This window comes from Daktulosphaira vitifoliae, unplaced genomic scaffold, assembly GCF_025091365.1.
Source record: "Daktulosphaira vitifoliae isolate Bord-2020 unplaced genomic scaffold, ASM2509136v1 Scaffold_3, whole genome shotgun sequence".
Lineage (NCBI taxonomy): Eukaryota > Metazoa > Arthropoda > Insecta > Hemiptera > Phylloxeridae > Daktulosphaira > Daktulosphaira vitifoliae.
Genome location: NW_026099574.1, coordinates 5,995,783 through 6,061,850, shown reverse-complemented (window position 1 = coordinate 6,061,850; position 66,068 = coordinate 5,995,783). Strand labels below are relative to the sequence as shown.

General features: G+C 25.6%; 10 protein-coding genes and 1 long non-coding RNA gene across 14 annotated transcripts in view; 6 read left to right on the top strand and 5 right to left on the bottom strand.

Annotated features, from left to right (window-relative positions):
• The first annotated feature begins 8,963 nt into the window (after positions 1-8,963).
• Positions 8,964-10,747, top strand: LOC126902984 (uncharacterized). Its single transcript, XR_007703390.1, has 2 exons — positions 8,964-10,206; positions 10,577-10,747. It is a non-coding gene; the product is annotated as an uncharacterized LOC126902984 (long non-coding RNA).
• Positions 10,748-12,890: 2,143 nt separating this feature from the next.
• Positions 12,891-14,492, bottom strand: LOC126902004 (uncharacterized). The gene is made up of 4 exons (XM_050679027.1): positions 13,847-14,492; positions 13,631-13,738; positions 13,123-13,574; positions 12,891-13,058 (listed from the first exon to the last, which is right to left on the bottom strand). The coding sequence occupies exons 1-4, from the start codon at positions 14,490-14,492 to the stop codon at positions 12,891-12,893; spliced, it is 1,374 nt and encodes a 457-aa protein (XP_050534984.1).
• A 3,551-nt stretch (positions 14,493-18,043) lies between these two features.
• On the bottom strand, positions 18,044-22,631 carry LOC126901166 (tubby-related protein 4). Of its 2 annotated transcripts, none has more exons than XM_050677461.1 (12): positions 22,028-22,170; positions 21,846-21,910; positions 21,131-21,313; positions 20,965-21,072; positions 20,741-20,894; positions 20,438-20,682; positions 20,141-20,356; positions 19,842-20,070; positions 19,602-19,768; positions 19,182-19,537; positions 18,660-18,768; positions 18,044-18,582 (listed from the first exon to the last, which is right to left on the bottom strand). In XM_050677461.1, exons 2-12 carry the CDS (start codon positions 21,903-21,905, stop codon positions 18,316-18,318), a joined length of 2,094 nt encoding a protein of 697 aa, XP_050533418.1. In that variant the 5' UTR covers positions 21,906-21,910; positions 22,028-22,170; the 3' UTR covers positions 18,044-18,315. The 2 variants fall into 2 exon arrangements, with proteins under 2 accessions (XP_050533418.1, XP_050533417.1); XM_050677460.1 differs by lacking the exon at positions 21,846-21,910 and adding an exon at positions 22,381-22,631 and having other exon boundaries at positions 18,046-18,582; positions 22,028-22,201.
• Positions 22,632-22,760: 129 nt separating this feature from the next.
• LOC126903151 (lon protease homolog, mitochondrial) lies at positions 22,761-28,292 on the top strand. The gene is made up of 15 exons (XM_050681160.1): positions 22,761-23,305; positions 23,454-23,542; positions 23,609-23,775; positions 23,840-24,000; positions 24,065-24,253; positions 24,342-24,557; positions 24,932-25,020; positions 25,083-25,344; positions 25,415-25,575; positions 25,671-25,944; positions 26,003-26,092; positions 26,689-26,854; positions 26,913-27,133; positions 27,741-27,905; positions 27,984-28,292. The coding sequence occupies exons 1-15, from the start codon at positions 22,919-22,921 to the stop codon at positions 28,131-28,133; spliced, it is 2,787 nt and encodes a 928-aa protein (XP_050537117.1). The 5' UTR covers positions 22,761-22,918; the 3' UTR covers positions 28,134-28,292.
• Positions 28,293-28,838: 546 nt separating this feature from the next.
• LOC126903152 (chromatin assembly factor 1 subunit B-like) lies at positions 28,839-36,128 on the top strand. The gene is made up of 7 exons (XM_050681161.1): positions 28,839-29,151; positions 29,482-29,611; positions 29,682-29,903; positions 29,997-30,093; positions 30,158-30,652; positions 30,731-31,033; positions 34,313-36,128. Exons 1-7 carry the CDS (start codon positions 29,026-29,028, stop codon positions 34,995-34,997), a joined length of 2,058 nt encoding a protein of 685 aa, XP_050537118.1. The 5' UTR covers positions 28,839-29,025; the 3' UTR covers positions 34,998-36,128.
• Positions 31,035-32,647, bottom strand: LOC126903154 (serum response factor-binding protein 1-like). Its single transcript, XM_050681163.1, has 3 exons — positions 32,476-32,647; positions 32,216-32,377; positions 31,035-32,153 (listed from the first exon to the last, which is right to left on the bottom strand). Exons 1-3 carry the CDS (start codon positions 32,509-32,511, stop codon positions 31,125-31,127), a joined length of 1,227 nt encoding a protein of 408 aa, XP_050537120.1. The 5' UTR covers positions 32,512-32,647; the 3' UTR covers positions 31,035-31,124.
• A 1,677-nt stretch (positions 36,129-37,805) lies between the features above and the next one.
• On the bottom strand, positions 37,806-42,962 carry LOC126903153 (aarF domain-containing kinase 1). The gene is made up of 10 exons (XM_050681162.1): positions 42,585-42,962; positions 42,438-42,527; positions 42,150-42,353; positions 41,924-42,085; positions 41,563-41,721; positions 41,367-41,467; positions 39,088-39,250; positions 38,831-39,028; positions 38,129-38,271; positions 37,806-38,075 (listed from the first exon to the last, which is right to left on the bottom strand). The coding sequence occupies exons 1-10, from the start codon at positions 42,708-42,710 to the stop codon at positions 37,910-37,912; spliced, it is 1,512 nt and encodes a 503-aa protein (XP_050537119.1). The 5' UTR covers positions 42,711-42,962; the 3' UTR covers positions 37,806-37,909.
• Positions 42,963-45,082: 2,120 nt separating this feature from the next.
• On the bottom strand, positions 45,083-47,380 carry LOC126901247 (anaphase-promoting complex subunit 15B). Its single transcript, XM_050677604.1, has 3 exons — positions 47,095-47,380; positions 46,888-46,956; positions 45,083-45,374 (listed from the first exon to the last, which is right to left on the bottom strand). The coding sequence occupies exons 1-3, from the start codon at positions 47,221-47,223 to the stop codon at positions 45,231-45,233; spliced, it is 342 nt and encodes a 113-aa protein (XP_050533561.1). The 5' UTR covers positions 47,224-47,380; the 3' UTR covers positions 45,083-45,230.
• Positions 47,381-47,404: 24 nt separating this feature from the next.
• On the top strand, positions 47,405-49,925 carry LOC126901245 (dnaJ homolog subfamily C member 17). Its single transcript, XM_050677602.1, has 7 exons — positions 47,405-47,568; positions 47,625-47,753; positions 47,818-47,970; positions 48,055-48,237; positions 48,297-48,377; positions 49,418-49,603; positions 49,658-49,925. The coding sequence occupies exons 1-7, from the start codon at positions 47,497-47,499 to the stop codon at positions 49,730-49,732; spliced, it is 879 nt and encodes a 292-aa protein (XP_050533559.1). The 5' UTR covers positions 47,405-47,496; the 3' UTR covers positions 49,733-49,925.
• Positions 49,926-50,373: 448 nt separating this feature from the next.
• Positions 50,374-59,168, top strand: LOC126900272 (tRNA-dihydrouridine(20) synthase [NAD(P)+]-like). 3 transcript variants are annotated; one of them, XM_050675868.1, is made up of 7 exons: positions 50,374-50,763; positions 50,822-50,960; positions 51,743-52,075; positions 52,148-52,435; positions 52,502-52,825; positions 52,908-52,999; positions 58,588-59,168. In XM_050675868.1, exons 1-7 carry the CDS (start codon positions 50,595-50,597, stop codon positions 58,620-58,622), a joined length of 1,380 nt encoding a protein of 459 aa, XP_050531825.1. In that variant the 5' UTR covers positions 50,374-50,594; the 3' UTR covers positions 58,623-59,168. The 3 variants fall into 3 exon arrangements, with proteins under 3 accessions (XP_050531825.1, XP_050531827.1, XP_050531826.1); XM_050675870.1 differs by lacking the exon at positions 58,588-59,168 and adding an exon at positions 54,989-55,681 and having other exon boundaries at positions 50,375-50,763; XM_050675869.1 differs by lacking the exon at positions 58,588-59,168 and having other exon boundaries at positions 50,375-50,763; positions 52,908-53,014.
• Positions 59,169-62,148: 2,980 nt separating this feature from the next.
• Positions 62,149-66,068, top strand: part of LOC126900271 (beta-galactosidase-like) — a 5,529-nt gene continuing 1,609 nt past the window's right edge. Inside the window, exons 1-8 of the mRNA XM_050675866.1 lie at positions 62,149-62,555; positions 63,550-63,716; positions 64,276-64,426; positions 64,493-64,556; positions 64,965-65,059; positions 65,126-65,318; positions 65,391-65,740; positions 65,830-66,068. The exon at positions 65,830-66,068 is cut by the window's right edge and continues 37 nt beyond it. Coding sequence (XP_050531823.1) covers positions 62,487-62,555; positions 63,550-63,716; positions 64,276-64,426; positions 64,493-64,556; positions 64,965-65,059; positions 65,126-65,318; positions 65,391-65,740; positions 65,830-66,068 — 1,328 coding nt within the window. The 5' untranslated portion in view covers positions 62,149-62,486. The remainder of the gene's footprint in view (positions 62,556-63,549; positions 63,717-64,275; positions 64,427-64,492; positions 64,557-64,964; positions 65,060-65,125; positions 65,319-65,390; positions 65,741-65,829) is intronic.

Sequence of the window (66,068 nt, the reverse complement as noted above, 5' to 3'; positions counted from 1 at the left end):
TTTTTTTAACACGCTTATATTAGTTTCACGTGTATGTTGTTTGTTGTTTGTCGTTTGTAAGTTTGTAACTCCACGCAGCACGTGTTATTATGTCGCGTATCCCGTCGTGTATGACCTTGAGACTATACTGTAGTAACGCATTCGCCCCACCCCGCTCACCACTCGTAGACAACAATATTTTCTAACCCGTAGACGCGCGCTTATCATCAATTATATATATATAACAAATTTTTATTGTAATTGACACAACCCCGCGTCGTTTCGTTATACACAATGCCCCACGACTCGTGCCACCTTTATCAGCCGTCGCCCTATTATGAGTATTTGACTGACCAACACCTCGCGTTATACGCCGCGGTGCAAAGTCTAGCAAGCGCCGCACGGCCGACGACGTTCCGCCGTTAATGATACCGTAGTCTTCTTCTCGTTGTCAAAGTGACGTCAACAAACCGATCCGCACTCGCGCACTGTTGTCATCTACACTGCTAACCTTTTGACGTCCGAAGATCACGCCGGACATCGCGTCGTCGACNTATTGGAATTTAATTATCAACATCTTCAACATTTTGTTCCACTCTAATGAACATCCTTATATAGTATAAGGGATGGGTTACATGAATAATTAATAATTAATAAATCGAAAAATATATAAAATTAAAAAACCACGAAATAGGATTTTCTAAATATGCTAACAGCATAATTTAAACTTGTTTTAGTAGAATAAGAATTTATTATTATTATTATTATTTATACATAACTTAGATCATTTTTCCTGCATACTTAGTTTTATTATTATTTTAGGCTCTTCTAAACTTAATGTATAGATGTAACTTTTATTTATGCGTTTAAGTCAAAACTATGACAGCTTTTGAAAAATTTATGGGAAATAAATATTTATCGTGCTATCTATCCGTAGACGCCTCGTCTACATTAACGAATAAGTATAACCACCTACGCCATACTGGTCGCTTTCGGCAAATAGACTTGTAGCAGTCGATATTACTATGTGTCGATTGATTTATACTTGTCTCATGTTTTAATCTTTTGAAGATATTAAGATAAATAGAAAGATGTAACTGTTATGTATTTCTAATGAAGGAAAATATTTTTAGTTGATAATTTATCTGTAAGATGTCGCTAAATATGCCTTTTTAGTTCTTTACTCATAAATAAATTCAAGTATATTGTAAAGTTTTGCTTTTTATTACATAAGTTTTTAAAAGAACTAATTTTTAAATAAATTTTTATTACAGATAATAGTTCTAATATAACAGATAACATAATTCAATATAAAAAAATTTTAAATCTATTAAAATTAAAAAAGTATTAATTAACATTGATTTGAGCATTCATATGTGCTTTGCCAAAAAAGTAATTAACCGAAAAATTTTCTAATAAATGTAAAGACATTTTTTTTATTTATTTAATATATTTGTTTCAACATATTATATTTTTATAAGTAAAAAATACAAATATATAAAAATTGAACTGTTATCATTAGATAAGAAGCTTATTTATAAGACATTATCTATTATATTTTAAGTTTGATTTCAGCGAAGGTGATTTGAATGTAATTAATTCATCAAAATCAAATCAACGACATTTTTTTTTAGTTATCGACTTAAATAAATGACATAAAATTAGTTTTATTGAAAAAAGAAAAAAAATGCGATATAATTTCTACACGTACAATTTTTTAAGCACATCACTCAACTAATATTGATATTTTATAATCAAACACTTTTTAGAATAACTCATACTATCTAGTAAACATTCATATTTCATATTGGCGATACAAAAAATGAAAGTACAGGGCGATCCGCAAACTATATCTAATGCAATATTTTTAAAGTATAAGATAAACATTTTTTAGCTTCGATGGGAAGATGAGAAGGTATTAATTTTACAATGATGTGTTTTTTTTGTATCTGTTAACACTTTTTCTCAGCTCTCACCGAACCGATTTCTTTCAACGATACATCAAAAAATCACAAATTGTATCTAGTCGAAGACATTACCCTCAAAAATTTAAAAAAATTTCTTTTGTTCCTCGTAAATGGGAGAAATCTCCAAAAAAATTACTAAGTTAAAAATCGCTAATTTTCGAAATTTTATCAATTTTTTTTACATAAAACTGCTATAACTTTTTCAAAAATGAACAAACCAATATAATTTGTTTTTTTATAGATACATAATGTCTTTACCTATCATTTGGTGTATATATTTTTTTAAATATGACCTTTTACCTGCCCACAGAGGGGATTAAAAGTTACAACTTTTTCAACTTAACTTTTGATAATGTTCCGGAAAGTCCGACATTTATACATATATCTTAAATTAAAAATAATGTAATGTACTTTATTATGAAAAAAATTAATGTCAGACTTTATTTTGTCTTCACGGTGAAAATGTCTAGCGTATGATTTTTTTGTGTTAAAATTCTTGATTTTATATTTTACATTTTTAACTTTAAAATGCTATAACTTTTTGAAAAATATATGGATCAATACAATTTTTTTAAAAGAAGTAAATTTTATATACTTTTTTAATTCAAAATACTTTTTTTTAAATCCGAACATTTTCCTTAATACAGTGGGTGTTCAAAACGTAACAATGCATATAGAAAGTATAACTTTTTCAACTTAATTTTTGAAAGTGTTTCAGAAATACTGACACTTTTATATATGTCTTAAATTAAAGCTTATGTGATATACTTTATTATGGAAAAAAATGTGGGGCTTTAGTTTGTTTTCATGGTGAAAACTAACATCATAGTTAAAAAAAATAAGATTATTATAAAAAAAATTCTATTTAATATTTTTAATTTTATAATGCTATAACTTTTTAAAAACTATATGGATCAATACAAATGTATGATAAATACTATTTATATACCTCTTTGATTTGACATACATACATATATTATAAATATATTACACTTATAAATCTTAAAACTCTACTAAATGATATTAAATAAATTTAAAATAAGATGTAAAGTATGAAAATTGATTTGCGTTTATTTTATATACAAGAGCGGTATTAAAGTATACAGCTTAATAATAAAAAAAACGCGATTTTATATTTTACATTTTTAACTTTATCTTAATCAGGATATAATTAAGAAATTAGGAGATCATGTAGCTTTTGGAATAATCCACCAATTTTTTTAAATTAATAACTATCTAAATATTTGCATCGAAGTGTTTTTTATAATAGTGGTTTTAATCACTGTCAGATATCATTATACTTGACTCAACTATGCCACGTCCCCACTGTGCCGCGATCCCACTATGCTGGGTTTTTTAATTATTTGGCCCTATTATTATTCTCAGATTTTAGTTAAGTGTCAATTTATAAGTTATTTTCCTTAATAAAAAAAAATTCAATAATTTATGAAAGTATTGTCATCAATTACATATAATTATTGATCTTTTGACTCATTAATAGACATATTTGGTCCATTAGGAGATGCGAATTTTAAGTGACAGAAAAAAAATACAATTTAAAATAAATAAATATGTTAAGGTAAAATTAATGGATTTTCAGCTTCAAATTAATTTTTTTTATTATTAATTTTTGTAATATTAGCATTTGAAGAGATAAGGAGCAAAGTAGTATTTAGCGACGCTCTATTTTTTATTTAAAAATGTTTCTTTAAATTTTTTTTTAAATAAATCAAGCTTGGGTAGAATACTTTTTAAATCATTATATCAAATCTAAGCATTATTTTATATTTTAATTATTAAATAAAATACATTACTCAGCCCAAAATAATCAAAGTTGATGTCCAAAAATTTTAAATATTCACATTTTGTAATACAAAATTCTTTGTTTTTCCCGAAGTATTTATAAATATGTTAATATAATAATACAAAAACACTGGATATTATTACTTATTTTTATACATTAACTGTTGTTATTTTGAATAAATTATCATATCTCAAAATCTTTGAGTATTAAATATTATGTAAATTGCATGATATACGTTTATTAATATTTTTTTTAGATTTGATTAAAAGAGCTTAAAAAATTATTCCCGGAGTATTTAGGAAAGTACTATGTCCAAATACCAAATTATACAACTACTTTATAAATGTTAATAATTTCTCTATAAAAATGTCAATATTTAATTATTAAATATCAATTTAATATTATATTAAATTACTATAATATTTATAATAATCATTTATTCATATGTTATACAAATAAACCATAAAACTTGTAATGAGGAAGTAATTGAAATATAGGAGTCTTGCTGCATTTCGAATAATTTAATAACTCCTTCTCAAAAATTGAACACTATCTGCAGATTTGTATCGAAGTGTTTTATAGTAATAGTAATTTTAATCACTGTCAGACATTATCTATACTTGTCTCACTTATGCTGCATCTCACTGTGCTGGAATTTTTTTTTTTAATGGTCATTTACTCTAGTCTAAAAAAACATCACGTAGAAATTAATAAATAATTGTTTAAAAAAAATAGTAGCTTCTTTTAAATCCCCTTGATAACTGATATAATACCAATCAGGTAACATCGTTCATTGATAATTTTTACACATTATAGATATTTTTGTACTACTATTATTTATTGTTCATTTAGATTTTTCATATACTACTTATATTTTTGTTTCCGATAATTTTTAAAGGATACCGACTGAAACATCCTTTATGTGTTTAAATTTTATCTTTAAATATAAAAATCAACTGGAGATATTTCAATTTTTTAGCTTTGAAGTCTCAACTATTTATTAATGGTCTATTAATACACAGTTATATTCCAGTATACTTGAACAATGTCAGTCATTCAGTAGCTTTTTCGTCAACAATTCTTTAAAAAATGTATAAGTTAAAATTGCTAACAAATATTTTTTAAACTTTACTCCTAGCTGAAATAATTTGAGGAAACAGTTCAAACGATATGAGATTTCCGAGTATCACTTATAAAAACAATGAAATAATTCAATTAAAACCACCCGTCCAGGAATTTCTGAATACGAGATCAACTTACCAAAAAATATGTATTTTATCAATTTAATTTGATTGTTTAAAAAAAAAAAAACTATGAAAGGTAACACAAATAGAGGATATATATTCAATTTTTCAACAGGTCATTGTTTAATATTGGCGAATCGCAAAAATGAATTAGGGATTCATAAGGTGTATACCATATTTCTAAAACTGCTTTTAGCGTAGCAGCGTATATGTCATATGTTCATAATAATTAACATGGACGAATGATTTCAGCATAGGCGAAATTTCAATAAAATTGTCAGAGGGGCTTATTATTTCTGACTTCACCTTCTACAATTTTCCTCGCCTTTATCCCAACTACTTGTGGTCGACCACCCTTATCTAAAACTTCCACTTCACACAATCACCCACATCATCTACGCTTACATCAGCCGTCCTCATATCGCATTCAATTACATCCCTTTAACTCTTTTTTGGTCTTTTAATTCTTCTTACAGCTTCCGATTCCTCTCTCCTCATAACATGACCAAACCATCTAAGTCTATTTTCATCTTATCTATGATTCGTTCCTTTTCCTATCTTCTCTAGTCATCTCACTCATCCATCTAAGCATTCTCATCTCTGCTCTACTTTCTTGTTGCCCGACTAGCACTCTTAAATATATATCATAGCTGGTCTCACAACAGTCTTATTGAATTTACCTTGCAGTCTCATTGGAATTCTTTTATAATTTAGATCGCCAAAAAATTTAAAGTAGTCAAAATATATTATAATAAAGTTATTTTCTATAATTGATATATTTTTAGGTATGCTCAAAAAAGAAAAACGGTAGCACAGTGGGGTCGAGGCACAGTATAGACGTGGCATAGATGAGATAAGTATAGATGATATCTGACAGTGATTAAAATCACTATCATAAGAAACGCTTCGATGCAAATCTGTAGATAGTGTTTCCTTTAGAGAAATTGGTGAAATATTTTAAAAGCAACATGAACTCTTATTTCTTTAATTATATCCTGATTAGTAGTTCTTTGATTTTAAAATATAATATATGAATAAATACTAATTATAGTTTTTAAATTTAGTATGAAATTGTGAGGCCAGCTATGATGTATGGTTAATAGTGTTGGGCGGTTGATAAGAAAGTAGAGCAGAGAATAAGTGTAGCAGAGATGAGAATGCTTAGTTGGATGAGTGGAGTGACTAGAGAAGATAGGATAAGGAACGAGCATATAAGAGGAAGTATAGGTGTTGCGTCAATCGTGGATAAGATGACAGAAAATAGACTTAGATTGTTTAGTCATGGTATGAGGAAAGAAGAATCGAAAGCTGTAAGAACAGTTATAGAAATGAATGTTGAAGGAAGAAGAGATAGAGGAAGACCAAAAAAGAGATGGAGGGATGCTATTGAATGCGATTTGAGGACAGCTGATGTGAGCGTAGAAGATGTGGGAGATCGTGTCAAGTGGAATCTTAGGATAAGGGTGCCCGACCCCAAGTAGTTGGGATTAAGGCAAAGAAAAAGAAAAATATTACCAGATATTCCGGTGGCAATTGACATAATATGATTGTTATTTCGGAATGTACAATTTAGCGTTTAGTTGGGTTTAAATAATATAGCGTCAAATCAATTACCTACTCTATCGGTTGTATCTCAATATACACTACACTTTAATGATACAATAAATAAATAAACTCACACATACACACATATGCATTTATAACATTGTGTCTAATGTAAGTATAACATGATAAAAAGTAACCGTAAAATGAAAAAAATGGAATATAAATTTTATTACTCATATTAAATGTAATGTAACTCGAAAAATATTTGTTTAAATGAAAAAATATAAGATTATATTTTTATTTATAATTGTCTTTTAAACAACTTTTGTGCGAAACTTTTTTTTGTAAGTTAAATATTTTTTTTTGAGAAAATTAAGAAAGCTCATATTTTTGAACTTTTGCGAGGATTTAAAAAAAAAGCTCAATTCCAATCTTGAGGACTATTAGTATGTCATTATACATATTTTAATTCAACTTTTAAAAAAACAAAATTTTTTCCGCAATTTTTCCTTTGTTGACTGGCCTAGATGTCAATTTTAAACTTGTAATTGAGCTAAAAGTTATGGTAATATATTCAATTTATTTTACTATAAACTTTCATAAATCTTTATCAAAAATTTTTCATCAACTTTAAAGAACCAAAAAAATAGGTTAAAATTGAAAATTTGGACTGATTATTTTTAACATATTAAAAATCAAATCAGTAATAATTTGAAAACAAATTTTTTTTTCTTTTAATTATTATTTTATATATATAATTAGTAATAATATAAAAAATTAGAAGTGATAGAAATAGTCTACTTGCAGATTTGAAAACAACGCGAAAAGTTGATTTAGAAAAGTATATTTTTGCTTCTGATGAAAGTTCCTTGTAGTCCAGTGCATTTTTTTATAGTAACAAACAGTTTTTATTGAAAATTATTGTATCAAGCCCTTTAAATTTTTATACACGTAAAAGTAAAGCAAAATATAACTTCTTTATTATTTTTATAATTTCTCCGTTTAAATTACAATATTAAATATCAATTTCATACTAAATTTAATAATTATAATTAGTATATATTCAAATATTATATTTTAAAATCAAAGAACTACTAATCATGATATAATTAAAGAAATAAGAGTTGATGTTGCTTTTGGAATAATCCACCAATTGCCTAATTAAAACAAAAAAAAAAAAAGTTTGTTGGGAATTTTTTCTGCTATTCTGCAAAATTACTCCTTCGTTGACTAGAATGAATCATTAAATAGAAAATTTTATGAGAATTAAAACAATGTTATTTTTAAGATTAATATGCAGTCAGAAAGTTTTATAATTATTATTTATTGTAAATTTATCAGAAAAACTCATTATTTTTTGCATTTTTATCGTAATAGAACACTTAAATAGAAATCATAGTAATCATTTCTAAGTAATTTTTGATATTTAAAAAGATTCTACTATTGAAATATCCAGAACTGAATTAATTTTAATGATTTACTTTAACTAAAAAAAAAAAAGTTAATATTTTGAATCCCTCTTGTGGGCAGGTAAAGGGTTAGATTTATAAAAAAAACCAAATGATAGATAAAGACATGCATCTAAATAAAAAAAAATATACTGATTTGGTCATTTTTGATAAAGTTATAACAATTAACAAAGTTATAAGTTTTATACACTGGACTACAAGGAACTTCCATCAGAAACAAAAATATACTATTCTAAATCAACTTTTCGCGATGTTTTAAAATGTGCAATTAGACTTTTTCTATAACTTCTAAGTTTTAATATTATTAAAAAATAGTTTTTACATATAAAAAAAAATAATTAAGAACAAAAAAAATTGTTTTAAATTAATACTGATTTGATATAATATTTAATATTAATTTGATTATTAATAAGTTAAAAATAAGGAAAATGACATATTTAACCAATTTTGTTAATCGTTTAAAGTTGATTGTTGTAAATGTTTATAATAAAAAAAAAAAATTTATTTTACCATAACTTTTAGCTCAATTGGTAAGTTTGACATTGACATAATTAAATAGAAAATTTTATGACAATTAAAAAAATTGTATCGTTAAGATCAATATGCAGTCAGAAAGTTTTATAATTACTATTTATTGTAAATTTATCAGAAAAGCTCAATATTTTTTTGCATTTTTATGGTAATAGATAACTTAAATAGAAGTAATAGTAATAATTTCCTAGGAACTTTTGTTGTTTGTTGAAAAGATTCTATAATTGAAATATTGAGAACTTAATTAATTTTAATGATTTACTTTAACTAAATGTACCAATCAAAACAAAGTTGTTAAAAAGATTTACTCAATTGAGTTTATTATAAAATTTGATTATATTTGTAAAAATCAATTGTTAATTCAGGAGAAAAAACAATCATTTTTTTTAGAAATGATTTATATAGCAACACGTTAGAAAAAAATTTGAATATTATAGTCTAATAGTAGCACACACAAACAGAGTAATAAAATTATTAAATTACAAAGTAAAATGATTTAATTTTGTAGTTGAAACCTATCATATCAAACTTCATTCGTTAATAAATATTTTGAAAACATTAGAAATTAATGATTTTAATTGTCTTTATGGAGACGATGTAATAACTAACTGTTTAATTGATAAATTAGAATTTTTTTTTCAATTTTTGAGAGTAATATCTTCAACTAGATACGAATTGTAGTAATTTGACGTATTGTTGAAAAAAGTAGGTCAAGTTAGAGCAGAGAAAATAAATGATAGTCACAAAAAAATATCTTCTCGGCTTTGCATCGAAGCGAAAACTTAAAATATAGTAAAATAATTTTAATACGAATAAGAAATTTCTTCTTGCAAGGGGCGACTAAAGTGATGGGATCCTTGATCTTTATTGAAGTTATTGAATCTAAATGTGATAAAAATCAAACGAGTTAAAATTTATACTAACTTAAAAAGAATTAAGAAAAAATGCAAAAAATTCATTGCCATATGCGGGTTGGAACCTCGTACCCCAAGCGTGTAAAACATAAATTTTACCAACTCGGCAACCGTACGTTGCTTCCGGCGGTTGAAAAATTGGCTATTTAAGCTAGTTCAAATTTCAAAGTTATTTTTCTCGACTTAAAAGAAACAAACATATTTAAATAAGTTTAACTATCTATACTATATCAATTTTAATTTATATAATATTTATGAAAATCTGTACTCCCCTTGTCAGGTATTTTAAAATAAAATAAAATACAAAACCCAGAATTTTAACACAAAAATAGCATATTTTTGCATACGGTAGTCATTTTTACCATGAAGACAAATCCAGAGGTCAAATTTTTTTTTTTCACATTAAAGTATATTACATAAGCTTTAATTTAAGATATATTTAAAAGTGTCAGTATTTCCGGAATACTTTCAAAAATTAAATTGAAAATATCGTAGTAACAATACGCATGTTTAAAGTTTTGACCCCCCTTGTTAAAGGGGTATGATCCGATTTACAAAAAAAGCGTGCCAGATGAAAGGGGTATATAAATATTTATTATAAAAAAATAATAATATTGATCCATACATTTTTCCAAAAGTTATATAAAATATAAATTAAATAATATAACATATAAAATCGAGATTTTTTTCACGGAAATCGTACGTTTTTCTTTAACTTTGATGTCCGTTTTCACCACGAAGACAAGTCCAGAGGTCAAATTTTTTTTTTTCAAATTAAAGTATATTACATAAGCTTTAATTTAAGATATATATAAAAGTGTCAGTCTTTCCGGAACATTTTCAAAAGTTAAGTTGAAAAAGTTCTACTTTCTATACGCATTTTAAAAGGTTTGCACCCCCCCTGTATAAAGGGAAATGGTCCGATTTTAAAAAAAAGTATGTCGAATGAAAGAAGTATATATAAAGTATTTATCATTAAAGAATAAAGTTGATTCATGCATTTTTTAAAAAGTTATAGCAACATAATGTTAAAAAATGTAAAATATAATATCAAGAATTTTTTCACAAAAATAGCATATTTTTGCATACGGTAGTCATTTTCACCATGAAGACAAGTCCAGAGGTCAAATTTTTTTTTTTCAAATTAAAGTATATTACATTAGCTTTAATTTAAGGTATATATAAAATTGTCAGTCTTTCCGGAACATTTTCAAAAGTTAAGTTGAAAAAGTTAATTTTTTGTAAAAAAGTTACCATTTTGAAACCCCATCCTTTGGGCTGTTAAAGGGTCAAATGTTCACAAAAATATATAAAATGATAGGTAATTATCTAAGGTATCTATAAAAAAAAAAATTATATTGATTCGGTCATTTTTAAAAAAGTTATGGCAATTTTAAGTAAAAAAAATTGAAAAAATATCGAAAATTAGCGATTTTTAAATTTGTAATTTTTTGGGGGATTTCCCCCGTTTACGGGGAACGAGGGAATTTTTTTCAATTTTTGAGGGTAATGTCTTCGACTAGATACGATTTGTGATCTTTTGACATATTGTTCATCAAAATCGGTCCAGCGAGAGCTGAGATTGAGCGTTCATAGACACAAAAAAAAAAAATAAAAAATAAAAAAAAAAACACATCATAGTAAAATTAATACCTTCTCAGCTGCGAATCGAAGCTAAAAAAATGTATATAAATATTAAGAATATTTTATAACTTTTTGTTTAGCCTTTGTTATATACAGAGTGATTTATTAAGCATACTACTCCCATTTTTTTCATTAAATAATAATATTTTTATAAAAATTTATAGAATAACATTTTTACAAACCGTTATAAGTGTAAAATTTATTGTAAAACAAAATTATTCCTATTAGCAGTTTTTAGTTTATTGATCATAAAAACGGATTTCTAATTGGAACATTATTAAGTGCTCCTATGTGACGGTTTTGTAGGATCTTTGAACTTTTCAATCTAATGGGTTTATCTAAGTTGAAATAAAGCTAGAGGCCTTATACTTTGGGTGTTTAGGTTCATCTCGCGAAAGGACTACACTCAGAGTTGGTCATCGGTGCCGGTAAGCGTAGGTGACGCCAAACATTTTTCTAACTAATAATATTTGTTAACAAAATGCACATTATTTGGAAATATCGAAAAATTAAACTTAAAGGCAAAAATAAATGAATAGAGAATTCTAATTTTTTATAATTTTGACTACAAAAAAATTGTTCCTACTATCATAACATCAATTAAAATTTTTTGGAATATTTTAAGTTTTGGAAATACGATCCTTAATTAACAAAAAAATACTAGTACATATTAAAAAATGTCATCCAACAACTTCATTAATATGCACTTCAGTTTTTTTTATTATATAATATTAATTTATATAATAAATCAGGGTAGTTATTCAAAAGGAAACTAGACAAGTGACTGCCAGCTCTGATTTTTCCATGGGTCTAATTTTTTTTTTAACTTATAGTATGTCACATAGTTTCAAGTTGTAACTTTTTATACGTATGTTTCAAGTTGAACCCTTCTGTATAAGCGGATATGATCTGATATCTAAAAAAAGTAGGTCGGAAAAAATATTATGTATAAAATATTTATAACAAAAATTGTCTAACGCATATAATTTTTAAAATAATAATAGCCATTTAAGTTGAGAGAATAAAATCGTTTTAAAAACGGCGGTCATTTGCACATAGATAATACGTCGTGACAAATATTTTTTTAACTTATAATACTTATAGTACTCTATAATTAAAAAAATTATTCAAATAATGTATAAAAAATTTGTTTATTCCTATTTTATAAACGTCGCTAACTAAAATAAACATGGAAATTTCGTAGTCTTTTATTTAAAAATAAGGAATTTTTAATTTATTGTATTTTTGCATTTAAAATGATAAATAAATTATTTTTTGAATTAATAGAACTGTTTTACAACACAACTAATTTATTAAAACACGTTAACAATGATTTATACAATTGTGAGAAAACAAATAGAATACTTAGAAATGAATAACAATCATAAAATAAAAAATGTGTAATAGAAACACAAATTCAATGGCACAAATAAAATTAAAAATACCCAGTTTTTATTATGAAAAATATAAAAAAAAATTAATGAATAATAAAAAATAAATAAAAAAATGAAAATACATAACAAATAAAAGTAATAACAATAAATAACTGATGAGCACCAAAAATGTAAATAATAAGTGTATACTTGTTTAAATTTATCATTAAAGATATAAGGGTCGTCCTGCAGTTATATCTGAGGCAAAATATAAGAGTTATAAGGTAAATATAATTGTTGAAATCGGCGAATTTGTCATAGTTCATAATCATTAATTACTGGAAGTCAAAATCTGTAACATTCTATATTGATGTCGAGATTAGCTATGGTCTATATCAGTTGAATCGCAAAATTTGATTATTAATTATGATCTCTTTTTTGACTGAAGAGTTTTATATTAGTTTGTTTGCGTTTTGAATTCATGTTATTGAATTTACCAAAAAATGTGGTGATGGAATCCAGTTTTCCATTGATAAAGTTATTCTGTATTTCTATGTTGTTATTATAGTATTTTCCTAATTTGAACAACTAAAAAATGAATTAAAAAATATTAACTAATGTTATATGTATTGTGTATGAAATAGAAACTTACTTCATTTCGATCAGTACTTTTAGGTATGTGTAGTGCTACGTTGGGAGCAATACTTCGGACCAAATCGAAGATCGTTCGACCGCCACCTTCGTATTCACTACACATATTCTTCTCCAAACTGTATGTTTTATGGCGTTTGTACGACGGTCCTCCCCATGGAGGCGAAGTTACAATGACTTCAGCTTTGTATTTCTTTAGGTCTTTAGCTAAAGTGAAAAAATCACCCTCTATGAATTCTATCTTATCCCTCACACCATAAATTTCCGCATTATTCTTGGCGAATTCTAATTTGTTCGGATCAATGTCTATCGCTATCACTTTTTTATACTTCATTGCTAACTGAATTACGTTACCTCCGGCGCCACAAAATGGATCCATCGCTAAATTATAACCCTCACACCTTTTGGCAATATGCTTGCTCAAAATTTCAGGACACACAGAATAAAACGATTCTAAAATAATAGTTAATATTAAAAAAATAAAAGATTAATAAAGAGTATTAAATTACCATAGTCCAAGAGAATTCCGTCATCAAATTTTTCAAACAAGAAGTGTCTTTTATTCCATAAGTGCTTTGGAATATCATGAGAGCTAGTTTTATTNATAACCCTCACACCTTTTGGCAATATGCTTGCTCAAAATTTCAGGACACACAGAATAAAATGATTCTAAAATAATAGTTAATATTAAAAAAATAAAAGATTAATAAAGAGTATTAATTTACCATAGTCCAAGAGAATTCCGTCATCAAATTTTTCAAACAAGAAGTGTCTTTTATTCCATAAGTGCTTGGGAATATGATGAGAGCTAGTTTTATTGGAGCTATTACTGTCCAAGTTATATTTAATTTTCGAAGTGTTATGGGTAAATGATGAATCTGTGGTATGTGATTGAATTGATTCAGTCGAGTGACTTATTTGAATCGAAATGTTGTTCTCGCACACCTCTGTAGCGTTTTGGAGCTGGCAGAGGGTGATATCATTGGTAGAGTCATTGTTCGGTAGGTGGAGGTGTGATATATTCAAAGAAGCACTGTTCAGGTTAGTTTCAATGGAATTGTCAGGTGTATTATTCTCAAAAATGTTTTCTTCTGTTTCAACAGTCGTAATTTGTGTGGATGTCTCTGTAGATTTTTGATCTGATAAAATATTTGTCAAAATAGGTGTAGCATTGGTGTCTATTGTCGAAATTGATGTACTAATTGGTTTAATTTTCGACTTCATAGTTTTGTTTTGCTTAGAAAGTTCATCGTCCAAAAATATAAGAAATATTAAAACTAAAATACCACTAAAAGCGAGATCTTGAATAACTAAAATAGGAATAAACAAATAAACAAGCACCATAGACGAAAAAATAGGAAAAGTGTCCATCTTGTCAATGAAATTCACTCGATAAAAAAATGAAAGTTAAAAAATATGAATTTAAACAATATGAAAAATATAATAGAGAATTCTAGACTGGTTGGCTTCCACAAGAGCTTATATGTTCTTTGTTCGCTGGTTAGACTTAAAGTCCTAAATGAATTTTTAATTTACTAGATCTTTTATACTAAATTTTTTCCAATTTTTCAGCCAACGACAATTAACGTTGCTAAAACAAAATTTTTCATTAATTCAAAGATAAATATGTTTCACGATCGCCATAGGCTGTTTTCAGCCAATATCTATTTTATATTCTTCGAATTATACATATCGTGTATGTCAGAATAAAAAGCAATTGTAAAATAGTAATCGAATAAGTTATTATCAATAGAATGTTATAAACAAAAATTTTAATTTTAGTTTCATAGAAATAATTTTTAAGATATAATTAATTTTTAAGTAATTGACAGTAGCTTTATTTAATGAATATATCGGTACTGTTTATAACTTTAAATTAATTACATTTTATACTCAAAATAACAAATTTTATGAAACAAATTTAATAATTGTTGGCCAATTGTCAAAAATTTTTGTTATATTAATTGGCTTAAATAAAAAATAAACAAGACTTTTATTTTTGCTTAAATGGATAAAAATGATTTTTAAATCGGTGATCTTTTGCTTAACAATTTTTTTGTGATAAATTAGTACGCATATATTTAAAACTCTTTAAATCTTACTTTTTTCTCGTAATATAACTTAAAAATTTTAAGTTTAAGTTTTAAGTTTATAAACAAAAATACATTCAAATTTTTTTTTCGTGATAACATTGGTCATATATTTTATAATTCCGATTCAAATAGTCAAAGATATTATGTTTATCGAACTGGCAGTTGTGTCACTGCAGAATTTTTTGGAAATGAAACTTTCAAAAATGAAAAAGACATTAACTAAAACAGTAAAACCTATTATGAATACTGGTACGAATTTGACTACACATCGTATTAATTTAGAGATATGACAAATAATTCAATTTTAGAAGAACTGTTGAGAGAAGATAAATTTGCGCTAACTACGATTATTGAAACCAAAAAAGAGCTCTCTAAAACGTCTATAGAGTAAATTACATTAATATATAATTCATTGAACTTCAATCAAACATCGTCGTAAAATAATCTTTCAACCCCATCGTCTAAAATATTGCTAGAAAATAATATTAAAACACATTTTCATATTTCATATTTCATTACTGAATGACAAAATTAACTCTATTAAAAAAATGTATTCAAAAATTGTTTTACAAATTGAAAAACAACCCACCAACACATTTACAGATACTTCCGTATTAGTTAATAATTCTTTTAACACGAACACATCACAGTAAAAAAACAATTTTGCAACTCAATCATTTAAATTATTGCCGGGTAATATTAACACATTAACTCAAGAAAAAAAACATTTTAATAAATAATTCTAACAATATTAATAGAAAACCGTCTAAAGAATTAGCAGAAATTATTAAAACATCAAAAGCCTTGGAAAAGACTAAAGAGAATAGAATTTTACGACGTGAAAATATTAATAACAAAAAAACCGTTATTAGAACTCGTCCTCGTGATATTAAAAATCATGTATGGGATAAGAGGTACTTATTGCTCTCTAAAGTCGACCAAGGAATCATGATTGACAATGGTAATAAAATAATAATTTAAGCAAACTTTAGTATTTTATTATTAACGATTTTTCAGAATCATTTTATTCTGTTTGTCCCGAGATCTTAAGCACACACATAGCGTTGATATGCCCCGGTCTGGACGTCGCTATGGATCCGTTTTGTGGTGCTGGTGGAAACATCATCCAATTGACCAAGAGATACACACGAATAATCGCTGTTGATATCGATGCTAAGCAATTAGAATTCGCCAAAAGAAACGTAGAGATTTATGGAGTCAGGGACAAAATTACATTTATACTGGGAAATTACAGAAACTTTAAAAAAATATAAGCCATAGGTCACAGTGACGTCTCTATGAGGTGGTCCTGTATAAGAAACACGAAGTTTACATTTTTGAAAAACATATGTGTATCGACTACGAAAGAGACGGTAGATAACTCTTCGGCCTGCTGAGAATTATTGTTCTCAACATAGCACTGCACATACCTAAAACTACAGGTCGAAACGAGGTAAATTAATCTAATTTCATTAGGTAAATCACAATTGTAGTTAATGTTGAGCAATTAATTTTCTAGTTGATACAATTTGGAAAATTATTCAACTTCAACATGGAAATTGTGGGAGGGATGAGGATTTTTGAACTTGAGACCAAACATCTGTAATTTCTTTAGTTTTGTTCATTATAAATTATGTAACTAGAGAGAAAAAAATAATTTTTATATGTGATCCTCTAACAGATTTTTTTTTAATAACAAATTTTAAAAATAAAACAATGCAACTAATACCAAAATATACAAAACGATGTCAGATTACATAACAAATAAAAAATAATAATTTTACCACTAATATTTTTTTCTTTCTATTTCATTATAAAAGTTGAAAATCGATTTTCAGCCTTCTCTAGCATCGCCGATCAATAAAAAATCGAATTTGGCTAAAAATAATAACAGTTAAAGAACAAAAGAATTGAATAAACATTTTTTTAAACTGAATTCAATTAAACAAAATTTTCAACTTAATTTTTAACTTGCTAACTTATCAACATTGTTACAAAACTATACATGAGTTAATTATTTCCATTAATTTGATCATCTTTAGTAAGTTAAAACACTATAAAATCAACTTACGAGTTTATTATTAACTCGTAAGTTTGTAGGTAAGTGCCCGAATGCTACCTTTAAAATTTGTGGCACTTAAATTTTATCATCAGTCGCGGTTCCTCTTACATATTATCAATTTTAATAAATATTTATTATTTTTAAGAATAGTTCTCTGTAAAAATAATTATAATTGTAATTTTAAACTTAATGTTTGTTTAAATTAATGTATTTTATGTTTATTAAAAAAAACTTTAATACTAATGAGTTGTTTGTATGTCTTTATTGTTAAGTAATTTTTTTTTTTAATAAAATATCATTAAATTAATCATTTCTTTAAAATTAAGTGTTAAATTTTTATTTTATTTTGAGTAACCAATATTAAAATTATGTATTTATCATTTATGAAACATAAAATTAAGGTTAAATTTAATCTCCTTTCCCTAAAACATATTTTATGAAAAATAAAATTTTATTTTTAGTTTAACAGTTAGCAGTGAGAGGAGTAGAATTGTTCTTCCTCATTTCATAGGGCTGTAGGTCTGTTAAAAAAGGCTTGAACACACCTATGTATGATCTTTTTAATATGATAATTTTAATGCTACTAATTTAAATTTCAATCATTTTTATATTCTTATATTTTAATATTCTGTAATCTACTTAGTATCCCACAACTTATTTTACTATTTGCTCCTATGATAAGGTCATTAAAAAAATTGACATAATTGAATTAAGTATGTATTTATATTTTTCTTTTCTTAACTAGTAAGTAATACATATGAACACAATATAAACATTGAAATGAAAATTACAACTATAACTGATAGCAAACATTTCTATTAAGCTATCTTAAAATTACAGCTTTAATAAAAAAAGTTAAGTGAAAGTCTACATCTAACAAGGAACCTTTATTGTATATATTGCACTAGGTAAACTAAATTAATAATTAAGGGAATTAGTTATTAACAAAATGGTTAACTTATTAAGATTATTAAACACAAATCCAAAAAATATATATATCTATGTATACTATCTTTTGATAAAATATATAACGAAAAGTTTATTTGAGCCTTTGTGTGACACTGGCAAGAGCTACAGCAAACGCTTGGACGGCCGAAAAAGGATATTGAAAGTCTAAAGCAAAATTATTTCTATCTATACGGCCAAACTGCATCACTTGTATACCATTATATTCAACTTGAAAGTTCTTTGCCGACTCTTGTGTTACACGACCACCAAAATCTAGTTGATAAACTTGAGTTAAATCATTCCATATTGGCGCTTTGTTATGCATCACAAATTGCTGCTTTTTGCTACACATATTGATCTGTACAATAGTATTAATATTAGTTATGAAGAACTATTTTTTGTATATTACTTAATTTATAACACTATAAATTTTACTTTATTCTTTATTTGTGATTTTTGGAACGTTTCTAAATTTTGATAATCTGGTTCAATTTGTGTTCTAAGTACTTTACGAAAAAACAATGGTGAATTCATTAAACGCTTTCTGTAAATAAAAAAATATTTTAGAGAAAATAAAAATTGTACATCTAAGACTAAAATTAAGTTTTTAGATATTAATTAATATATTCTAACACATATTCATCTGCCCATAATTATAATTTCGTTTATATAGCAACATTGTTTATCTTAAAAGTTGACAAAATAAGATTTATCAATAATGACATAATAAATATTTCTGGTTTTTTTTTTTTAAGACTTATAGTTTTATTGCATGTTATAAAATTAAAATAACATTTTGTATTAAAACATATATAATATAGATTTGTTTTTTGATCATCCAGAAAACCTACAAAATCTGATATACATACTGTACTGTTACAGTATAAAAAACAATATACATTTTAAAATATATTTATCTAGTTTATCAATTTTTATAATAAATAATATGTAGAATACCTAATTGGCGAAGGAGATCCTGTTTTTTTTTTGGCTGTAACAGGGCTAGCTGGTAAACTATGAGCAAATGTTTCTGATACTTTAGTATCCTCCATTACTCTTGAAACAGTTACTTTAGGATTTGAAGACCCTACACTACAGCTTCTTTGTCTTTGAAATTGTTGGTGTGATGAGGAATTATTTGTTAAAGACAATCCATCACCAACAATTGATAGTGTCATTTGCCGTGGTTGTAAATGCAAAATTGATGTGCGATAAGAAACTCTACCTAATTTTTTTGTTAAATCATCACATAGACCACGAATATGAAATTTAGTTCCCCATACATTAGCTGTAACTTCAGCTAAACGATAATCCTATAAAATTAATTATGATTATAATTTATTATAAAATTATCATTTTTCAGTAAAATAAAATTACTTCTGGTAAAACATCAGTGTAACAATTAAGTTGTAACTGACGATTACTAAAGTTTTTAGATTTGTGTCTATTTTTTCTATGGAGCTTAGGACTAGAGCAAACATCTGATTCAGAATCATCCCAGCCAAAATGATTGTATGTTATTTGTGCACTGTTATATGTCGCATCTAAAACACAAAAACGCACAAATTTTAAAGACCATTTTTTGACTTCATATAAAACCTGTAAGGTTTATCTTACCATCAACTTGTGGATCAAATATAACAAATTCTGGCTTCAATATACTAATTCTTTTACCTTTTAATAAAGGTACTAAACCTCCAAGATATTCCATGTATAAAACATAACAAACTGTACTTGGTGGAGTAGTTTCTGGGCCATTAACATGTTGTACAACTGTACAGTATAAACGATTTTTTGGAGAACTACTGACAAAATGCCTTAATTCAGATAATTTAGGTACTTCACACTATTAAAAGCAAAATATGATAATTATTTCTCAAATAAAGTTATACTCTTAATTATTAAAATAATCTTACAAAAATGGTAGATGAAGATATAGCAGTTAAAGTATCTTGAATACTAATAGGAAGTAATTCACTTGGAGGAAATTTAGACTCATCAAAAAGACGTAATGCACATAATATATGAAGTGGGAGAATTGAAGCTGACACACAAGCAACATGTATTTCAGGTCCAGTAGCTATAAATATACGTCGATCATTATGTGCCCATGTTACAGCAGTTACTTCCATCTATAATAATTAGTTGTATTTATATAAACTTTTCATTAAAATTTTTTTAATATTTCATTACTCATTAAATACAATACATACTGTTGTAAAAGGTAAATTTATAGAATAAACTAATTGGCCAGTATCGGAATAAATTTGTATAATATTATGACCCGGTTTAGCTGGTACTGATCCAGCAACACATAAAAGTTCTTTAGAGTTAGCCCATTCCATATAAATTGGACATAAGCCAGTATGTATAAGTATTGGAGCTGGATCATCATAACGACGCATTAATTGAATAGAACCATTTTTACAACATATTGCAAGCATATGTTTAAATAAATCTGTAAAAAGCAATTCATCAGAAATAAAATGAAATTAAAAAAAAAATTTAACTCATACAGTCAGACTTTCTTTGAGTCTCATTCATACAAAATTTTTCACATGACCATGCCATAGAAGATATTCCAGAGTCATCGGCTAAATTTACTTGAGAGACGGGAGTACCATGAATATCTAATACTTTCATTTGACCTTTACTTGTTCCAAAATAAACCTACAGTATATATAAAATAATTTTATTTTAGTTCAATGCATAATTAAAAATTAAAAAGTTTTATTGAAACCTGTTGATCATCTGGTGACCAAGCGCCACATGTGACAGTTCCTTCAGGATTCAACATTGATGACCAATATCTATGTCCTGTAACTGAACCAACTAAAACAAATCCATCCTAAGAAAAAGAAAAAAGTTAAACATTCATAATAATTTTTATATACAGTCATAATTACTTGATAACAAATTAAAGCCAGTCTACCATCATGAGACCAACTAAAATAAGTTACTCTTGTATTTCGGTCATTGATTAATTCAACATTCCAACGACAATCAAATTTAGCCCAAACATTAATTACACCAGAACTATCACATGATGCCAATTTTTGATAGGGTTCATTCCATTTAACAAGTACAACCTTCAAATAATTATAAAATTAATGTAAAAAATCATAATTAATGAATACAATCACATTAATAATTAAATAAAATAAAAGGTCACGGAAGTTTTATCAATTAGTACAATTATTGTTAAACTTCTTTTTATAATGTAAATCAAAAATAAGATTAGGCTCTTAATTATTGACAACCTCCTTCATTATGACAGAGATTATTAAGATTATGACAGAGAATGCATAATTATAATAATTTTTTTTAAGTGGGAAATGGACTACAAATTTTATTTGAATATTGCAGTATTATCTCACTACATAAACTATCTTAGTTGTGTTATCTTATATGATTGGAATAAATAACTTTGAAAACAGTGTACAGAAAAAAAACTTCTAACTTTACTTTAATTTTACTGTTTAAAATTATGAAATATTTATATAAAATATTTAAAAATGCATAAAAATTGTTTAACAACTTAAAAAAAATAAAAAAATTGTGACCTTCTACATAAAAATAATGTAAATGATAAACTACAAAAAAAAATAACAAATAACTCACCAAAATAATATAAACGCAAAAGATAAAAATAAAATTGGATAAATGGTGTTTAATGTCCATAAAAACTATAAATAAAACCAATTAAAATAATACATGTTTAAGATAAAATAATATTAGAAAAATAAATATTTCTAAAAAAAATTAATATGGTTATAAATTTATTTTCCTCTTTTAAAATTTACCTTAGCATGATGATTTCTCAAGTTATAATTTGTTCTCAGAGGAAATCTTTCATTTGTTGATTCATAACTGGTTCTTACTGATGTAAATGTAACCCCAACAATACCTTGAGCATTACCAGTTGCTAACCAACCTTGTTGATAATAATTTCGTCCATCTAAATTCCATCCTTCTTCCTATGATAAAATGTAATTATGAGTTCATTAAAAAAAAAATTAATTATATTAAGAACGACTGTTTATAAGAAAAAAATTGTTGAAACAGAATTAAAAAAAAATTATTTAGATAATAAGTTTTCTGTGAACTTAATGAATCTATATCAAGTATACTAAATACAAAATTATATAGTTCTTACTTCTGCATTGTCCGGAACTCTACCCATCCAAGATAGAGACAAAATTTCGCTGTCACATTTTGTATTAGCATTTTTTTCAAATCTGATGTGCATTGTCTAAATTAAGAACTCATAGTTGTTATTATACATGCGATTTTGAGGATGTTAAATATACATAAATTAGTTTAAATAAAAGAAAATAGTTCATTACATTTTGAATTAAGAAAAAAATATTTTTTTGGTCAAATATAAAAACATTTAGTTTTACCAAGTTATTGATTATAGTTAACAGTTGAAATAAATTGATAAAATGTCTAGCCTGGTAACATTTTTACCATTAAAGTGGTAACAATAATGATAAGATATTGAGGTTAGGTAATATACTTTTGAATAATCCCAAATTTTTAAAAACAAACTTTCATTATCGTGAGAATTGTCATTTTGATTACTTTCCTGTGGTTATCTACAAATTATTTATTACTATTCTGTATTTTAATAATTATTCAAGTGATTGTTATGTTTCATTATCTCGCGTTATAGATTTTTCTCAAGAAATAATATGTTGACTAGATTATTAGGACGGGGTATACTTAAGCCGCCTTTTATTGTCGATCATTTACTGGTTCGTCATGCAAGTGCCGTCATTTGCAATAATGGTATTACTTTGTCAACCCAAGAAAGAAGGAATTCATTAACACGTTTAAATCAATTATCAAAAATTAATGTACCAGTACGTTATAGACGATTTGAAAATAAACATGATGGAAAAAATGATGATGATTCTAGTGATGATGCTTCTCAGAATGTCAAAGTTATTCACGACATTAATTCAACTCAAGATAATACATCAGTAGCTACTATTGAAGCCCCAGATAGTGTGCCATATTTGCCATTAATAGCTATACCAAAGCCTCCGTTATATCCAAGACTATTTAGAATAATAGAGGTGTGTACATCATAACTTACATTTTCATTTAAAATTATTAAGTTTTTATTTTGAACACCTTAATGTTCAAGTTTAGTATTGAATAAATTATATTAACAAAATTATCTATTTATTTGATAAATTAAAAATATCTATTGACCATTTCCAGATTAGCAATCCTAAACTTATCGCATTAATAAAAAGAAAAAAAGCATTAAATCAGCCATTCATTGGTCTATTCATGAGGAAAGATACTACGTAAGTAAAAAATACTTATATAATTTTAATTTAATTTAATTTAATTAACTATTTACTTGGCTTTAGAACTACTGCTAACATAATAAGTGATATTAATGAAGTGTATGATATTGGGTCATTAGGAAGAATCAATGAAATGCGAGAATTTGGAGATAAATTACATATGCTTGTTCAAAGTTTCAGAAGGATTAAGCTGACTAAACCATATTTTGAAGATCAAGATATAGATAAAGGTAAAAAAAATATGCATGTGTTTGTAAGTTTTTATTTATTTAGAAACATAAACACAATTAATAGTAACAAGTGATGTCAATCGTCGTCCAAAACGTCAAACACGTTCTAAAACTGTTACAAATGCTCAAGAATCATCAGATCCTGCTAAAGTACAACCTGAAGTTTTGATGGTAGAAGTAGAAAATATTAAAGACCAACCTTATGAGTCAACAATGGAAGTTAAAGTACATACATAATATTTATTTAGTTAACATAATATTTAGTTTTAATTAAATAATTTCCTCTTAGGCACTTTCTCAAGAAATTATTAAAACTATTCAATCTATAATTAGTATAAATCCCATATACAGAGAAATATTGCACCCTATGTTGCAACATGGCAATGTAGCAGATGATCCCTCATATCTATCAGATGTTGCTGCTGCTATAACTGAATGTGAAACTAAAGAATATCAAGAAATTTTAGAAGAAACTGATGTATGCATTAATTTGTAATTCATATTAGTTTTTAAGTCAAAATAGAAGTTATAATTCCAAATCTTAAAAAAAAAAAAATCGTTTTTAGGTTCCTAAAAGACTTCTACTGTCTTTGAGCTGTTTAAAAAAACTTTTGGAACTCAGTGAAATTCAAATCAAAATTAGTAAAGAAGTAGATGAGAAAGTAAAACAACAACATCGAAAATTTATTCTCCAAGAGCAATTGAAAGTAATAAAAAAAGAACTTGGTTTAGAAAAAGATGATAAAGACTCTATTGTTGAAAAATTTAGAGAACGAATCAAAGTGAGATAGTTGCTTTTATCTAAGTAATTTTCAAAAACTACTCTCATAGTCATAAAATATTATTTTAAGTTAAGTGCCCAATTTATACAGATACCTTCAAGTTACTAATCTTTTTAAAGACTATTTTAACAATATTCTACAGCTCACATCAATATTAATAATAATTATTATTATATTATAGAGTTGTATATTATAATATACCACTCTCAAATATTAAAGACATTGTTGATATGTCAGCTATTACTCTCTTAGTCAAAAAAAAATTCACAAAAAAGTAATTATTTTAAGAAAAATTGAGTGATTAGCATTAAAAAAAATCACTCTGTATACTAAAAAAAACTAAAATACTCTCTAATTATCATATATTATTGTAGGACAAAAATGTACCTGTTAAAGTTATGGAGGTAATTGATGAAGAATTAACCAAGCTATCATTTTTAGAACATCATTCATCTGAGTTCAAGTAAATTTTTTACTCAGAATTTTCATGTATTTTTTATAATAATAATTTTTTTTTTTCACTAGTGTAACAAGAAATTATCTTGATTGGCTTACTCAATTACCTTGGGGTGCTTCAAGTGATGAAAATTTTGATTTAGAAAGAGCATCAAAAATATTGGATCAAGATCATTATGGAATGGATGATGTAAAAAAACGCATATTAGAGTTTATTGCTGTTAGTAAATTAAAAGGAACAACACATGGTAAAATTCTTTGTTTCCATGGACCTCCTGGTGTTGGTAAAACTAGTATAGCTAAATCTATTGCAAGAGCTCTAAATCGAGAAGTATGTTTAATTAATATATTTTTATGATTATTATTATTATATGAATATATTAAGAAATATTTATTTTTAGTACTTTAGATTCAGTGTTGGAGGTATGACTGATGTAGCAGAAATTAAAGGTCATCGTAGAACTTATGTTGGTGCTATGCCAGGGAAAATGATTCAGTGCTTGAAAAAAACGTCTACAGAAAACCCTTTAGTACTAATTGATGAAGTTGATAAAATTGGAAGGTTGTTGTGATTATCATATAGTATTAATTGATATTTCAATTACAATTATATATTTAAATTTTTCACTTATCATGTTATGATATATTTAAAAACAGAGGACATCAAGGTGATCCATCATCAGCATTATTAGAAATGCTTGACCCTGAACAAAATGCCAACTTTTTGGATCATTATTTAGATGTAGCTGTAGACCTTTCTAAAGTATTGTTTATTTGTACTGCAAATGTGATAAATACAATTCCTGAACCTCTTCGTGATAGAATGGAACTAATAGATGTATCAGGATATGTAGCTGAAGAAAAAATGGCAATAGCCAAACAATACTTAATACCCCAAGGTCTAAAAGCTACGGGGTTAACTGAAAATCAAGTAATTAAATAAATGTTAAATTTTTTGTTATATTTTTAATTTTATTATTTTTTCTTAGGTAGAAATTGTTGATGAAAGTTTGACAACTTTAATTAAATCTTACTGTCGTGAAAGTGGTGTTCGAAATCTTCAAAAACATATTGAAAAAGTATTGTTTTACTCAAAATTAGTTTTTGAAATATTGTTAGTTAAAAGCTATTTGCTACAAGGAACAATATACTTACTTTTCAGGAGAGCCAAAACATTATTTTGCTTTAATTTAAAAATAGTATAACTTTTATACTTTTATAAAAACCCTTTAATTTTTTTTATGTATATAATCATGTATTAATCTGATGATATTAATCTTTAAGATAAATTTTATTTTTTTTATTAGTTTTTCATTTTTTAGTATCTTACATTAGTTTCTTAGTGTGTACATCAAAATATAAAAAAATATGGTGCTTAACATAACAATTTTAATGTTGCTTAAAATTCACTTAATTAATTAGAAATAAATTTACATCATATTTTGGCACTTACAACACTTTTTTTTTATATCTACTAAATTAATATTGTTTACAGCACAAAAATTAATCATTGATAATTTTGACTAAAAATGATATTTTTACTAAATGTAAACACTATATACAATTTACACATTGTCATCTACATAACTATTGACACAGCAAATAGCTATTTAACCGACAATATCATATCTTTATATTAATATTGATTTTAATAATTTTGTGTATTATCTTCTAGATATTACGAAAAGTAGCATTAAAAATAGTTAAAGGTGAAGATGAAAAAGTTACCTTAACAAAAGATAAGTTATATGACTTTGTGGGTAATCCTGTTTTTACTAAAAATAGAATGTATGAAATTCCTGAGCCTGGTGTTGTAATGGGATTAGCTTGGACTGCCATGGGTAAATGTATTATTAAATATAATTTCCTGTGAGCTAATTTTTTTATTGATCATTGTAGGAGGTACTATGATGTATGTGGAGACAGAATGGACAAAAGATCCAAAAAGTGTAACTGAAAAAGATAAAGCAATTGGCTCTATCATGTTAACTGGTCGCTTAGGCGAAACTATGCAAGAATCTGCTAAAACTGCTTATACTGTAGCAAGAAAAATTTTAAATGAAATTGATCCAGAAAATGTAACCCTGTTAACGGGTAATGTGCATTTACATGTTCCTGAGGTTGGTTAAAAAAAATATTTTATATACTACTTAAAATAAAATTTCCAGGTGGTCCACAATATCTTAATATATCTAATAGTTTTTGATATACTAAGAAAACACATTCTTTTCGGGCTAACTATTGAGATTACAGGTATGTAATTTTTTCCGTGAAAACTATAGCATTTGAATGAATGCTTTTAATTATTGAACTTAACAATAGAATAAAACAAATTGATACTGAGTTATAAACTAATACAATTGTTAAGTTTAGTTACAAGCATTCATTCAAACGATTATATATTTTATGGAATAAATTAAAACCTATAATCTCAATAGTAGGCGTGAATAGAATTTTTGTTTCTACCTTTTCCTCAATATATATTTCAATATTATATTATATATATGTTTATTACTGTAAAATAAACACATGACAAATGAAAAAACATCATATATAACCAGTACCTTCTCAATTTCTCCTAATAGTTTCTCCTAAAAAAAAAATAAGAAATGCAAAATATTCATTAGGTTAAGTTATTATATTTGCCAAAATATTATGGATCACTCTACATAATTAAATTAATAAGAAAAATTTTAAATATATCATAATTAATTTTAATAATATTAGGGTGCTACACCTAAAGATGGACCAAGTGCTGGATGTACTATTGTTACTGCACTACTATCACTAGCCTTAAACAAACCTATTCATAAAAATATTGCCATGACTGGTGAAATATCATTGAAAGGAAAAATTATGCCAGTTGGTGGAATAAAAGAAAAAACTATTGCTGTAAGTAATTAATTAGTTCTGGTTTAACTGATTAAACTAATTACGCGAATAATAGTTTTTATTGTATTTTTTTTTAAGGCAAAAAGAGAAAATATTGGTTGTTTGATACTTCCTGAAGAGAACAAAAAAGATTATGATGAATTACCAAAATATATAACAGAAGGGCTGGATGTTCATTTTGTTTCCTATTATAAGGAAATATATAATATAGTGTTTAAAGACTGCTAAAATGATATACCTTATTGGCATTTATTTGTAATATTAGTAGTTTATCTATTTTATTAATATTTGTGTATAGAACTTAACACCTATTCTGATATATTATTTTTTATGTGAATATTCCATTTTTGTTATATGCTGTTTTAATAGAAGAGTATAGTTATTTAACATATTATTTATTTTTTATTTATATTAACTATTTTTTTCCAAATTATAAATTTGTAATATGTTAAAAAATAATTCAAATATCATGAAATTACTGATGAAGTCTAAATACTTCAATAGAAATTATGGTTTATGAGTTTCATAAGGGGTTATTTCATAAATTAAATTCATAGCTTATGTTTGTATCACTGTTGATTGATTTTTATCAAGAGATCGTTTTGAATCGAGCTCTATTAGAACATTTAAACTTCAGACCAAAATATATCATTAACTTCACTAGTTTTAAAAATGATACTGGCTTAGAAATAAACAATGGTGGAATGATTAGGGGTGCTACTCTTCTCCCATCGAAAATGTAAAGGATTTTATGATAGTGACTAACTGTAAACACAAATAAGTGTTTTTTTTTTTACTTCCACATTGTAAGACAGACGACAGTTACTTCTTATATCTCAGTTTCTAATTTAATAAAACAGCTGATAATTCTTTTATTCTGATAAGTGATAATATTTTGCCGCCAAAATGTTCAAGGCCAACCAAGGTGATTAGTATTTTCATGATTTCAATTAGCCGCTTGTCAATGCTAAGTATTTAAGTTGTCGTTTTGATTTAGTATGTATTTTAAAAACAAATCAAGAACATAAATAGGACGTAAATTTTAAATTTTTATTTGGTTTTTGTATTATAAATTATTAACAGAACTTGTGTAATAGTATTGATATAGTAAAAATAAATCATGAAATTAGTAATTCCTGAAATTTCGTGGCACAATCGTGATCCTGTTCTCAGTGTTCACTTCCAACCGACTTGTAATGATGATTTTTATAGATTAGCTACAGGTGGATCAGACTCTCATGTTTTTGTAAGTGAATATTTTTTGTAATAATGAAGAAAACAAATCAATTACAGATACGTAACCAAAAAATATCTCTTAGAAACCCTTCCATAAGTTTCAATAATTTTTTTCCTATAAAGTTTTATGAAAGCATCTCCATAACAATCCTAACTAGATAGTATCCCATTTTAAAAATTATTCTTTATTTGAAATTTACTATAAAATATCTAATTGTCTAAAATGTATTTATAAGCTATAGTAAGTGTTTGGTACTCAGTAAAAATAATTATACTACAAATTTTACTTCATACCTGATTAAATAATATTGTATCAAGAATAAAATCATTTTTTTTTTAGATTTGGCGCATTAAACTTGATGGTTCAAATGTTAATGTTGAGTTTGCAGCTGACTTGACTAAACATCAGAGAGCAGTTAATACTGTACGTTTTTCTCCTAATGGCCAATGGTTAGCTACAGGAGATGATGGTAATAGTTCAATATTTTAAAAGATCAATATCAGTGTTTATTTAAAAGTCTCATAATATGATCTCTTTAGAATCTGTAATTGTTCTATGGAAATTTAAACCTGAAAATGGGCCTGACCAACGACCAGATTTGTTAGAAGACAATGACGCAAAAGATCTTGAAAAATGGACATGCCATTGTGTTTTAAGGGGTCATCTAGAAGATGTTTATGATTTATCTTGGTCACCAGATTCTAAAAAACTCATATCTGGAGGTGTAGATAATAAAGCAATTATCTGGGATGTTGATAATGGTAATTTTATTCATAAGAGTTTTTATTTGTTTTTCAAGTTTTATATTTTAAGTTTAATTTGTATGTTAACCTAAGTCATATTTATTATTTTAGGCCGATACAAAGCAATACTTGATGATCATAAAGGTTTTGTTCAAGGTGTTGCTTGGGATCCATTAAATATATATGCAGCTACATTAAGTAGTGATCGGTTAGCTAATTCATTTAAAATTAAATAAAAATTTAATTTTGCTATTTTAAATTTTTGCCTCTAGAACTTTAAGAATATTTAACACTTCAAATAATAAAATTATGACCAGATGTGACAAAGCTGTTCCTATAGACAAAAATATTGAAAAAGAAGAAATAAAGAGCAGACTATTTCATGATGATACGTTAAAGTCATTTTTTCGTCGTATTGCGTTTTCACCAGATGGTCAAATTTTAGTTACTTCATCTGGTATTCTAGAATCTGTTGATGAAGAAAACAAAACTAAACATACCACAAATGTTAGTTATGTTTTTGCTAGAAAATCATTTTCTAAACCTGTTCTGTATATTCCCTCATTGGATCAATTCTCAATTGCTGTACAATTTTCACCAATTTTGTATCAATTAAAAGATAATACTCAATCTGTATTTGACTTACCGTACAGAATGATTTATGCTATTGCTACTAATTCAAGCATTTTGTTGATGGACACACAGCACGCTGCTCCTTTTGCTTATATTGGCGATATTCATTATACACGATTAACTGATCTTTCGTGGTATATATGTGTTCAATTTTTATAATAATTTTAATTATTAATTATTGTTACAACTTCAATATTTATTTTTAAAAATAGGTCTTCTGATGGTCGTTTGTTAATAGTTTCTTCATCAGATGGATTTTGTTCAATATTAAGTTTTAGTCAAGAAGAACTTGGAATACCATTTACAGAATCTATGGATATTGTAACTATGGAAATAGATGAAACTGCTCAAGAAAGTCAAGAAGCGAAAAATTCACATAAGGAAACACCAACAAAATTTGAAGTAAAAGAAGAAAAAGATATTAAACAACTTATTGACTTATCAGAACCTCCAACAAAAAAAAGAGTACAATTAGTTACACTTTCTAGTCCTAAAAACAAAAAACATTTTAACAAGTAACAAAATGATTTTTCCTATTTATTTTTACTTTATTTTGTAAGATTAACATTTATAAATTTTCATAAAATAAATATTTTATATACATTATTAATCTTGGTCATCAAATACAATTTTTTTCCCTTCGAACTTGGCTAGAGACTTTTGTTTGCGCTTAGCTTCCCAAGAAGGATGTAACACATTTTCTATATGATCTACTGGATTTCTTCTTTCTCTTCTATTAGCAAATGCATTTTGTTTATTAACTACTATTTTTTTGCCTTTAATGAAGACTTCTTTGGCTGAAATCTTATATTCTACTTTTGAAGGTTCATCAAAACTTTTTTCTTTCAAAGGAGGTGGTTTATACACTGATTTGTATTCCTTATCATCAGTTGTCATAAAAAATGAATCTACCGATTGACAAACAGGTTCAATTTCTTCAATATTCCTTTTCTTTTCAGGTACAATATGTTTATTTGTTTCAAAATTGGTTTTCCTTTTATTAGCTTTATTAATTTGAACATTTTTATTACTATTTTTTATAATTGATCTAGGTACTTCTACCAGCAAATCTAAATTACTTACAACAGATGTATTAGTTTTACTTTTGTTTGATTGTTGGTTATCATCACCTCGAGCACAGTCACTATCACTATTACTACTTATTTTGCTTAAATTATCAGAAACAATACTATCAGTACATGTTTCAGTTGATTCTACTTTTTCAGTTATTTTATCTTCTTTTATTAAACTATTAGTAAGTTTTTTTATTGTATCTGTATTCACTTCATTTTCTTCTAAATTGTTAATTTTATTACAAACATCATGAATAATAGTCTTTTCTTCTTTTTTGTTTACACAATTTTCTCTTGTTACATTATTACTATTCTTACTTTTCTGATTAGGTTTCTTTTTTAATTTATGTCTTGCTCCCAAATCATTTAGTAAATCCCTTAATGTTGATTTCCAATCTAAATATTTGTCCCTAAATATTTTTATTGAATTGTCAATAAATTTATGTCCTGATAATCTAGCTAAAGCTCTATGTTCTAATGTAGTTTCAACATTGTTTAAAATATCAGCAACGGGTGTTTCATTTAGTAATGCATATTTTGAAACTTCATCATCATTTAATTTCTGTAAATTTTACACATTAAAAATTTGTAAATATACAATTATTTTTAATTAATATCACTTACCTTGATATATAGTATTTCATTTACCAATCTTTCAGATTTTTTTTTATTTTTATCAATTTGTTCGTCTGTACCTTTTTTCCCCTTTAGCTTTTTAGATTCTCTTGTTAATTTATGTATTAAGTGTACTCTGGATTTGCGAACTATGTGCCTCATTAACACTATCTAAAATATCACATAAAGTGAAATGCGAAGAAATTTTAAATAATTTATTCACCATGTTTTTATTTTTAATGTAATATACTAATATAAAATACAGCTACCTGGTTATTCAGAGAGAATTTTGTTAGTGATTCCATTATAACTAGGATCAAATAAGGACAGAATAAATAGCTATTTTATGCTATAATTTTAAGATAGTGTAAAAGAACGCTAAATAAACTATTGAAATTTTATATGAATGCATACAAGTAATTTAAAATATCCTGGTTGTAATCATATAATCTACGTAACCTTAAAATAATCGATTTAGAATTGTTTCGATAACATTTGACTAAATTTATAATCACAAGAGTTCTCTAGTAGTAATATTCAATAAATATTATTCATGTTGATAATAATTTTTCATTTTTATGGGTAATAGCTGTAGCTTAAAGTTATAGATAATTCTATCTAAATCACAGATAATAAAAAAAAAATTCTGTATTATCTCTTTATCTGATACTTATATCTCAGACTATATGAAATTTTTCGTATATACTGTGCTTAGATTAACAATTGGTGCGTTAAATGAGTTAAAAATTATTTTTCAATATAATTTTTGCGCACTGTTATTTTATTATTACTGAAAATAAAATTTTCTATTTAATCCAAAAATATCTAAAGGTATCCTTAAAATTATGTTATTTTTTGTGTGGTAATCCTTGGCAATAATTACAGTATCCCATGAGATTCGTTCCATAATAAAAACACAACTTCAACGCACAAGCGTATTATATCTTAAGCATAATTGGGTGTAACTTTACGCACGCGTATAGGTAGATTGTAATCTATCTTAAATAACTAGGTTTAGTAACACATTCACTACCCTTAATAATCCACCCCTTAATGGTTTTTACACATTACTTATAAGATGAAATAGCGCTAAATTTTTATTTACATTCTCAGTTGTAAAAAACACCAATTTTGAATAATGTAAATTAAGTATTATTATAAGGAATTTATTCAAAAATTTTAGATCGATTTGTTTTGATTTCTTATTATAAAATAATTTATTTTAATTAATTAAAAAATTAGACAATCTTTGTTAGAAATAATTTGCGAACTTTTATTCAACTAATGAGTTCCTCAGCTCCAACTAACAGTTCCTCTCTAGGGTAAGATATTTCCATCTAAAATTTAAACACTAAAAAATTATAATCTCGATTATTAATTCAGAAAAAATTTGGATACTGATTATTCACTTGATTTGTATGTCATTGATGGACAGTTGGATCATTTTATTGAAAATTTGATTCAAAATGAATTTGATGTAGTTCAGGATCATGCTTTTGTTAAAAATAGTTCTATTGAGTATGTATCAATTATATTATTTTGTGTTTCATCATAGGTGGAATTATGAGGGCAAGTCTCTCCCTTCTCAAAAAATTGTCATATCCCCTTTTAAATTCAAAAATATAATATGTATTTTTATTTAAAAATATTTATTTATGAAGTGAAAAATAAATTTCACACCCTTAAAATTTTGTTTAATTTTGCTTATATGCAGTATAATGAATGCTTAGCAAAGTTGAACATGTTAGTGAATTTTTTATTATGTTAAGTTAAAAGGCAAGAGAAAAAAAAAAGACTATATAGTTAATGTAAAAATTTTGTGATTATATTATTAAATAATAATAAATTTAAAGTTTTAATTTTTACACTCAATAGAAATTACACATTTTTATATTATAAATAGATTTTTATTAGTTTGTATTTAACTAAAGAAAACTTGTATTATAATATTTTATATTATATTGACCATGAATTATGCTTCAGTGAGCAGGTATTAGGGTTGAATTTCATTCCACCTATACAGGTTTTCCCTTCTCTAAAACAATTTACTTACTTGAGAGATAATTAAATATTAATCATAAGTAAAAACTAATGTTTTTATTACAGTTATAACACAAATTCATTTTCTGTTAATCAAAATGACAATTTTTCGCCAATCGGCTATCAAAAATCAATAGATGATGTTATATATTTTATAGCTAAAAATGCACAAGTATTTAAGTGTGACACATGTGATAAACATTATTCAAATAAATTTGATCTTATCAAACATGAAAGAATTCATACAAAAATTTTCAACTGTTTATTATGTAAAAGTCGTTTTTCTAACTCTTATGGACTTTCTCGGCATATGAGAACACACCGTGGAGATAAACGCTATCGTTGTGCGGTGTGCAGTAAAGCATTTCATCAACCTGGTCATTTAACTGCTCATGTTAGAATACATACTGGTGAAAAACCTTATACTTGTGCTGTTTGTAATAAAACATTTGCTCACTATTCAAATCTAATTACTCATCGTAAGATACATGGCCAAGATCGACCATATGAATGTGAAATATGTGCCAAAAAATTTGTGCGTCCCTCCAACCTAATTGAACATAGAAGAATACACGGTGGCAATAAGCCATATGGTTGTGACATGTGTGAAAATAGATATACTAGAAACTCTCATTTAATTGAACACAGAAGAATTCATACTGGAGAGAAACCCTACAAATGTGATGTTTGTGAAGAAAAGTTTGCTAAATGTTCTGCATTAAATAAACATAGGAAAAGGTTACACAAATAATTCATATTGAATGTTAATTATAATTTCATATTTTATAAATAGACTCTATTTCAAAACTAAATATTAACAATCATTAGTTTATAGATATTATTTAATAATGAACTTAATAACAAATATTATACTTACACGAATGATTGAAATAATTATTTCTATTAATTATCCTATTTGAAATAAATATAAAAATATCTAAGATTTTTTATTTTTAAATAACTTAAGTAAATGTTACATTGGCATGTCAGAATAACAAGTAGCTAAATTATTAATTATTTTAATATTTAAATCGTTAATAGATTAGTACAACTAAAAATTTTGCAATTAATATAATAATTCTTCAAATTGATTATAATAAGTAGTTTTAATAATTATTTATTTTTTTACCTATATTTATAAACCACCCTGGTCTTTGATTTTTGGAAATTTGACTGTTTTTATGCATTCAATTCAATACCAAAACATAATTGCTATTGGTTTTTTAAGTAATTAATTGAATTTTATAACATATAAATTGAAAAAAAAATTAACTTCTTGGCATTATAATTAATATTATCTAAAGCTCATGATCAAATTCTAATTTTTATATTAATCTACACATTAACTACTAAGAAATTTGTGTACATTCTATGTGACTTTGTAAATCTACAATAATGTTGTGCTCTAATATATATATACATGTAAGTGTGGTTTAATTTAATTAATTAGTTATATGTATTACTAGATATCAGGACATTATATGGTTTACTTTAGTCATACTAAGTACATAAATGGTAAATAAGTATTCATGTTTGTTTTTTTAATTAATGTATTTAAATTAGAAATTTAGTTTTTTTAAGTAGTAGGGTATGAGTTTGCCTAGAACAAAAAATGTTCTTTTATTACTATGTATACTTATGATAAATTTTCACGTAGTTGGAATGTCTCAGAAATAGTTCAAACAAATTTTATAAATGCATAAAATGTCCAAATCTTATTTATCACTATTTTCCAAAATTTTCAGTTTTCATTAAAGAATTATCTGGTTCAATTTATATCAGTTAATTCTCTAAATTTTTATTATTTAATCAAACTACCAAGAAGTTCATTAATAGTTTCATAATTGTAAAATTCACACAAATTTTATAAATTTGCTACATTTTTATTGTGGCTGTTGTATATATAAATAATCAAAACGGGTATGTTTTTAATTATTGATTAGTGAATAAGTATAAAAGTTAAGTTTGACCTGGAGATGTTTTTGATTATAATATGGGTCATATTTAAAATTATCAGATGATTATAACAAGTATTCAAATGTAAACCAAGCTAATATACTAGAAATAATTTTAACAAAACTGAAACATTAATATTGTGATATTTTTATAAATTGAAATTATGAATTTTAGGTTTTAAAATGTAACAGTCTATTTTCCTATTACCACATTTGTTAATAAATTTGGTTTTAAAGAGATTTAAAAACACAAAAATTATTATTTTTAAAGACTTATCAACTAAAAAATTTGGAATTATAAAATTTTTATTTAAGATAGAAACACTAATATTATATTATTAGCTATGTTATTTTTCCTCACCTTAATCCCAGCTACTTGAGGTCGACCAATATTATATAATTAACTATAAGTTAGAAAAAAATAGTTACTTGTAATATAATATACTCCAACTTTTATATGATATATGAATAAAATTCCGGAATAACTAAATTTAATGTTGGATTTTTTTTTAATATGTATCACTAATATTTTTTATCTTAGTTATAAAGATTTAATAGTAAACCTTTGTGACTAAAAATTAATAAAATTCACCTTTAAACTGAGTTTAGATGCTAAGTATTTTACATCGACCCTTATTAGGGTAATAGTCATAAGCAAAATATTCATTTTAATCTAGAAACTGAAAATTATATTTGAAATTTAAAATAATTTATGATCAATCAAACTAATGATTTATAATCAGCCAAAATATTTTAACCTTTGTAGCCCTAAATAAACTCATATAATAAGATATTGATATGTTACCATGATTTTGAGGTATAACCTAGACTGATTTTTTAATTTATGTAATTATATGATATTTATCATATATCCAATTACTTATAATAATAAATCATTAAATATGTAACTAAACCAAAATCATTTACCTTATTATTACATTTAATAAAATTCCTTTATAAAAACAATTTTAATATATAAGAATTATATATATTATATATTTATTATAGTAAGTATTTAATAATTAATATTATTATGTATCGCTGCATTTTAAAATAAAAATAAAAATTAGCTTCAAAATTGTTTGTTTTAATAATGCAAAAATGATTATTATTGTGCTTTAAACTAACCAATTCATACTGTCTTAATCCTGTCCTCATGATAACTATGTATTTATTGTTTTAATACATAATATAAAGTAGATGGATATACATGATTGGTATTTATGAATATATTTAGGGTTATCAAATTTCTATAATTAATTAGTGATTGTTCAATTTAAAGCAAAAGTCAATATCCATGGTTTAATATTTAAGATTTCAAAAAGTATAAACAAAATATGTTTTAAAGCTCCTTAGGTACAAATTTTAATGTTGAAATTAATTACTCTATACTTTTTTTCTAGTGTTTTATTTTATTGTACAGTTAATATAGTTTAATTATATAGTAGCTAGAACTAAAAAATTTAGAAAGTCTAAAAAACAAAATTATATTTAGGAATTTGTCTTTAATATTTTAATAAATTAATGGCTATGATTGCTTTGGAAAATAAATATATGCCATTATATTTTTAGTTTCTTTTATTATTTATTTTAAATATATATACAATAAATATATAATAAATTTTTAACAGTCATTTATGGTAATAAATATAATTTGAACTTTACTATAACTTATCGCACAAAAAAAGATTGTAACTCAATGAAAATATTACACAACATCAAATAAGCCAATCCAAAAATAAAATAATCTTACTTTAAATAATGCCCAATGTTTTTTAATTTTAATACTTAATTCCGTCATAAAAGATTTAGGTGTTTGTTTTTCATACACTGTATTTATACAACTAACAGTCATAGGTCGTAAGGAAGTCAATCTATAAAAAAATTGGGTTAAAATTAAATAAATTAAGTTTTGAAGAGTAATTACTTAGAATGTGTTCCTAAAGTTGTATCAATCCCACGTATTAGATCATTAGTTTTAAGAAGAAGCAAAATTTGTGGATTGACAGTTTGAAGAATATATAAAGTGTCTGTAAGTATCATAGGAATATCTGACTGAAATTGTTCTCTCTGAAAAAAATATTGTATTACACTTCATAGATATACAGAGTGATTGATTTATAGCTTAAAGTACTAAAAATTTCGAAAAAAAGAATGTTTTATTTTGTTTATTTGTTTCTTGATTTGGAGTAAAATATTAACAAATTTTTACAAATTAAAATAACAACAATAAAACTTTTGGAAGTTATACACATTTTTTTATGTATTTTAGAGGAGCAAGATACAGATTATATTTTTATTATTACCAATCACTTTGACATGCTACTCTTACCACCTAAGTATAAAAAATATTCTGAACTACTAGTTCACAATTTGTTATCAATCAATCATTTTCTATTATATAAACTAGTTAAATATATATGTAGCCATTTAAAAAAATAAAGTTAGTATTTCTATAAGGGGTATACCTAAAAAATATCTAACTACTAAAAAATTGAGAAATAACTGCTTAAATAAGTCAAAAAAACAATTTACTTAGGTATTATTGTTTAAAAGAAATCTAATGGTCAATGATAAATCAATCACTCTGATCATATAAAATATACTTCAGCTAATAATATAAACAAACTTCTTCTTTAGTAATTTTTTTAGTTACAATGCCATCTTGAATAGAATCCCAAGTACGTCCAGCTATCATACATACTAATAATCCATACATTTCTTTAACTCCTAATTTTGTACAATACTTTTTCATTTGATCGTGATTTTTATCTAATATACTTATCCATAATTTAGCATATGTACGTCTAAAACTGTCTGTTAGAGTCTGTAAAAATATTTTTATTGCAATACAAAAAAATATTATAATTTATTATTCTAACTTACAGCATACAATCCATGATCTAATAATATAAGATTAAGTTTTCCATTTTCATCTTTTTTCACCAATAGGTTTCCAGGGTGTGGATCACTATGTACAAAACCATTTTTAAAAATCATTTCACTATATAAGTTACCAATCTTATCAGATATTTCATCAATATTGATCCTACATAAAGAAGCATATTATAAATAATACAAGCAAATTATAAATAATAATGTTAATAGTAACACCGATATTATATCTGTAATTCAACTAAAGAATTGCTAATGCTTCAGTTAATTGACAATTTTGTGTTCTATTACTAACCAAATTTTAAAATAATTTATAATAATTACTTGCCTTTATCACAACTACTTGAGGTCGCCCACCTTAATCCTAAACTTCCACTAGACACGATTATCCTACATCCAGCCGTCCTCATATCACATTCAATAACATTCCTCTATCTCTTTTATGGCCTTCCTTTACCTCTTTCCTTCAACTTTCATTTTTATAACTGTTCCTAAATACTTAAAAATTTCCACCTCTCCAATCACCTCCTTACTTATTGTCACTGATATCCTCATTACACCTACCTTGTGTTGTCCTTTGTCAAACTAGTGCACTATATCTCTGTCTTACTCCTACTTATTCTTAATCCCTTTCCTTCAAGAGCTGATCTACATACCTCTAGCCTTTAATTGATTTCCTCCCTATTTTCTCCTATTAACAATGTATTGTCAGGGAACAACATGCATCACAGTACCTCTCCTTGTATTTCTTTAGTAATTTCATACATCACAATAGAATGTAAGAAAGGGCTTGAGACAGAACTTTGGTGCATTCCTACTCTTACCCTAAAATCTTCTGTTACTCCGCCCACACTTTTTACCCTGGTACCAGTGTCATCATATATATCCTCCATTATATTAATGTACCTTTTTGGGATTCCTTTTCTCATTAATACTTCTTTCGGTACTCTATCATACGCTTTCTCCAAATCTATAAATATCATACACAGCTTTTTCTTCTTTTCTCTATACTTTTCAATTAGTTGTCTTACAGTGGCTCTATCGTTGACTCATCAGGCATTAATACAAACTGATTTTTAGATACCGATGTCTCATTTCTTATTCTCTAATGTATTTCCTTTTCCCAAATTTTCATACTATGACTCATAAGCTTTATGCCTCTATAATTTCCACACTCATGTATGTCACCTTTACCTTTAAATATCGACACCACTATACTATTCTTCCATTAATTTGGAATATTCCCTTAAAAACGATTTTATTTAAAATCCTTCAACAACCTTTTGCCAAAACCGCCTAATATTTTCCATATTTCTATTGGCACTTGTCCTACTACTATATTCTTTTTTTTTTTATGGCACAGCTTCCCATACCTCTTTCTCACTAATATAATCTACCAATTCCTCGTTTTATGAAATATTCTTTAATGTCTCTCTTAGATATTCTTCATTCAGTAATTTTTCAAATTACTCTTTTTAACGTTTTTTTTTTTTTTTACATCATCATCGCTTGTTAGCACTCTCTTATCATCAGTCTGTATACACCATACATAGTGATAATCTTTAGACTGTATTTTTCTTATTTTTCCAAGTTCATAGACTTCCTTTTTACTTTTCTTTGTATCTAGCTCTTAAACTTTACCTTACTTACTTCATACTTGGCTTCAATACACAAATGTTTATACTCCATCCAATATTCTCTATTTTTGCTCTTTTGCATACTTTGAACTACTATTTCTTACTCTCTACACTGTTCTGTTCACCCAAGTTTTAAAATATATTCAATTTATTTTTAAAGAGTTTTAATACATAAAATAAACTATCTTCAACTTAACTACATAATATCTTGTTAACAAATAGACAGAGTCTCTAAAATTGCGTCTACAATAAGAACTAGTCTTTATGAGAGAAAAAGTTTTATAATTTTTATATTATAAAAAAAATAAGTAGTTTTTTAATTAATTCTTCTATAGGGAATACTTTTACACATAAAAATGTTCCCTAATTGTATTTTATATTAAGGATACTAAATTCATTTGAAGCATAGTCCATTTGTTAAACTATTTATACATTTTATATCCCCGTACTAATATTAAAAATGTATTTTTCTATACTGGGTTACATAACTTTCTCTTTTTCTATGATAAGAATAAGATATCATTGAATATAGTTGGTGTATAATAAAATTTTAAAGCTTTTTTTAAATATTACTTAGATTTCTTTAATCAAATTAACAGATATATATCAATAATATACAATGAAAATATTTACTTATTTTGTTTAATGTATTCAATATCATTAACTTGACCGCCCTCCAAAAATTCTAATGTTAATACTCTAGAGGAACTAAAATTTTCATAAATTTTTGGTATCTAAATATACAACATAAAAATATATTTTTAGCTTGTTAAAAATAACTTTAATGTTTTGCAAAGTTTATAATACTTCGTTATAAATAAATAGTTACTTTTAGCCATGTAAAGTGTTTAAACATTGAACGAATAGTTTCTGTATTTTTTGCTTCAATAGTAAAATCTAATTCTTTAGGCATATTTTCTTTAGTTTGTTTTACAAGCCATTGAAATCGAAAATCAGGAAAAATAATAGAACCAATTTTTACCATACCCTAAATAAAAGAAGTTTATACATTAATTATAAATAGAAATTTATTATATTTTTTTAAAAATTAAATACAACACAAGATAACAAATTCAAAATAATTATATTGAGGTCATTTTACTCTTCAGAAAAATATAAATTAACTTTCTTTTTGCATTTTTTAAGACCTAAAAATTATAATAATAAATAAAAACTTAGTTGGTATTTACTTCAATAATTGCTATATCTAAACTAGCATCTCCATGAACATATGAATGTTGTACTTTTATTGCTACTTTTTCTCCAGTACACTTTAGCTTTGCTTTATGAACCTGAGCTAATGAAGCAGCGCCAAGAGGTTTGGGATCTATTTCACTAAATATCTCATTGACCTATTAAAAATTAACAAAAAAATAAAAATAATATTATAAATATACCTTCAAATAATTATATTACATCTTGTTTCAAATCTTCTTCTATAACTTTATAAATTTGGGACAATGGGGTAATTGGTGCATTGCTATGAAGTACTTTTAAAGTTTCAGTATATTCTTTTGGAAAAAGATTTTCTAAAGCTCCAATATGTTGTCCAATTTTTACATAAACACCTTTATTAGAGTAACATAACTGAAGTAATAGTTCAGCTCCTTTTTTATGAGCCTGAATTACAATAAAATATAAGCAACCAAAAACAAAATTGAAATATATAATACACATTTTTATATTAATAATATTTTTTAATACCTTAGATCTAATTTCTTGATAATTTGGTAATGTTTTATTCACAGATGGAGCATAAAGAGTAGTTTTATAATGTACAATAACACGTAACCCCTGTAATAAAAAAAGAACCCTGTTAAAATATGTAAATTTATAAAATAATGTACATACTGTAATTGCTGCACGTCCCAATCTCACAATACCAATAGAATTAACATTTAACCCATTATCATAATAAGATATTGCTGTAGCTGTCACTCCACTAGTTAAACCCAAACCAACAATTCTCTTAAACATTCTATACCAATACAGAAAACTTCTCTAATAGTGAATAATTTGGATACGACATATGTTTGCAGAAATAGATTATTTCAGTTAAAAAATAACATAACTAAAATAATTAAATTAATGGTATTAATAAAAATGTTCATAGCTATAAAATTTTTAATTTGTAAGAATGAATTTTTAAATAATTCAACTACTAGATCATAATGAAAAGCTAAATTGTATTTCATCACCGTAGTCAACTCTTTTTCATTATATTACGGTCTTAGTGACCTTGACCGTAACTGATAACAATTCATTAAAATTATTTGATAGAACCAAAAGAGGAATATCACGATTATATATCGAGGGTGATATCTAGTCGTACTTCAATAGATAAGAGTAGAACTTTTTAAAAAATGAACAAAATGATTGAAATTTCAAAAAAATTACAAAATTTAAAAATCGCTAATTTTTTCAATTTTTTTTACTTAAAACTGTTATAACATTTTTAAAAATGACCAAATCAATATAATTTTTTATTTTATAGATGCATGATGTCTTTACCTATTATTTGGTATATTTTTTTTATAAATCATAACACTTTACCTCCCAACAGGAGGGCATTTAAAATGACAACATTTTCAAAAAAAATTAACTTTTTTAATTTAACTCTTGAAAGTGTTCCGGAAATACTGTCACTTTTATATATACCTCAAATTAAAGCTTATGTAATATACTTTATTATGAAAAAAAAAAAATTGGACTTTATTTTGTCTTCACGGTGAAAATGGCTACCTTATGCTATTTTTGTGTTAAAATTCTCGATTTTATATTTTACATTTTTAATTTTATAATGCTATAACTAGAAAAGTGTATGGATCAACACAATTTTTTATGAGAAATAATATTTATATCCCTTTTTCATTCGACATACTCTATCTTAATTAGGATATAAATAAGGAAATAGCAGATCATGTAGCTTTTGGAATAATCCACCAATTTTTAAAAATTAAACACTATCTAAAGATTTACATTGAAGCGTTTTTTATGATAGTGATTTTAATCACTGTCAGACATCATTATACTTGATTCTACTATGCACGTCACACCTGTGCCGCAACCTACCTGTGCTGGTTTTTTTTTTTTAAATAACACCATTTCCCTTTATATATTATAAATATATATAATTATTCATGTATAACACTTATAAATCATAAACCTTGTAATCAGAATATAAATAAGAAATACATGGATGGATTTGACGGAGGGCTTTATAGAAACTTGTCTTGTGATACACATTTTCAGTATTTTTGGATTACAATTGTATAACATAAAATTAACTTCTGTCGTAACACAAAACAGCACAGTAAGTGGAATGTGTACGAAGATGATGAGGCGCTTGCTGTCTAGGTATTCACGTGTATGTTGTCGTTCAACAATCACCGTGCTCGGCTGACACTCCGGGCTAGCTGTGGGTGTCGAAAGGCTGATGTTATAGGAAGGAAATAAGGGTAACGCCTAGGTATGAGGTGCAGACGAAGTGCAAGACACAAATACTAGGCGTACCAGGTGAGGAAGATAACAGAGTACGATGTGCAAGACACAAGCACTCTGAAATGTTGTGGAGGATAGTAGATTGGTTAAAAAGGAAAAGACAAAGACTTTGCTTTAAGCAGTATGCCGGACAGCGACAACCGAATACTGAGACTGATGAATTACACAAGGCACTGGAGTCGACTGACGAAGATGTTCAGGTCTTTTGGGTTTTTATACTAATTTGAATTATTGCCAATTTGGCAATAAATATTATTTGTTAATTCATCAGTCTCATGAAGCGGATGTGCTGCCTGTATTTTATTATAATAATTCTCACAATAATGGTAATGTGACACCATCATACTTCTTTGATGCTTAATGATCCTCATAAATCATAGAAGAAACCAGGGGGACTTAGCCCTTTGTTATTTATAATTTATTATTATTATAAATAGTAATTAAATTTATCAGATGTATGCTGTTCATTAAGTCGTTTTAATCAATTTTTGGTACACATCATTCAAGTACCTCTTTAACTTCAATGCTAAAATGTAATTTAAATAGTTTCTCTAATGTAATATGATTTTTGATATTGTCACAAATAACTGTCTGTTATCTCCAATCAAATTGGTCAATTATTTTTTATTTAAGTAACTTTTCTTTGCTTTAATTAAAAATAAATGACGTTAAATTTTAATTTGTTATAATAATATTTATAACTTTCTAATCAATTGCAAATTGATCAAATTTTTATTTTAATTGACACATAGCGCTCATTAACACATTAATCATACTGTAAATTAATTTTCATTATGTTCTATTCTCCATAAAACCATGCGAGAACACCCATATTTTGAATGCGAAAATACAAACAATTCTTATATTTTTTTGGATATTAAATACAATTAAAATATTATAAATAGGAAATATTACGTGAAGTAGAAATATCTTAATACAAATATACAAAAAAAATGTATGATCACAACAATAATGGATTATTATTTCTTTAATTAATTATCTAGTAGAGACAGAAGAATCAGGATCATATGTATTATTTCCATCCATTTCTACATCATCTTCTTCTTCATCATGAGTTTCACTATCATCAGAGGCATTTACTTCTTCTTCTTCGTCTTCTTCATCTTCTTCTTCTTGTATCTATATGAATTTTAATGCAATGATTAAATAAGAAGGAACAAAATATTAGTGCCTTTGAAAAATGTATATTATATATAATTATGTTATCCATCCAATTTGAGACTAATATTAATAATCGTTTAATTGTATAATAAAAATTGATCACATGTGGCTAATATTACTTAAAATTAAAATTATATTAAAAGTATTATTAATTTAAAACTAAAAAATATTAAACTCAAAATGCCAAAAAAATTACTGAAAAATCGTGTCTAAGTATTTTGGAAACAATGTTACCATTATCAATTCTAAACACATACTGACACCACACTGTTTAATTGCGAGGCAAATTAAATTTTTTTTCATTTACAAAACAACTTTATGACTATAAAAGTTGACCTTTTCCAATACATAATACCATACATATAAGGGTGCCAGAACTATTTTTTTCATGGAGAGGAGCAAAAATAGATACCCTTGATTGTAACGAAACTAAAGAAATGGTTAAAGTTTTTTTTGGTGATTATTAATGATTATATAAAAAAAAATCCAGTAATTTATAAAATTTACCCAAGATAATGCATATTATTTTTTATTATATTATTATTAAAATTATTAACAATATACTAAAATATAGTTAAATAATCATTTTTTTTTAATTTATTACAATAAATAAAAAAAAAACCAGCACAGTGATTAAAATCACTATAATAGAAAACACTTTTATTTAAATATTAAAAATTTTTTTTAAATTAGTACAAATCTTTATCAAATAAAAATTTTTTTTTGAACTATAATTTTTTTGTTAAAATGATACTTTGCCCATCCAAATTTTGATTGAAAGGAAATTACTTCTTGGTTTTGGTACCACTGCATAATAGTGGTATAATAGTTATAACATAATAGTTATAATTGAAAAAAAAGTGAAAATATAAGAAAAATAAAACAATGACTTATTTAAAAAAAGCTTATAACTCAGTTAAAAACCAGCAGATTTCAACAAAGTTTTCAGAATACTTTTTGAATATTGCTGGACAACTATGGTAAAAATTTCACGTTTTAAATAAAAAAATTCTGGCGATAATGAATGATTTTGCCAATATTTCTAAATGCTCACGGTGTTAAAAAATTTTTTCTCATCTATGCAAATCATTTTTCTAGAATAATGTTGCTTAGCTCTTTCATTTAAAAACAAAATAAGATTTTGTTAAGTATTTTTTCAGTATTTACTAATATTTCAATGTTTTCTTACATAATAATATTAGATTTGTATTAAGTTATTTCGAACATATAAGCCAGTAAAAATTTTAGCTTCGAAGCAAAGCTGAGAAGGTATTAATTTTACTATGTGTTTTTTTTTTTTTATGTCTGTATGTATTAATAAAAATAAACTTTTATTAATTGACTTGAAACTTAGTTATATGTGAATACCAAGGTTATTATTTTGAGGGGGATTAAAGGTTAGAACCTTTCAAAGTAGCTCAAACAAAATTTATTAACGTATTTAATTCTGTACTCTAACTATTATAATTACCTCAGTTGCTGTTTTTCCAATTGGAAGAGGTACATCCTTATCATTTATTTTATTTACAACTGTAAGTAGCTGCAATAAAATTATAGTAATTATTAAATAATTAAAATTATTACATTTTTATTAACTTAATAATTTACAATATTATTCAGTGTATAGTTAAAAAAAATTAACAAAATTAATATTTTTTAAGTTATTAAATTTGTTTACCCAATTTTGGTGGGCACTTTCTATTTGTATAAGTTCAGCATCTTCATTCTTGGGTTTATCAACGCTAAACCATAGAGGATCTACAATATTAGGAGTCATTGTAGGGAAAATTGGAAAATTTGGGTTCATTATAACTAAGAATTACTTCAAACAAATTATTATTATATATTTATAAAAACCTCTTGCAGTTATTTAGTAAACATAATGGCTTTAAGTTCATTATTAAAGTTATACATAAGGGTAATAAGTATTCATAATAAAAACTATATACAACATTACGTTTGTTTAAAAGTGATAAGATATATTACCGGTAGTTAGCGCTCTGATAACAATTAACTGATATAAATTACCCATGAAGATTAATAAATAAAATATACTACTTTATATTTAATACTTTTAAAGATGGATTCCGATTTGAAAAATTTAGATCTTTATGATATTCTGGAAATTCAGCAATGTGCTACTGAAAAAGAGGTAAATTAATTTAAAGTTTTTTAAGCATAATAATAAATACTACTTCTTTATTTCAGATTAAAACTGCTTATAGAAAAAAAGCTTTGCAATGTCATCCAGACAAAAATCCAGACAACCCCAAAGCAGCCCAACTATTCTTACAATTATCCAAAATATTAGCAGTACTTACTGATAAAGCTGCAAGAGTATGCTCTTATTTTATTTTTATTATAATTTTAATATCCTAATAAATTAATTTTATTGAATTAGGCTGCCTATGATAAATTGGTGAATGCTAAAATTGCAGCTAAACTACGAGAAAAAGAGTATGATTCTAAAAGAAAAAAACTTATTGATGATCTAGCTCGTAGAGAACAAATGGCTATGGGTAAACAAAAAGATAATATTGAAAAAAATTTTGAAGTAAATATTAATTTTTTTTTCTTCTTATATTAAAATAACTATTATTAAGCTCATAAAATTCATGATTGTATGTTTTATTTATAGAAAGAATTAGAAAGGCTAAGAAAAGAAAGCTCTTCATTACTTGCTAAAGAAAGAGAAAGAGTTAATGAATTACTAAGGCAACAAGAAGCTAAAAAAGAAGAGAGTGGTTCTTACAAATTAAAAGTGAAATGGAAAGAACCTGGGGTTTACAGTAAAGAAAATCTACAAAACTTATTTTCTAAGGTATAAAATATTTAATTATTTCTTGAACTAATAATTTTTCAACTTTTTTTCCAACCTAGCATGGAGATGTTACAACAGTTGTAGTTTTGGAAAATAAAAAAAATGTTGCTTTAATTGAGCTCAAATCGAAATCATCTGCAGTAAGTTGAAACATATGTTGTTGCATAATTTGCTTTATATTAAATTTTTATTGCAATAATTTTAAAGAATTCTTGATTTAAATAGGTGATTCATTTAATGGGTAATACAAGGGGAAGATCTTCCATGACTTTACTTTAAAGTGTTATTATTAAAATTCAATGTTCATTATTTATACCACTTAATACCGTAAAGTAGAGCTATTTTGAATTCTACTAAAAAACATTTAGTAGCAAAATTTTTGTAGAGTAGGAGATGTAAAACATTGAATAGTAGGAGAAGTAAATTTGTAAGTGGAAACTTACCACATGACGCATAGTAATTTTACATCTAAATACTTTTCTCTGAATTTGCAACAAAAATTATACTAGACCCTTCTATTTTAGTCCAATGTTATATTAAAGGTATTTATATTTCTATTTTAATAAAAAACAAAACTAAAATTTCTGGCTCCAAAAAATAAATGAAACTTTAAAATGGCCTATTTTTAGTCTTTTTTTTTTTACAAAAGTAGTTGATATAACATCTTTAGTAAAAATTCTTATTGAGTTACAATAATTTTAGTACAATGATCAGGTATATAAAGAGGGCAGAGTGCTCATACACTAGTATGAGCTGTACCCCCATATGTGGTAAATATTCACTTTATGTATTAAAATGCTTATAACCTAATTAATACTTATACTTAAGTTGTTATTGACTCATAAATATTTTTTTGTTACATTAGGGCTAGAAATTAACTATTTTAAAATTTAAAAAAAATATATTTAATAAATACATCAAATATGTTTTTAATGTAGTCCAAAACTGTAAAATTTATTTAATCAAACATGTAATATGCAGTAAATTTGTAAAAACATTGTAGACCACTCTGTATATATTTTACTGAATTTCTAAAGGATGGTAAGCTCTTCCTAAATTGTTCTCGTAGATATATACCAGGAAAGGTATTAGGAGCAAAGCATTTCACTAGTCTTTAAATGAATTACCAATTAAAATTGAATTAACTATTAAATAAAATGTTTTTTTCTAATATTTTTAGATTAACGCCCAGAAATTAGAAGTAGGTTACCCTAACAACCCACTTTCTGTGAGCTTCCTTGGTGATTATGGAAAGGAGTCAAAATTAAAAGAGCAAAATTCTGATTTAAATCCTGTTATTTCAAATTCTTCTTATCAAAATAATTGTCAAACAGAATCTTCAACTCATACACAATCAACAGCTGCAGTAAGTTAGACTTCTAATTTTATTTTGTGATTCTCATAAATTGAACTATTTCAGAATTTCTCGGATTATGAAGCTATGATACTTGAAAGATTTCGAATGGCTGGAAGATCTAAAGAACAAGACAAATAACTATGGCAAGAATAATAATCAATTATTTATGACATTTGGTTTTTGTTGTCGATTATTTAAACATTGTAAATACTTATAATTATGATTAATAACTGCATATAAATATTTGAGTATATGGAATAACAAGTTTAAATAGAAATCAACTTTTGTGAGAATTGTTATTTAATAAATAAAGTGTAATTTGATGACTGAAGGGATATTATTCATTCTATTTTAATCTTTTGAATGTAATATTTAATGTGTTGATAATTACTTCAAATTTCATCTTCAATTTAATTTATATTTAATTCTCAGTTAGTCTCTCAAGAAATTTTACTTAGTGTTAGAGGTTAAAAAAATCTACTTATTATCATGAAATCAAACTTTCTAAAGTTTGATTTCATATTTTAGCATCATACATTTGCTACTAACCATTTATTTTTATACTGCTCTAAATAAAAAAATGTTTAAAATTATTTTTTTTGGTTGGTCTTCTTGATCGGGGGCTATCCATTTTAGGTGTGCCGTATTAAAAAGTGGCAATATGTTTTCTTTAATAAAAAGAAAATAAATATAGACTTTTATCATAATAGAAAGATTCTAATAAATTGATAACACTTATCAATAGTTTCATATAGCACGTTGCAATTAAATTACTAAAATTAAAAAAAAAAAAATCATAATTTCGTTTTAATTTTCTTTGTATTACTTAACGAGATATTTACACAAATAATTTAAATTGTGTGTAATTTATATAATTTATTGTTCAAAATAAAATTTATATAAAATTCTTTTCCAAATTGAGATAATATTGGAAAGTATATTTAACTTGAAATGTTCATACTGTTTATGTATTTTTTTGATTTTTGATTAACCATTCTGAATGGAGGACAAAGAGCGATTATGTTACAGAAACAAAATTATTTTAGCTCCTATGGTTAAAATTAATACACTTCCTATGCGTTTATTAGCTTTGGATTATGGAGCTGAAATTGTATATACAGAAGAATTAATAGATTATAAATTGCTTAATTGTCATAGAAAAGTCAATGGTAATACCTATATAGATTCTTAAAATTTTATATTATATGCATAATCCATATTTTATAGAAACTCTAAATAGTATTGATTTTATTGACAAAAGTGATGGTACTGTAGTATTTCGTACTTGTCCTCAAGAAAAACCGTATGTTGTTCTTCAAATTGGAACTAATGATCCAAACCGAGCTGCAATGGTAGCTAAACTTGTGTATGTAATTTTTTTATATAAATCATTATAATTAATACATATTGTAGTATTGTACTATCTGATAGTGAGTATCAGAATAATAAAACCACAAACTAAAAATACTAATAATCAGGAAATTATTATTAATCTTTTAGCAGGATCTTTGCGTGAAATTTACATACATGAGTGATAATATTATCTGTGTAATTCATGTTACCCATGTTCTAATGTTTATTAATAAATTGTTAACATAATATGTTTATGCATAAGTTTTTATTTAAAGTAATATTATATATTTATGTGTAAAATGCATGTATGTTATAATTTTCCAACTAATAGTTTAATACAAAATTTTTTATACTCTTTATTATTTTAATATTTTCTAATAAGTGTTTATTAAATTAATATGAAAAAAAAAATTGAATAAAATGTTCAATTTGTTATGTCTTTGAAAAAAATTGTATTTTTAATATGCTGTAGTAAACCTATTTAAAAAGAGTATGTATGTTTTTTTAAGCTTATTTCAAATTGTTGTACAATTTATAATAAGCTCCCACTTATTTTTTGTGATTGCAGGTACCTGCTAAAGGGTGAAAGTTAAAAAAAATGATAATTGTAATTTTAATGAATACAAGATAATTAATAATTCTATTATTAAATAAAATATAAAAAATTGGTAGATACCATGAATGTGAAAATAATAAATTTATATTTGTAGCATTATTATTTTGATAGTGTTATGTATAATTGTAATTGTATTTTTTATAAGTACCACTATATTGATGTGTTAAATTTTTTTTTAGACAACACGATGTTGCTGGAATAGATATAAATATGGGTTGTCCTAAAAATTTTTCTTTAAAAGGAGGTATGGGAGCAGCATTGTTGAAATTTCCAGATAAAGCATGTGCCATACTTTCTACTGTAATTTCTGCAGTAAAAATTCCTGTAACATGTAAAATTAGAATATTACATAATGTTAATGAAACTGTTAATTTTTGTAAAAAACTAGAAGCTACAGGTATTGCAGCAATCAGTATACATGGTCGTAGAGTGTATGAAAGACCATACCATGAAAATAAAAATGATGTTATTAAAGCAGTATCTGAAGCATTAGAAATACCAGTAATTGCTAAGTAAATTAAGTTTTATTTTGATATTATTTTAAACATATATACTAAAAGTACAATGGTTTACTTTATTTGAAGTGGAGGATCAAAAGATATTAAGATATTTGAAGACTTTGAAAAATTTAAAATTGCAACTGGATGCAATAGTTTAATGATTGCTCGATCAGCTGAAAAAAATTGTTCTATATTCAAAAAAGATGGCAAATTAGAAATCCCAAGAGTCATTCAAGATTATTTACGTCATGCTATAAATTACGACAATTTTTTTGCTAATACCAAGTATTGTATTCAAAATATGATGGGAAATGTACATGAAACCCAACAAGGAAGAGCGTTTCTTGAAACAACTACTCTTTATGAAATAAGGTTTGTAAAAAGTATATAAAGTTAAATTTTTATATATTTATTAAAGTTAGTTATATATTTTATTAGTGAACTTTGGGAATTGGGAGACTATTGTCGCGAGACGCAAAAAAAAATGAATATGCTACGTTTTGAAGAAAGAGATTTAGCCTGTAATGATCAAAAACGACTGAAATTAAATCCTATTATTGAAGTACAGGATGATGTTAATAGTTTAAAGTGTATGTACATAAGATCATTATATCTATTACCTGAAGATTTACCAAAAACTAAATTATTAAACTGGGCCAAATTGCATAGAAAACCTTTACCTAAATATCATACTGAACAGTTTGAAAAACTTTTTAAAAGTACAGTGACATTTGATAATAAGAAGTATTCATCTTCATTTTGGTGAGCATATTTAGTTAAAAATAGTAAACCGTTATAAATTTAAGTAATGTAATTTTTTATATTTGTATATTTTATATTACAGGGAAAAAAGTAAAAGATGTGCTGAACAAGGTTCTGCTATAGTGTGCCTACATTTTTTAAAAGTTTATGATGTTAACTACTTGAAAATAAATGGTATTCTTGGATAAATTTAATGTATATTTAAAATATTACTGAATAATTCATTCCAAAAACATATACAATGGCATAAGTCATAAAACTTCAATTTTAAAGGAACCCAAAAAATTCAATTACCCCAAAATATTCAACTTTTTTTTGCGTTTACACCTATATACAGGTGTGTGTTTGTAAGGTTTCTGATATTCATAATCAATAATTTTAAGTAATCTATCTTTGTCCAAAATGCATAAAATTGAAATAAAACATTAAAATTGCGTTGTTTTGGCAGCGAATAGAAATGTATACTATAAAATCTAAATCAAGAAATAAAATTAAATAGATAAACATAGAAATGTTAGCAATATTATGATACAAACTGAAATAATTCTTTAAATTAAAATAATATACTTATTTTTTTATTCTATTATGTAATATGATTAATTTGTTTATTAATTATAATTAATGTATCAAAAAAATATTCACTCTTAATTTTACTACATGTCATATCATTATTTTTAGTTCCCTTACATTGTTGCTATTTAAATTTGTTTTACATACCTGAGCAATGTGATTATCTTTGCCAAATCTGATACACTTTTTACCTAATGCTAAACAAATCCCCTTTTTTTTACATTTCTCTCTACACTTTGTTCAGCAACTCTTTGATTAAATTAACATCTGCTTATATTACCCTTTATAATTTATCTTCAATTTATAATCTTTCTCCCATTTAATGTTCTTTTCATTATTTGGTTTTTTTTCTTGTATTGAATCGTATTAATATCAATGAACTCTACTTCTGATTGCATTTGTTTAGTTTGGACTTTTCTAATTTCAGCTAATCTTAGACGTTCTATAACTTCTATTAAGTTTAACTCTCTCATTTTTATTTCTTCGGAATCATTGGTCTCTAAAACCAATGTATCATGAAGAAGTTCTTCTTTATCTGTAAACTCGCAGTCTTTACACAACGTTTTTATTTCTGTTAAGAAATTGTCAAATGGTTCTTCTTCTTTTTGTCTTTTATTTTAGAATAAAAATCTTTTTATTACAGTATGTTTCAAATATTTTGATCACGTGCTCATATTCTTTGTTTTAAATTTGAAATATATTATAAATATCCAATGAATTTTCACCAATTAAGTTTAATAAGAGTGCTATCATTCTTTGTTTAGCCTACTAGCTAGTAATTATATTTCAAATAACTGTTAAAATCGTTTCCAGTTCTCACTTAGGTTACCCTTAAGTTTAAGTTTACTAGGTGCATTATACATTATTCCATTAGCTATGTTAACTATTTGTTTTCATACCGACTGCACCATGTTATGTGTTATATTTATAAAAAAATGAGATCAATCATGAGTGTTATTCGTTATCTGATTATAACTTCTTTTATATTAGGTAATTATAATGATAACAACAATTAGGTGTATACATATGCGATAATATAATACATTACAGTTTTTTAGAAAATCTTCTAGGTCTAACCTTAATATTAATATCCGAAGGTTCACAATTTAAATTAGTCTCTGATTATGTGTCAGTAACACTACTATTACAATTATTTTCATCTTTGTTATTTGACAACCCATCATTTTTTAAATCTCTCATCTTACTTTCAAACCCATCTTCTGCTTTATTATCATCCAAACTATCTAATCTATGCGCTTTTGTGTCATACCACCCTACAACTGTTCTTTTTCTTCGTCGCCACTGTGGTGTTTTATTAAATACCAACACTTTAACTTACTTAATAAACTATATTTATTCATGTTACACATAGTATAAGAAAGTTATTACTTATTATGTAATATAAAACACAATGCATCAAAACATACACTTTAGGTTATGATAAAAAATATGATAATACTTCTAACCGTATACTATAGAATTATTTTAATTAATACTTGTAGTTAATATTTACTAGAGGATATTTTTTCACAAATTAGCCGTGTATTACGTAAACGTCTAAATGAGCATAAAGGTATTCGATTTGTTTTTCAGAATAATGAGTTTTTTTCTGGGAAAGAAAAGAATATGTTCGTGAATCATTAAGCATATATCAGGTAACTTGGTATTAGCTACCGTGATATAAAACAAACAACTAAGGGAAATGGGAAAGAGTATAAGTATGCGAAAATGATGATGATGATGATGACTGCTTAGATATTCACGTTCGTGTGATCGTGCACGGCTGACGCTAGAAATTAGTTTTGGGTGTCGACAGACCGTTGTTATAGAAAGGTAATAAGGGTAATACTTAAGTTTGAGATTATATTTCTTACCTGATACGCAAGAAATATAACTAAGTACGGGGCGCAGACGAAGTGAAAGACACAAATACTAGACGTGCCAGGTAAGGAAGATAACAGAGTACAAGGTGCAGACGAAGTACTATGAAATGTAGAGGACGAAAGTAGGTAAGTGCAAAGGGCGTCAAAAAGAATGAATAAAGACTTGACTTTATACAGTAAGCCGGACAGCGACAATCGAGTACTGAGATTGAAGAATGGCACAAAGCATACGGTTACGTACTGGAGTCAACTGTCCACATAGCAATTTCAATATATTAATATTGTCAAAATATTCTTACAAAATACTTTTTAAAATATTTTGAATAAAATATTATGACAATATCTCATAAACATAATAAAAAATATATTCTATTGAAATATTTTCATAATATGCTCACAATATAATTTTTTAAATATTTGTTTATGTATATTTTGATAATATATTAAAGAGAATAAATACAGTATATTACACCGAAAATATTTCTTTACAAACAATGAGAACAATAGAAACCCGTTTCCTGACTTACTGAACACCCTGTATACATATTCCTAAATCTTTAATAAGTAAACAGCCATTTTCTCTAATTAGTATCAATTTTAATTAACCTAATTCAATTAACCTAAGTAAGTCAAGGACAGTAAAAAAAACCTTGTTGCTATTATTTGCAGGCCTATTGAGTTAAAGTTTTTTTAGTTTTATCAGCGCAATTATAACTTATTATTGTCCTGTGAAACCTAAAATCCTAAAAAGTTTTTTTATTATAGTTAGAATATATTTCTATATTATCAACAATAATAGTCAGTTTCTAACTTACAAGGAGAAATCATAATGATGGGATCGCCGATTTTCAAAAAAATTATATGAATCTAATCTAAATTGAATATAAAATTGTATTTACTTTGAATTTTTTTAAACAAGAAAAATTACTTAACAGACAAATAACCATTTGAACTACCTTAAATAGTCTTTTTTATCCTAATTTTATCAAAGCAACCTGTGGGTCAATGGGTCACGAACGAGTTCAAAACACTAGACGACTTGAAGTACAGGGTTTGAATCCAGCGTAGCCGTCTAATTTTTTGCATTTCTTTAATATATTTATAAAACATTTTAAAAATATTGTCACAATATATTTTTTATAATATTTTAGAAATATACCTTTAAAATATTGTGAGAATGTAATATTCGCTGCCAAAGTATATTCTGAGAACATTGTGAGAATATTTCAATATATTCTGGTTATATTCTAGAAATATTTTAATATCAAAAATAAATATTCTAGAAATATTTCATTGCTATGTGGGTGACCACGATGGACAGATCCCTGGAGCTTAAATAGTTTTAGAATGATTGCTAATTTCTAATAATTATTTTTTATTATCAATTTATCAGTAACAGATGCGCTGTCTATATTTTATTTTATTGTATTTCTTATAATAATAGTATCGTGACACCATCACACCCACCCATATCTTTTTGGTGCCACGTCCTCGTAGTAAATGAGCAAATAAAAATTTTTGTACTTAAATTACAAAATAATTTAAAATTTTATTAAGATTTTTGATACTTATTTTTGATTTTGTGGCTCTACACTGGGTGGTCTTTCCTCGATTTAGAGTGCTTTTTTTAAATACGTCTTTTGATTGCCTGGACATTTTGTTGCGTGTAGTCTAGAGGAAGGCCGCCTGCCATTCTCCTTACAGATTTGTAAAGTCACCACAATCATACCCATTTGATTGTGATGAAGTGTCATGGTGGAATGATGATAAACAGATGTTATTAGGATCATTGAAAATACCGTATAATCTAATCGATATAGTTACAGGTCTATTACTATTAGTTTCTAGTGGTTTATACTGTGGATGAGTATTAGTACTTGATCAACTTTAAAAATATTTATGTTTTTTGACCAACTTCGTACCCTTTTATATCTTATTAATTTTATTATCGTCATACCATGTTGTATCTATCTTTCTTGGTTCATCAAACAGTTTTAATTTTCTGCAGTTTAAAGTTTCTTCGTATTTTACCTAGTCAATCAATTAGTCCAAAGATCGTCTATGTTTTCAGCGTGGGTTGATGTATTCTCTAATGGTTGAATGTGAAATCTATATAAGCTTTCAGTCCACTTTTCAATTGATTCCATTTTGAATGTGTGTGGAGACGTTTTGTTACTAACTGTAAGGCTGTTGACGTAGTATATATTAATCTATGAAAAACGTTTATTGAATGAAATAATAATAAGGCGGAATGAGAGGGAAAAGAAGAGAAAGTTGGTAAGACGGAGAGTAAGAAAGAAAAAAGGTACTTAAGCAGTTGTTTTTCATCTACTCTGATTGTCGAACCATCTAACGTGTGGTCTAGGGGGTGACGTGTCTTGCTTAATTTTCTGATATATTGGAGACTATTGTCAATACTGTGAGAATGCACAATGGATTTGCTGTAATACGGTTTTAGTTGTCTAATGTGTACCATATTTTGATTTAGGATTTCATAGTTCACATCATTTATTTTAAAGCGGTTGCGATATTGGTGGCCAATTTTGCACAATGATTTTTAATTGTAAAGGGAAATTTGACTAAGACCAATTGAGACTTGGTTTGTATTACAAGTGTCTTTGCGATAAATCTTAATTAATATTCTGCGTTTTTTTTGAGCTTTTGCTATTAAGTCTGGTAACTTTTCAATTAAATAATAAAATTTTAAATTTAAAACTTACAATATTATTATTTCATTATGATGGTGTTGATAAAAAAACACGCAATATAAAATAATCATAGTCAACAATACGATCTGTGAGTGGCTGCAAAAACTAAACAAGTCATTGACTTATGTCAATGTTATTATTGCAATTAAATTATTAAAAAATCGGTGACTTATGCCGTTTTTGAGGTGACCGCTTCAACTGTTATTTAATAATTGATAAATGTTATATACAACTGTTATTAACATATTTTTTGTATAATTTGCACTCATTCTTTTAGATGAAGTCAGATCATAATTTCCCAAAACAGATTTATGTAATTTTCTAAAGGGATAAACTTCATTTAGAAAATTAAGTTAAAAAAAAAATTATTCTAGTAACATTTAGCTATTGATTTTTATAAAGAGTACCGGTGCCGTCATTACTCTGCGGATACTTCGAAATGTTTAGGGCTATTTGCGCATTATTCAAAAATTAAGCTACACGACGTGAAACGCATTTAGTATTACTTGTTTAACCAACGCAGGCTTCTCATGCAGTTGAGTTATACAATTTGATATATTTTACACAAGGTATAGCCTCACACTCAGTTTTATGATTACAGTCCATTCACGAGTTTTAACAATAGCTCGTATTTGATATATCCCACTACTATGTCACAAATCCGTACGACATTTTGTCATCAAACTTTGTCAATTCAACACTTAGTCGCATGAGGTTTTGAAATAACCGTAATTTCGATATACGCAAAAAATAGAAAGAAAAAACAAAAACGAGTTAAAAGAGAGTACTGTTTGTCCGGTGCTCTCTTCACACCAGTACCTGATAAGTTGGTGAGCAAAAAGCAAAACATGTATCGACACGGTAACACACCGGTACAAATCACAACTCCATTTTGTAGTCGGAAATATTATAAAGTTTTTGATTATAAAAGATACCACTTCTGAAAAATTATTCTGTTAAATACTAACTACACTACTCGTTCATATTAATCAATTAAAATAAATAGATGACATTAACAACAAGAGAACATCCGACGAGTGTCGCTGAACAACATTTTATCAGATAAACAATAATACAATCAGTATATAGGCATAACATAAGTTTTTCCTCTCTAAATTGTTGTGTAGTATTTAAGTAATTCTAGCTTAAGATATATATTTTTTATATCCACTTGTAATATTTTTATTATCTGTATACTACATTGTTATTATGTATTTTATGTTTTCATGATTATTTTGTTAAGTGTTATATATGACATTTGACAGTATATTATAAATAATTTGACAATATATTTTACATTTTTTGTAAGAAAAATGTTAAAAATTGGTTATTTTGAAATTAAAAACAATTATAAATTAAATAAAACCTTTTATAATTTTAAATGAGTAATAAAAAATACGATTTTATCGTAATCTTAGAATGCATAAATTATTTTTTAATAAACCATAACAAAATGTTAATCATTTTATAATAAATCAAAAGATGTCAGGATTTCCAAAATATTTAAAATCCAAGTTTTTTCATACTAAAGTTCCTATTTAAAGCCCCTCCTCTGTTGCTGGTAAGGGATCAAATTTTCAAATATATATATTTCAATTGAAAGTAACACCTAAGACACATCTTATAAAAGAAGAGACAATTAATTTAATTTATAAATTTATTTTTTTTAATGATAACATTTTTAATAAAAATGCATAATTAAAGTTGTTTCCCTCAGTATAAGTGGTATGCATGCACACACGAGCAGTGTCAGGACGACCGGCAGCGTCGTCCATACAGTAAAATATTAGTATAGTATTATATTGGTAATTTTGGTAATTTATTTTTAGAATTACTAAGTGTACGTTCGCGTTATCGGTTGTTATAATAGTATAATGATTATATTATAACCTCTATTATTATTATTATTTCCATTTCTATTTTCTACTGCGACCTTAAAATAATAATATGTGTTTTATTTTATTATATTTAATTTGACAATTTTTTATACCTATAACTAGCGTTGTAATATTTAAAGTCGCACCCCCACCACCACTACCCACGAACCAACACTGGTGTGTTACCACTTTTTCTCAGCTTTCACCAAATCGATTTCTTTTAACGATACATCAAACGATCACAAATCGTATCTTGTCAAAGACATTATCCTCAAAAATTGAAAAATTTTCCCTCATTCCCCGTAAATGAGGGAAATCTGAAAATTTAAAAATGACCAAAATTAACTTTTGAAAGTGTTCCGGAAAGTCTGACACTTTTAAATATATCTTAAATTAAAGCTAATATTATATACTTTATTATGAAAAAAAATTTCGGACTTTATTTTGTTTTCATGGTGAAAATGGCTACCGTATGCTCTTTTTGTGTTAAAATTCTCGATTTTATATTTTAAAATTTTAACTTTAAAATGCTATAAATTTTTGAAAAATGTATAGATCACTACAGTTTATAATATTTATATACCTCTTTCATTTGACATTTTTTTTTTTAAATCGGTCCATTTTCCTTTATTTTAATTTTTTAAAATTAAACACTATCTACAGATTTGTATCGAAGCGTTTTTTATGATAGTGATTTTAATCACTGTCAGATATCATTATAATTGACCCAACTATGCCACGTGACCACTGTGTGCGACACCCTCGCGCTGGGTTTTTTTTTACATAAAACATTCAACTACAGTATGTATTTTAAAACGATTTTTTTTTCACTATATTTTTTCTTGACATTCATACTGTGTAAACCCAAATGATACGATGATGGTCCCACCTACTTTTAGTGACATTGTTTTATGCTAATAATTACCATAATTACAATAGGTTTTATTTAACTAATCAACAGCATACATATTATCTCATTATTTAAATAAAGCCTATTAACTTCAGTAACAAAAACTGATATATTTTAGTAATGATCATAGCATGGAACTTAAGGCAAGTGTAAATGTTTTAGGAAAGCACATATTCATAATTTTTTGTTTGACACAAATTCATTTAACAATACTTTTATTCCATAGATAAAATTTTATTTCGCATATTTTTAAAAATAATTTTAAGTATAAAATATTATTACGTTTTTTTAACTTCTTTGTAACAAAATGACAGCATGATTATTAAATAATAATTAAATAATCATTATTTTAATTGTATATTGATTATATTGTATTTCACTATAGTTTTATATCTATTATATGTATATGAATAAGGTTTTAACCTATATCACTATCAACATCTAAATTTTTTAACACAATATTTTGTCGCTTCAGAAAAGAAAGGTACTAACGCAATTTTTACGATTAATACATATAAAAAATAATAATACCATCTTATAATTACAGGTTTTAATTCTTATATGAAGTATTTACAATTATTATATCTAGTTAATATTTATAAAAATTTAAATTTCTATAAAACTTTTTTATATTTAAAAGACACGACAAATATGCGTGATTGTTGTTTTATTTATTTTGTTTCTTTTTTACTGTTATATTATACTTATGTGCTAGTTATTTATTAAGATATTCATTATTATATTGAGTTAGTCTCGTTTTACAAACAAAAAAAAAATAATTATATGATAATTTTAATTTTAAAAACAGTTTACTGAATAATCATCTATATTGCATTCGAATCATTTTTTTCAAACGATAATTTATTGTTTGATTCACTTCATCAAAGACTATTTGGTTATATTGAGACTACACGTGCACAATATTTTTTGTAAAGTTATTTAATTAAATTAAGCATAATTTTACATATTTTATAATTTTTTTGTGTGGATTTTATCGCATATTTTGCTATTTTTTAGCTCATTTCTATGTGCATATTTTAATATTTTTTAGTATTTAAAAAATTGAATCTTGAAAATGACACTATTTTTTAGTTATATGCTAAAGGTACCACTGACTATTATTGACAGTAATACAATTTAGATAATAAACTATACTATCACAGCAACTATAATATTAAGTTTATATTATTATTGTATTGTGTACAATGTGCAATAGAAAAAATATTATTTTCATAGAAATTATTAAAAAAATCGTAATTAAAACAAATAAATTAGTAAAACATTGATAGAACAAAGTACTTGACAAGTATAATATTTTCACAACAGTAAATAATTTAAATTAAAACCTGTTATTTTAAAATTTAAAACCAGTTGGTAAAACTGAGAGTTTGCCTTAAGTTTATTACCATTTGATCCTATTAGCAGTTATGAAAGAGGTCTAGTACGGTCTTGATTACTGTATTTGCATACTTTTAGAATGTAAAACATTTGAATTTTTATTTTATTATATTTAAATAAGGGACATATTATTAAATAGAAATTTTGTAATAATAAGGATTTTCATTTGAAATTTTTATTAACTGTTATACATAATCAAACAAAAAAGTGTAAATAATTGTGTGGTTATATGATTTTAGTTAACATTTATAACTCTGTTTAATAATAATAAAATATACTTCTAAGTGATAAGTTATAATTTACTTTGAATACAAGATGAATTTACCCAGACTTCGTTTATTTTTCACTTTGGCGTTTTGTGCTTTGGCCGATACTTTGCAAACGGTAATTAAAGTATTTTAATTAATAATAATAAGTAAATTATTTATAATAATTCTTTTATATTTGCTATATTGGACTGACAATATATGTATTACTAATTTTTTTTTAGAAGTTAATAGTATCATATTTTTTACAATTTACAGAAAAAAAACTTTTTCTTACCCCTTTCTTTCCCTTAAAATTTTTCTGAATTTTTTTCTTTTAAAATAGAAAAATGTTAAATCAATTTACAAATAAGATGATTTAATAAAAAATGATTAGTCGATAACAACTTTAGTACTATTAATTTAAAAGATATTAGTATTTTTATAATAAGGCGGGAGGAATAATTTGCCTAGAGATAAAAATAAACTCTTGCGATTTATCTCCTGCCTTTTATAAAGTATTAATTATTTGTAAAATAGGGGTTTAAACATTGTAATCGATTGGTCAGTTTTTAGTTAGATAATACGTAAGTCATAGTTTAACTATAATCCTAAATTATCGGTAGAGTATTTAGCTTTTTGGTACCCCTCCTATCACTCAATAGACAATAATATTTTTTATAATTTTACTTTAAACTTTCAACTTTTAATTTTCGTAACAAAATTCATAAATACATGTGTAAAACAAATTTATAAAAAAAAATGTATCAATTTAGTAGTGTAACTTAATCATTGTGGTTTTTAAAGAAGTATCCAAAGGGGTGACTAAGTATCTAACTAAAAACTACTACTTTTTAATTTTGTTTAATTTTTTTTTTACTTATCATATTTTTTTATTCTAGCTAAGTGATTTGGAAAGGTTTCTAAATCTCATAATAGGAACAAATGACAAATAATAATTTTTGAACTTTCCCACTATATGTGCAATTGACTCGATCATTAAAAGATTTAGACCCACTTAGTACTTTTAAATGACAACTATGAACATTCCTAAATTGAAACATTTCTTTGATTTAAAAGTAATCTACTATTTTAATTGATCAATTAATAATTGAATAATTTCTTATCATTAGTCTATTAATCGAACATTCGTTATTGACTACGATAATAACGAATTTCTTAAAGATGGTCAAGTATTTCGGTATGTTTCTGGATCATTACATTATTTTCGAATTCCTAAACAATATTGGAAAGACAGAATTATTAAAATGAAAGCATCTGGTTTGAATGCCATATCTACGTAAGTTCTTCATTTTTACTTAACTACTTTAAAATTAAATAACTAAGGACTTGAAATTAATACATAATTCGTACAAAAAATATCTTCATTAAAATCACAATTAAAAAATATACTTTAATTCTTTTTAAATTTTGTTAACAAGGTCCATGGATTCACATTAGCGAATTTGTCCTTGAATACCTACCGTAACCATTAGTTAAGTTTATCTTACAATTTTCAGAACAAAAACAAATTTATTTTACATAAAACGTAGCAAACAATATTGGTATTTCACATTTTAATAATAATATTATTACAATCTATCGAACATATAGGTGTATAACATATCAATGTATGCCGGTTTATCTATTTAATCTTGTTTATAAAAGTGAACTAGTATTGTTTTTGAGAGAGTTCTAAACTAATTTAAAACCTAGTTTAAATTTTACGACTGGGCTTAAAAACCTAAAATCTTTTAAGTTTAAAATTTACTTTACTCACTTTATAAAATATCATTGGTCAATATTTAAAAAATTAGAATAAGAAATATAAAATTAGAGTTTTCTAAATACCATTCCAGTTATGTTGAGTGGAGTTTGCACGAACCATTCCCAGGAGTGTACGATTTTGAGGGAATAGCTGATATAGAATACTTTTTAGAGTTGATTAAAGATGCTGGAATGTATGTACTGCTTAGACCTGGGCCTTATATTTGTGCCGAAAGAGATTTTGTAAGTTATTAATGCATTTAATAACTAAAAAAATTAATAGTATAATTAAATTTAATATTATGAAAGGGTGGATTTCCATATTGGCTTCTGAATAAAACACAACAAAAAAGCTTAAGAACAAATGATCCTAGTATGTATAAAATTATATTATTGTTAATGTTACGTGTTAATATATTCGAGAAATATTTTAATTTTTGACTTGACTTAATTTTTTATTGAACAAATTTTAATTATAAGATTAGCACTACGTTAAACATGATGATAAAAAAGTAAGGAAACAGGCCATTATAATGAACAATGGGAACAACATCTTATATATTGTAGTGTTTTATTTAGAATAAATGGCATTTATACCCAACCCAACCTTATAAAAAATTGATTTAAATTGAAATTTTTATTTGAAAAAAAACAAGATAACGAGTGTTGATAAAAATTAAGAAGTCATTTATTCATAATTAAATGTTAATATCATAAATATTTAATTATACACTTTACTTATAAGTTCTTTTAATTTATTTAATATTTTTTGATAAATTAGCGTATAAGGAATATGTTAAAAAATGGTTTGATGTGCTAATGGATAAAATGAAACCTTATTTATATGGAAATGGAGGTCATATCATTATGGTTCAGGTGTGTAAAATAATCATAATGGTTTTTTATTAGATTTTTGGTAGAAAATTATTTTATTTTTCTTAGGTTGAAAATGAATATGGAAGTTATTTTGCATGTGATAAAAACTACACTCTATGGCTCAGAGATTTATTCCGATCTTATGTTCAGGATAAGGCTTTACTCTTTACCACTGATGGTTGTGGGACTTCCTATATGAAATGTGGAAGTATTCCAGAAGTTTATGCAACAGTTGATTTTGGTGCTTCAGTAAATGATTGTTAGTATTTAATATACAAAATAGTTTAGATTAATAATTAAGTCAATTTAAAATGTGTTAAATTATTTATAGCGCAAGATTGCTTCAAATACATGAGAGAGGTTCATCATTCTGGTCCATTGGTCAACTCTGAATTTTATCCAGGTTGGTTATCTCATTGGCAAGAACCCAATCCCTTGGTGTTTTCAAAAGATGTTGTCAGAGTTATGAAGCAAATGCTTTCTTTAAATGCTTCATTTAATTTTTACATGTTTCACGGAGGTACAAATTTTGGATTCACTTCTGGCGCCAATATGAACCTCAATACACCTGACGCAGGATATGAACCTCAATTGACATCTTACGACTATGATGCTCCTATAACTGAAGCTGGTGATCTAACGGAAAAATATTTTATGATTCAGAAAACTCTTTTTGAATCGGTAAGATTCAATATCAATTTCATAATACTCTATTATTTTCATTCTTTAGATGCAGAATTTTTAAATGTGTTTATATAATTTTTACTTAGAAATTTTTAATTCAAAATGAAATATTGCCTTTTTGGGAGCCAAAAGCTCGATATGGAGAATTTGTACTTAATCCGTTGGCTAGTTTATTCGATGAAGCTACTCAACGCATAAAACCTGTAATAAGTGATTCACCATTGACTTTTGAATTTATGGATGTTAATACGGGATTTGTAATGTATGAAACTAATCTTTCACACGATCAAAAAGATATTTTTAGTCCTACGATTCTCAATATCAC

Bases quoted from the DNA above. Each gene is read 5' to 3' on its own strand.
- LOC126901166 (XM_050677460.1), bottom strand. From the start codon at position 22,473: ATGCACATCAGATTTGAAAAAAATGCTAATACAAAATGTGACAGCGAA. The intron at 22,202-22,380 runs GTAAGAACTATA...ATTTTATCATAG, and splicing joins GAGTTCCGGACAATGCAGAA to GAAGAAGGATGGAATTTAGA. The intron at 21,314-22,027 runs GTAAATTTTAAA...AATTATTTGAAG, and splicing joins TGAGAAATCATCATGCTAAG to GTTGTACTTGTTAAATGGAA.
- LOC126903151 (XM_050681160.1), top strand. From the start codon at position 22,919: ATGTTGACTAGATTATTAGGACGGGGTATACTTAAGCCGCCTTTTATT. The intron at 26,093-26,688 runs GTATTGTTTTAC...ATTATCTTCTAG, and splicing joins TTCAAAAACATATTGAAAAA to ATATTACGAAAAGTAGCATT. The intron at 27,134-27,740 runs GTTGGTTAAAAA...TAATAATATTAG, and splicing joins TGCATTTACATGTTCCTGAG to GGTGCTACACCTAAAGATGG.
- LOC126903152 (XM_050681161.1), top strand. From the start codon at position 29,026: ATGAAATTAGTAATTCCTGAAATTTCGTGGCACAATCGTGATCCTGTT. The intron at 29,152-29,481 runs GTAAGTGAATAT...TTTTTTTTTTAG, and splicing joins GATCAGACTCTCATGTTTTT to ATTTGGCGCATTAAACTTGA. The intron at 30,653-30,730 runs GTATATATGTGT...TTTTAAAAATAG, and splicing joins CGATTAACTGATCTTTCGTG to GTCTTCTGATGGTCGTTTGT.
- LOC126903154 (XM_050681163.1), bottom strand. From the start codon at position 32,511: ATGGAATCACTAACAAAATTCTCTCTGAATAACCAG. The intron at 32,378-32,475 runs GTAGCTGTATTT...GTGATATTTTAG, and splicing joins AATTCTCTCTGAATAACCAG to ATAGTGTTAATGAGGCACAT. The intron at 32,154-32,215 runs GTAAGTGATATT...TAAAATTTACAG, and splicing joins ATGAAATACTATATATCAAG to AAATTAAATGATGATGAAGT.
- LOC126903153 (XM_050681162.1), bottom strand. From the start codon at position 42,710: ATGTTTAAGAGAATTGTTGGTTTGGGTTTAACTAGTGGAGTGACAGCT. The intron at 42,354-42,437 runs GTATTAAAAAAT...ATTGTAATTCAG, and splicing joins ATCAAGAAATTAGATCTAAG to GCTCATAAAAAAGGAGCTGA. The intron at 41,468-41,562 runs GTAACTATTTAT...TTGTATATTTAG, and splicing joins AACACTTTACATGGCTAAAA to ATACCAAAAATTTATGAAAA.
- LOC126901247 (XM_050677604.1), bottom strand. From the start codon at position 47,223: ATGAACCCAAATTTTCCAATTTTCCCTACAATGACTCCTAATATTGTA. The intron at 46,957-47,094 runs GTAAACAAATTT...ATTTTATTGCAG, and splicing joins AAAGTGCCCACCAAAATTGG to CTACTTACAGTTGTAAATAA. The intron at 45,375-46,887 runs GTAATTATAATA...AAATTCATATAG, and splicing joins TTGGAAAAACAGCAACTGAG to ATACAAGAAGAAGAAGATGA.
- LOC126901245 (XM_050677602.1), top strand. From the start codon at position 47,497: ATGGATTCCGATTTGAAAAATTTAGATCTTTATGATATTCTGGAAATT. The intron at 47,754-47,817 runs GTATGCTCTTAT...TTATTGAATTAG, and splicing joins TTACTGATAAAGCTGCAAGA to GCTGCCTATGATAAATTGGT. The intron at 47,971-48,054 runs GTAAATATTAAT...TTTTATTTATAG, and splicing joins ATATTGAAAAAAATTTTGAA to AAAGAATTAGAAAGGCTAAG.
- LOC126900272 (XM_050675868.1), top strand. From the start codon at position 50,595: ATGGAGGACAAAGAGCGATTATGTTACAGAAACAAAATTATTTTAGCT. The intron at 50,764-50,821 runs GTAATACCTATA...CATATTTTATAG, and splicing joins TTGTCATAGAAAAGTCAATG to AAACTCTAAATAGTATTGAT. The intron at 52,076-52,147 runs GTAAATTAAGTT...CTTTATTTGAAG, and splicing joins GAAATACCAGTAATTGCTAA to TGGAGGATCAAAAGATATTA.